The sequence below is a fragment of the Heptranchias perlo genome, chromosome 2, assembly GCF_035084215.1.
Source record: "Heptranchias perlo isolate sHepPer1 chromosome 2, sHepPer1.hap1, whole genome shotgun sequence".
Lineage (NCBI taxonomy): Eukaryota > Metazoa > Chordata > Chondrichthyes > Hexanchiformes > Hexanchidae > Heptranchias > Heptranchias perlo.
This window is the reverse complement of record NC_090326.1, coordinates 35,791,004-35,863,092: the sequence shown is the minus strand read 5'-3', so window position 1 is coordinate 35,863,092 and position 72,089 is coordinate 35,791,004. Positions and strand designations below refer to the sequence as shown.

The following is a 72,089-nucleotide window of genomic DNA, read 5'->3' as shown; positions in this document are numbered from 1 at the left end:
TTAAAAGTAAATTGAGTTTGTTCTGACATAATTTTCTGCAGGAGATAGCATTTTGCCCCATCTCCAAAGCACAGATTTAAACTTTGATCAATTCCTGCTGTCTACAATTACATGATAGGGGGCGGCATTGACTGGGGAGTCAAGCACTCTACAGCTCTAAGTCTTTCAAACTGGCCTTGTACAGTTGTGCCCTTGGAACAATTTTGCATGAGGAATTGGAAAGAAGGTAGGGGTAGGGAAATGGACATCATTTCCCTATCAGGATAACCTTTAGGTGAACAATTTCATGAAACATTTGCCTTTTTTATAATTGCCATAGCCTCATTCTGTTATTCCATCTAATGTGCACAATGCTGAAACCTGTCCTGATATAACTTCCCCCTTCATCACTTCAGATCACAATTGTGAGCCTGTCCTCGCTAACTAACATTGGTTCCCTGTGCCTCAATGCATTGAATTGAAAATTCTCGTCCATCTTCAAATCCATCCATGGCCTCCCCCCATTCTACTTCTGCAACTTCCACCAGTCTTACATCCCCTCTCATACCATTTGACCCTCCGACTCTGGTCTTTTGTGCATCCCCCTTCCTCCACCCACCTTAAGGCACCTCTGCCCTATTCCCTGGAACGCGCTCTCTAAACCCCTACAGTTGTCTACCCATCTTTAACAACCTACTTAAGATCACCTCCTATAACTGACATACCATGCTCCTTTATCTATTTTTTTTACTCCCCTATGTAAAGTGCCTTGGGACGGTTTCTACATTAAAAGCACTAAATAAATACAGGTTGTGTAATATTTTAGAACTCCAGGGGCTGTGGATTCTTCCCCATCTACATTGTGGCATGAATTCCAAAGTAGCTGCAGCAACAGCTGTGCAAGGACATGTTAAGTTTCTATCTGTCGATACCCGGGCCACCCACCCTTCCCCCGCCCTCCCGGAGACTCTATTCTCTGGCACCTTTGGTCCCTTGTGGTGAGGGGGCCAATACTAAAACTTCTTTTGAAAATAAAATTTTTGCCATGTTGGAGGGTCCCACCAGTGGGGCTCCTTTGCAACACGTTGCATATCGGTATGCCTGAATTGACCCTTTGTACCAGCCTCCAGTCCTATGCTGGGTTTCTTATACTCCCAGCGTATGGAGTCCCCACCCCCAGCTCTGCCCTGTCTGACACGACAGGCCTTATAAGCGGAGGGTGGAGGTTCTGCTCCTTACCAGGCCTAGCAGGAATTCCCAAAGGAGGTCAAGACCCAGCAATCGGGCCCCAGCCTTTTTCCAAGCCATTCCACTGGACTCTCGCTCGATTTGTGGCAGTGTGGTGGAATGGCCAAGGAACTCAGCCCCATTGAGTGGGAGCAGCATGGTCTTATTTTCAAAACTTGAAGCAATCTTTGTATGTGGGGCCTTCTTTCTTTAATCCATGAAACGTTCACACTATGCAACTAAGTTTTTGGAAAGAAGCTTTGTGACAATTTGGTAACTGGTGTTGAGTTTCTCAAAGCAAGCATAATTCTCTCTCATTTATATTGTTGCAAGTTGGGACTATACCCCATGTCATGAAACAGAAGCTGTGAATAATGTCCCAAGGTATAAGTCTTGGGATGACACTGGTGATCCAACTAGCAGGAATAAATTATGTATGGAGGTTAAGATGGTTTTTAAAAAGGTTCCACAGGGTTTACATATTATGGCAGATTTACATCTCTGTTGTGGCACTGTGTTGTACCATTCATGTGATTAAAAATTGCGTTTTGGGAGAACTGAAGTCTCCTTTCTGCTGGCTGTAAGGGTCCTAGGTGTAATGAATTTGGGAAGTCTCAATCAGATATCAGCTGTGGCTCAGTGGTAGCACTCTTGCCTCAGAAGGTCGTGGGTTCAAGTCCTACTCCAGAGGCTTGAGCATATAATCTAGGCTGACACTCCAATGCATTACTAAGGGAGTGCTGCACTGCTGGAGGTGCCATCTTTCAGATGAGATGTTAAACCAAAGCCCCATCTACACTCTCAGTTGGATGTAAAAGATCCCATGGCACTATTTTGAAGATGATCAGGAGTTTTCCCCGGTGTCCTTGCCAAAACTTATCCTTTAACCAACATCACTAAAACAGATTATCTGGTCATTTATTTCATTACTGTTTATGGGACCTTGCTGTGCACTAGTTGGCTGCCGCATTTCCTACACTACCACAATGACTACACTTCAAAAGTACTTCATTGGCTTTGGGAGGTCCTGAGGTTGTGAAAGGCTCATTCATTCCTTTCTTTCTTTTTCTCTTTCTATCTATCTTTCTTTTTCTTTCACTTTCCTTCTAGTCCCTATATGACCTACAGCTCGAATGGGCAATCTCACTCAGAGGCCACAGGATAGCGGGTGTGGGAAATGGAAAAAATGGAACATTGGTGCAGTAAGAGGGGCTCTTCTGAGGTTGGGGCTGAGGCACATTGTTGGGCCAGAGTAGCAGGAACTGTGCTATACCTGATCTGGGCGTGCTTGATGCTGACATTGCGTACCCGAAATGGAAAGAGTTCCATCCCCCAGCGCTAACAGATTGATGAGCGCAAAAAAAACTGCCTTTTAATATTGACATGATGCACATTCATGAAGCTACTGAACTCAGTAAACCTTACAGTTTGCCCCACAAATGTAACAGATTTTGCTTTAATATGGAAACGATATGCATGAGCTGAATCCGTAGTGTTTTAGGTTCGGTGTGTTATGTGTGTGTGCAGATTATAATCACTCTCCTATAATGCAGGAAACAAGCTCTTGACTCCAGCTTCCTGTTTTAAAAAATTCTAAATTATTTAAGTTAATTAAGGTCAAAAATTGATTGTACGCTTGAAGTAAATTTTTCAGTGTAATAACCGAATTTAAGCTGTCTAGTCAAGAATTTAATGATCCCTTCAATTTTGGTTACCTATGGCTGACTAACCTGCTAGAACTTTCCTTGAAGTGCAGAATTCCTGCTCTGCCAGTAGACAGATGTTATGATGAAATCAATTTAAATTTAGGCTTCAGGTAATTTGAACTGTATTTGGAACATGTTTTATTTGGATCAAGTTCTAAAGGAAAATGATTAACCAGAAAATCACACTGCACACTATAGGCCCAATAATGCGGTCCTCGGCACCCAATGCACATCGGGCACCTTGCGTAATTGGGTGCTGAGGCCTCAGGGCTACTCTGGCTGGCATGCATGGCACTCCTATAGGACATGTCCCAACCACTGCCCATTTTGCACCTGGAGTGCCTCAGCAGCGCTCAAGATGCTCAATGCCTGTTCGAAATGGATGCTTCAGGGAAGCATGCAAAGAAAATGAAAGGACTGCTTTAGCAGGTGGCCGTTTCATCAACATAGAGCCATCTTTTGTTACAGGACTTTGTGCACCATGGGCTGCAATGCCTGAACTGCAAGTTGGGCCAGGCATTTTTCCAATGGCGCAGCTTAAGGTGCATTTAGGCAGTTCACAGTCCTTTAACAGCTGCTGGCAACCAATGTCCTGCCCCACGACCTACACTGCCTAAATGTAGCTAATCTTGCATAATGGGAAGAATCCAGTTCATAGCTCCGCATATATAGCCAGCACCCAACGCACAACAATCCCATGCTGCATTCTTGGCGTCTACATGTCGCTAAACCATTGTGGTGTGCAGATAGAGGAGGAATTCCTCTGCAGTATGTGTAAGCAAAATCGTAAATGTATTTATAAAGTCCGGGCTTTATGATCTCGCTACATATAGCGCAGGAAGCAAATAGTCGCCCATGATTAGCTGGTAAGAAGTTACCAGATTGGCAGGAGGGAGAGGGTAACAAAGTAAATATTATAATGACAGCTGTGGGTTCAATAATATAAAACTGACTAAAATGGAATGAATTCCTTTAATCGGACATTAGTTTAAGGCGACACTTTACACTTGCATCTGCTTGTTTACTAATTTAATTTCCTAACCATTGTGATGAAGCACATTTGTGGTAAGGAATTTTGATACTCAGCCCTTTCGTTCTCTGCATATCTGTGCACATTTTCTCCTCCTGGTATTTTAACTGCTTTTCAAATGATTTCCACAAATATCTGTGGAAATGGTGTCTGGTGCATAGATTAGTATAGTTGATTATCAGCCAGGAGGCCTGAATGACTCGAACCTTCTTATATTGGTGTCAGTAAGATGTTTGCATTGTCAGTTCCTGAAGCGGCGGTCTTGCACAGCCTGTGGCAATCACAAGATGCGCTGTCAAGGAGACCTGTTTTTTTTAAACTGAAACTTTCTGGCAGCCAGTTTTAGTGAATCACTTAGCTTTGCATTGGGGTTACTGCAGCTACATGAGAATCACACAATGGGAAACAGCAGCACAAACACCTCACTAACACCAATATAAACGCAACTTCAGTCTTGGCTGCCATTAGCATTAATGCTTCTGTTGACAATTGCCAGTATCAGCTCGGTCATCTGAGAGGGGGAGAGAGAAAACAATGAGGGCAAGGGGCATTCTTGCTTCACACTTGTATTTTAGTGGGTTAATCAGCAAGAGGAATTGATGATGCACGTGGCCATTTCTGTATGCTGGGTCCACCTGACTCCTTGGCAGGAGGATATTATGCATGTGGGTAAAGAGGAGTTAACTTGTAGGGAGAGCTTTGTATAAATAAAAGATGAAATCACCACATTTCTGGCAGATTCATGGCTGGTGGCATTTAAACATTTATAGTATGTGTAATTTTTCTAAAAGGTATACTGTGGATCCATTCATATCCATATATTTAGGAGCCATCCAAATCTATATATATAGGGGACATCCATATCCATATATGTAGGGGCCATTTGACCTCTTTTCATACATCAGTGTATTTTTGTTCTTATGGTACGGCTTATTGCCAAACAAATTTTAAAAATTGCCTGCCCGTTTCTGTAACTGTCTCCCCATCTCCTGCTATCTCATTCTGCTGATCTCTCTATCATTGCCTTTCTGTGTATATATATATCACAATAACTCATGACACGACCACAAGACAGACTGGTAAAATGGGCAGTCACATGGCAGATGAAATTTAACGTAGAGAAGTGTGAAGTGATGCATTTTGGTAGGAAGAATGAGGAGAGGCAATATAAACTAAATGGTACAATTTTAAAGGGGGTGCAGGAACAGAGAGCCCTGGGGGTTTATGTACAGAAATCTTTGAAGGTGGCAGGACAAGTTGATATGGCTGTTTAAAAAGCATACGGGATCCTTGGCTGTATAAATAGAAGTATAGAGTACAAAAGCAAGGAAGTTATGCTAAACCTTTATAAATCACTGGTTAGGCCTCAGCTGGAGTATTGTGGCCAATTCTGGGCACCACACTTTAGGAAGGATGTCATGGCCTTAGAGAGAGTGCAGAAGAGATTTACTAGAATGATACCAGAGATGGTTACATGGATAGACTAGAGAAGCTGGGATTATTCTCCTTACAGCAGAGAAGGTTAAGGGGAGATTTAATAGATGTGTTCAAAATCATGAAGGGTTTTGATAGAGTAAATAAGGAGAAACTGTTTCCACTGGCAGAAGGGTCAGTAACTAAAGAACACAGATTTAAGGTAATTGACAAGAGTCAGAGGTGAGATGAATTTTTTTTTACATAGTGAGTTAGTATGATCTGGAATTAACTGCCTGAAAGGGTAGTGGAAGCAGTTCAACAGTAACTTTCAAAAGGGAATTGGATAAATACTTGAAGGAGAGAAAATTGCAGGGCTATTGGGAAAAAGCAGCGGAATGGGATTAATTGGATAGCTCTTTCAAAGAGCAGGCACAGGCATGATGGGCTGAATGGCCTCCTTCTGTGATGTATGAGTCTATGATTCTATGAACCATGGTTGGTAAGGAAGGAAGAACGTGAATTTATTTAGCATGGTCAGGTGGTCCCAAAGAGCTTTTGTTTTTGAAGTGCAGTCACTGACATTATCCAGGTAAATATGGTCTGAGGAAAAAGTTTGTTTATATTGTACATATAAAACCATTCTGATATATTATATATAAAACACAGTTAATATATTAGACTTTAAAAAGCCCTCCCCTGACATGAAACCTAACAAACACAAGCGTTAACGATAGTTAATATGGCTATTGCCACGTAGGAGAATGTCCCTGCCCCCCTCCCACCCCTATCCTCAATGCGGTGACTCAAGTGATTGAGACAATAGGAGAGATTTTCCTGGGTCTGCACCCAGGCATTCGGGATCATGCAGCAAATATCAGGAAATCGGGCAAGTCAGAGCATTCACTTGTAAAGGAACCCACCACATTTTCCTTCTCAATTTTGGAAGGGAGATCGGAGAAGGTTCCTTTAGTGTCGGGCACTCTGACCTGGCCGATTTCCTGATAGTCGCTGCACCCCGGCAGTCCAGTGTACCTGGGCACAGGCCCAGGAAAATCTCTCCTAGGGTGTAAACGCCCCTTATTTCTCTGCAAACTTTTCTGGTGCATCTTTGCTAAACTGACTGTGGCAGTCACATCAACTCTCCACAGTGCTGGCAGCAGCAACAAAGAGCAGAGCATTGGAATCCTTTACAGCGTTTGCAAATGTGGATCACAGCAATCTGGCTCACACTTTACAGAATCAATGGGACGCTCTGTTTTCCTTTCTTAAAATATGGTGGCAATTGTCAAAGATCAGGGCTGAGGTCAGTGAAAAGACGACTCTCAGGGGAGTCTGGGAGGAGCGGTTTGTCAGCAGCGTTATTAAAATAGACAAGAGTGAAAGTGAGCTGCAGTTTAAGTGCTGTGAGCACACGGAGTGATGCTAGACAAGGAAATGCCATTACCTAGAAACAGGAAGAGGTGCTGTGGAATAGCAATGAAAAGATCAAAAAGATAACTTTCAGACTGGAAAATTACAGTAATAGAAGCAGTCAGATCTAGGGCACGCCAAAACAGAAACACTGTTTATGTGATTAGGTGATGAATCCGTTTTTAAAGGGACACAATCTCCCAGAAAAAAAGGGTTTTGCAATCCTCTTTTAGCAACTCAAGGACATGTCAATGAAATTTGCATTATTGCATCAAATGCATATGATGTAACTAAGAGGCGGTTGTATATAGATTACAGTATGTATGCAGGTGTCTGTGTATAGGTTGTGGTGGCGATGGAGGTGACTATATTGATTATGTATGTATGGAGGTGCCTGTATATAGATTGTAGTATTATGGAGGTGTCTGTGTATAGGTTGTGGTGGGAATGAGGTGATTGTATATAGACTGTGTTGCTGATTGGAGGTGGCTTTATATAGGTTACAGTATGCATCAAAGTGACTGTATATTGGTTTCAGTACATATGGAGGTGGCTGTATATAGGCTACAGTATGTATGGAGGTGGCTATATATAGGTTGCAATACATACTGGGGTGGCTGTATGTGGGTTACAGTATGTATGGAGGTGACTACATGGGTTACAGTGTCTGTAGCTGGCTGTATATAGGTTGCAAAACACATGGAGGTGGCTGTATATAGGTTACAGTACATATGGAGGTCTGCTTGTAGGTTGCAGTATGTGTGGAGGTGGTTGTATATAGGTTACAGAGTGTGTAGCTGGCTGTATATGGGTTGCAATACATATGGAGTTGACTGTATATGGATTACAACATGTATGGAGGTGGCTGTATATAGGTTACAGTGTGTATGGAGGTGGCTGTATATAGGTTACAGTATGTCTGGAGGTGGTTGTACATAGGTTACAGTGTGTATGGAGGTGGCTGTATATAGGTTACGGTATGTCGGAGGTGGCTGTATATGGGTTACAGTGTGTATGGAGGTGGCTGTATATAGGTTACGGTATGTCGGAGGTGGCTGTATATAGGTTACAGTGTGTATGGAGGTGGCTGTATATAGGTTACGGTATGTCGGAGGTGGCTGTATATAGGTTACGGTATGTCGGAGGTGGCTGTATATAGGTTACGGTATGTCTGGAGGTGGCTGTATATAGGTTACGGTATGTCGGAGGTGGCTGTATATAGGTTACGGTATGTCTGGAGGTGGCTGTATATAGGTTACGGTATGTCGGAGGTGGCTGTATATAAGTTACGGTATGTCGGAGGTGGCTGTATATAGGTTACGGTATGTCGGAGGTGGCTGTATATAGGTTACGGTATGTCGGAGGTGGCTGTATATAGGTTACAGTATGTCGGAGGTGGCTGTATATAGGTTATATGCATTTATATCTGCAACAGCACACTTGAGATCAGAACTTGTCTTCTAAGAATCATTTGCTTCATACCATTTGGCGGCAGAACAGACCAGCAACTTATTAGATCCGATGAAAGGTCATTGACCTGAAATGTTAATTCTGTTTCTCTCCACAGGTGCTGCCTGGCCTGAGTGTTTCCAGCATTTTAGGTTTTACGGCATTTTATTAGAGTTGTACTTTACTTTTTTTTATCATAAGAAACTCTTCAGCTCAGTTTTTCTTTTATTGGAGGTGTAATTCTCATTCTCCTTGGGCACTGATGTTCATAAAGTCTCACTCCTTGTGTGCACTGTTGCTCACCCTTTACTCGTTCTCTCTCCCCTTACTCCCAACTCTTCCCCATCCGCTCACTCTTGCTCGGTTTGTCTCCTTGTGTGTGCTGTGGCTTGGTCTCATCCCCTAAGGGATGCCTGAATGGGAATGTCAGTCAAGACTGGAATTAAAATATTATTTTCTGCATTTATTTTTACTGCAAAAAACATTGAACCATGGATCTTTGAATCTGTAACAGCATTACTACATTGTGATAGCAAAGTGATCAATCTATCGCAACTGTCAGATGAGTGTCTGAACAGACATCCTCTTTCCTCAGCACTTCACGCTGGTAAAGGAGCCAGACTTTAGCTTAGTGATAGTATTCCCGCCTCTGAGTTAGAAGGAGAAGATTGCAGAACTCTGAGGTACAGAGGGATCTGGGTGTCCTAGTACACGAATCACAAAAAGTTAGTATGCAGGTACAGCAAGTGATTAGGAAGGCAAATGGAATGTTGTCATCTATTGCAAGGGGAATGGAATATAAAAGTAGAGATGTTTTGCTACAGTTGTACAGGGCATTGGTGAGACCACATCTAGAATACTGTGTGCAGTTTTGGTCTCCTTATTTAAGAAAGGACACAATTGCTTTGGAGGTGGTTCTGAGAAGGTTCACTTGACTGATTCCTGGGATGAGCGGGTTATCTTATGAGGAAAGGTTGGACAAGTTGGGCCTGTATACATTGGAGTTTAGAAGAATGAGAGGTGATCTTATTGAAACATATAAGATCCTGTGGGGTCTTGAAGGGGTAGATGCCGAGAGGATGTTTTCCCTTGTGGGAGAGACTAGAACTAGGGGACACAGTTTAATAATAAGGGGTCTCCCATTTAAGACGGAGATGAGGAGAATTTTTTTCTTTTAGAGGGTCGTGAGTCTGCGGAACTCCCTTCCCCAGACAGCGGTGGAGGCAGGGTCATTGAATATTTTTAAGGCTGAGTTAGATAAATTCCTGATTAACAAGAGAGTCAAAGGTAATAGTGGGTAGACAGGAAAGTAGGGTTGAGGTTGCAATCAGATCAGCCATGATCTTATCAAATGGCAGAGCAGGCTCGAAGGGCCGAATGGCCTACTCCTGCTCTTAATTCGTATGTTCGTACGTACGTTGGTGCAAAATTCGAACCCCGCTCCAGACAATCCCGGCTCTGAATTCTGGATCAACATCCAGTGGGATACTCGCGTCTAGTGGGTATGGGTGGCCCTTCCACCGTCCCCCCCCCTCACTGTAAGGGGTATAGGAGCCCATAAAACCTTCCCGCCATATAGGATTAATCTTATCACCTGGTGTAAAGATGGTTACAACCATGAAAGAAGCGTTCACTTCAGACGGTTATTCAACCTGTGAATCCTTCCACTACTTCACACTATTCTCCAAGGGGAAAGGGCAAAGTTATGAAAACAACTCTGGTATGACTGTGTAGACAATATATATGAACTCAAGAGTCAAAACACCGAGTTTCTAAACCCTGAAAAGTTACTACCTTGGATGAAAAGCTGTCAGCCGTCAGGCTATTGTGTGCATTCCTATGCTGTTGCTTAAGCATGCCACAGATTCCTGCTGCCATCTGCAATGAGCCAGACTATTACTTGTTAGCCAAGCCTCATCTTGGCAGACGTGTGCATCAGACTTAAGTAAACTTCATGCTGTGAACAGTCATCAGTCAGAGTCCCTGTAAAGTTATCAAATAGGGTTTTTTTTCCTGTGTCTTGATAATGTATGAGCCATGGTACATCATTGCTTTCACATACACGTGCTTCGCTTTTCTCCGAACCTCAGAATTGCTCGCTATGTGTGTCCTCACGTTCCTTTAATCACTTTTGCAGCAAAGCAGCCTCTTTTTCTGTTCCTCCTTAGACTCATTTAAGGGGCAGGCCAAATCTCACTGAATGTCCTGTGGTAATTAAAGCCCAACAGAAGCAGGTCATATTCATCAGGAGAGAGCAGTGACAATTTGGATATAGATAGATAGGTAGGTAGATAACCTTAATCTCACAGTTAGTTGGAAGAAATGGTGAGGGGTGGGATCGCAGCAGAGAATCAGGAAAAATTCGGGATGTGAGGCCTACCACTGCCTCACAGCCTTGACCATGATTTCCCTCACCTGGCTCGCACTCTGACCCCCACTCAGCATATGCCTCCCCAGAGGATTTTCCTCCTGCTCACCTCACCTGCTGCCATGCCCAGAGATTGCCATGTGGAAGGTAGCAATAGGCCCCAGAAAGTGATGAGAAAGGCCTTGAGGTTTCTGCCATAGAGGGCAAGGGCCTTGGAGCCGGCACCTTTCCCTTTAGTTGGCCCCAAACACTTACCTGCTGAAGGTCTTGGTCTTGGCCGAGGCCTACCGTGGGATAGCGGATCCAATCTTTGGAGCACTCCTTGCCCTTTAAGGTCCCATGCCGCCTCTTCTGCTGCTGAGCAACAGCCTGCTGTAGCACTGACAGGATTTTCCACCCTCGCACTCTGGTGGGCTCCCTCTCTGCATGGGAATCATGCCAGGAGCCTGCTGTGCATACAGAATGAACCCAGGTGTCAAGGTTGGGGTGGTTCCAGAGGGGCAGGCAGAAGTCCTACCCTGCCAGAACTCTACCCCAAGGAGAAGAATCCTGGCAGGTAGGTCAGTTAACTTGCGTTTATTGTAATTGGCTGAGAGAAGTTACAACGCCATCTCTGGAGTAAGTAAGAATAACAAGCATTCTTATAATGTAATTCATTGATAGTGAACCATTTTGGGATGTCCTGAGGATGTGAAAGGCACTATGTAAATGAAAATTGTTTCTTTTTATTGATTTTTAAAGATAATAACATCACCCTGGAGAGAAACTAAGAGTAGCAGACATTGTTGTTACCATTACACTTACCCTTACAGTGTTAACCATTAAATTCAATGGACTGGAGACATTACAGTATTGCCGAATAAAGAATTTTACAGATAGCTATAGATAAAATATTTGTTTGTGTAGTCCATAATAACTGGATTATGAGGAAAGAGCAAGACAGTGGGATTCGTTTTGAATTGTTCTATCAAAGAGCTAGTACAGACACAACGGGCTGAATGACTCCTTCTTTGTTGTAAACTACTATAGTAAATTAGTGCTTGTACCATAATAGGAAAGAGGAGAAGTTATGTACCTTTATGGTATGAAGGGTAATTTCAGTGCTCCCAACAGGAAGCCATGCTTGAAGGTAGTATGGGTCAGAGAAAGGACTACACTGTATCAGCAATTCCTGTCCTTTGCTATCTTCAAGCATCGCTCAAAACTGGGAATGTGGGAGAAATGAGTTTATTCTATGGTGTATAAATCATTGCTGCCATCTGAATTCACTTTATTTCCTACCAATGTTGCTTCTCTATATGGTACATATAATTGAAGAAACTGTGAGGAGGGAATTTTTTTCATTTGTCCCTTTAAAATAAATGTTTGGTACCTTATGCAGGCAGATGAACAGAATGTCTTCAGCATGTACATGAGACCATTTTATGTATTCCCTTACAGATTTTTCCACTACTATGGTAAATTATATCTATGATTGTGTCGACAGGTGGGGACCCCTAGAGCACTGGGTGCCACCATGGGTTAGCACAAAGCCCTTTCATATCTGAGGCCTGAGTTCAAATCCAGCCTAGGTTGATGGGATTGAGCTCGCTCTCTTTGCTAGCTGTAAGGGTTCTGTGTGAATTGAGCTTGGACGGTCTCAGCCCTGTTTTGAGTAAGCACAGCCCTCCAACACAAAACTGCCCCAACTCTGCTCTTATTGGAAATCTCACTCAAAGAGACCACAAGGATTACTGTTGTGAGAAATTGAAATGTCACACTGGTGCAGTAGTGATTGGGCCACACAGCAATCTCTTACCATGTATGTGATGTGTTAATAATTCTACCAAAAATGGCTTAGAAAGAAGTGAAAATGTGAGCTAGTTGTAAAACATTGCAGGGTATACTTTCCAATTGGTGAAGTTCACATATGAATGTATTCACGCTATGTTCCTGAGTGCACTTTTTTTTGGGCAGGTATTAATCCATTTAAAATAAGCAGGCTATTGCCTGCCCAAAAATAACACAGCCAGGACCAAAGTACAAGCACATTAATTGTTCGGAGGTGAGTTTCACCAATTGGAAAATATATGCATAAATGTATTTTGGAAATAGATTAAATTCCAGGGACTGATGATTTACACAAAATAAATGAGCCATGTTAGGCTGTTCTAACATACTGAAGCAGTGGTGACTCAAGTTGCTCCTATGCTGGGTTAAGAGCCTCCGGCTCCCAACACGCAAATCCCATGCAGCTGGTAGCACCCCCACAGCATTCTTTTGGATTCACTAATTACTGGCTCTTCTACCAGGTCTTCCTGGCAGTCAACCTTAACGGATCTGCCAAGTTTCTTTTGGGGTTGCCGACGGCTGCACGAGAGCCACTTAACCCAATCTCAAGGCAGCTTTAAACAGTAATTTTGCTTAGACCATTGGTCCCTGATGCTTATCCTGTATCTCTAGGACTAAAGTGCAATAAAGTGCGTCAAGCTAGAGATGAAATAAGTGCAGGTACAAAGTGCACAGGTACAAAACATAATCAGAAGGGCTATTGGATTATTGGTCTTTATCTCAAGGGGATTGGAATTCAAAAGCGAGGAAATTATGCTTCAGTTATACAGAGACATGGTCAGATCCCATCTGGAGTAGTACGTTCCTATGGTTTTGGTCACTGAACCATAGGAAGAATATATTGGCCTTTGAGGGGGTACAGCGTGGATTCACCAGAATGATACCAGGGCTCAAAGGGTCAAATTAAGAGGAAGGGTTACATAAACTTGGGTTGTATTCTCTTCAGTTTAGATGGTTGGGGGTTGATTTAATCAAGGTATTTAAAATGATTAACGGATTTGATAGGGTAGATACAAAGAAACTATTTCCTCTTGTGGGGGAATCCAGAACAAGAGGGTATAATCTTAAAATTAGAGCTGGGCCATTTAAGAGTGAAATCAGGAAGCACTCCTTCACACAAAGGGTTGTGGAAGTCTGGAACTCGCTTTCCCCAAAAGGCTGTGCATGCTGGGGCTATTGAAATGTTCAAGAATGAGATTGATAGATGTCTGTTTGGCAAGGATATGGAGCATAGGCGGGTAAATGAAGCTGAGGTACAGATCAACCCCGATCTAAGTGAATGGCGGAACAGGGACTGAATGGCCTATTCCTGTTCCTATGTTTCGATGATAACTAACTACTGCAAATATCATTAATCATAGTCACCAATTTATTGGTGCAGGTTTTGAGTATCATGGTGGACCTTGCGGTGATGATACAAATACTATCACTGCAGTTAAATATTCACCCACTTAACAATAGTGTATAGCCACATGCAACTTCATGCGTGAAGCTGATAATAAACAAAAGAAAAGTTGAAGTTGAAGCACTGCTTTCTGATTACAAAAAATAGTGCTGTTCTCTACTAGGGGTGGCCCCCCACACCATCTTTCTTAAGAGAACAGGTGCATTCAGATAATTTTAGCATGATGGGAATTTACCATTGCATGCACGACTCTGACTGTTGCCCTATAACGTTGACACCTTTGTTACACTGTATTCAGAACATGAACTGCTTGATGTTTGAGACAAATTGTTACTGTATTCTGCTGTGTGGAAACAAGAGTGACTATTAGTCACAGACAAAATGCATGGACCTACTGGTCTCTTTCATAGCGCAGATGAGCTTCTAAACCCTTGGAGATATCCTTCTTAGCTACCGAAGCAATTGACCAGTGCCTGAAGAAAATGATGAGATTTTTTTTCCGACAAATAGGTATAGTATTATTAGCTGGGTTTACAATACCATCGCATTTACAGATCAGAACTGACAGAGAAGAAAATTTGCTTTCGCTCTCCGTGTCCTCTAGGTGAAAAGAGACAATGTTGCCTACCCAACGGCTGATAGGTGAAGTCTCCATCTGTGAGCAGTATGTCCAGGGAGGTCTCAGCTGGGACAGTAATAGTACAATTGGCCGCAGCAACCTGGATTAGGAAAGGAAAAATGCAGCAGGTTTCTGCTTCTGATCTACAATAACCCCACCCCTATGCATGTAGACATCAGATGAGGCCAGGTAAAGCCATCCCCCTTGACGACACTCGCACATGAGTTGTGGCCAGCTAAGGAAGGTACCGGAGGCGATTGCAGCTTCATGACTCGTAACCTCAGTGAAGATGTCAACACCTTCAGGACAGGCAGAGGGGGGAGTTGAAGAGAATGTTGGGGTGGGTGGGGGGGAAGAAGCCAAGAATAATTAGAACAGTGAGCCTGAGCTGAAGTATATTGGTGGTGTATACGTGTGTTTGTTTTGTTACAAAATGTGCTAGATTAGAGTAATTCTAATGAATTTGCTGATGATACAGAATTTGTAGAGCCAGGTGTGTGTGCAGGGACGGTTCTAAGCGGTGTCCGAGGAGCTTCTTCTGTTGAGTAAAGGGGCTGTTCTTGTCAGAAAGCAGCACTCGGGCTGTGCAGCTGTATCTCTCAGTGCCCTGGACCCTGACTCTCATATTGCTTTGAATTCTTACCGAACAAAGGAGAAAGTGAACTAAAAAAAAATGTCAGCGGGGGAGGTCAGTGGAAGAGACTGTAAACAGAAAACGTTTTGTTTCTTGGGCCATTTCATGAGGGGAACATGAGGTGGATGGCTTTGAAATGAATCCATTCTAGGAGGCCGTTTTGATGGTTGCTAGGTCACAGGAATAGGATTTCCAGAACTCACTTTGTGAGCTTATATTTTTTTTAAAAAAATAAGTCTGTCCAATCTGACAAAGAATTCCTTCTCTTGAGAGCTTAAAGCAGGGTGTTACATTGACTGTTCCTCTTCAATCTCCCTTCTCTGGTCAATGTGAAGAGGGCCAGGCACTACCTTTTGCCCATGCAATTGTGGAGCTGCCCCCTGAGCCAATGAGAGGCCCGTTTGCACATATCATGCAAATGAGTTGAGCTTTGCCGCTGTGTCAATGTAACGAGAGCTGAGAGATTGGGAGATCCGAGCGGTGCAAAGACCGACAAACGCTACGAGCTTCACATACCTTAACTCTCTGGTTTTAGCAATGCCCTGTTTGTGACACAATTGAGACCCACGGTGCCGAATGCGTCCTGTGGACCAAGGGCTAGTAGTCTGACACTTAGGAGGATCATAAAATGAAGCACAAGGTAAAATGGGCTTTATATATATATATGTGTGTGAATATTTTTTTTTCTTTGCACAGTGGCTGGCTGGGTCTGTCTGTGTAGCGCTGCGGAGAGTTGTGGGTTTGGCTGATTGATTTAAAGTTTCAACTGCAAGCGCTTGCTGAGTTGCTTGCCGGATTGTTCCTAAAGGCTCTGTTCTAACTTGTTAAATGCGAACTTTCTCCATTTGAGATGGAGCTGTGTCAGATTCCGATTGCTTGGTGGGGGGGTGGGCTCCGGGCACGTCACTTCAGTTGTTTATTTCAATCTGAAAGCACAGGGCTGTGTAATATGGTCTCTGTGTAACTTCCTTATGTTGTAGCTATCGGTCCTTATTAAAAGGAAGTGTTTTTTTCTGTTGAAAACTAAAAATGTAATGATCTACATATGTAGTGTACGTGGGACACAGAAAATATTTTGTGAGGGAGTTATGCAGATTTTTCACAAGTATTCAGCATTCCAGTTGCTGAAGTCTGTCTCTGCTCTATTTGCTTGAATCATTTTGATTATTTATTTTCCCCTTTACGTTCCTCCCCTTACAATCCCCTGAGTGAGTGGGCATGGAGGCAACATGTTGCTAAGACTTCTGCTTTGCCAGACGTTAGAGATGTTTGAGAGCAGTCTGGCTTGCTGTGCCTTCCGATCCCAACTGATTGTGGGACCTCAATTTCGGACTCGAGTAGCCCATCGGTCCACCGACCCGATCATCCAACTGCCCACAAGGTTACCTTTTTGCATTTCTAAACCTAATAACCCTGAATCCTATTTGCTGACAGGAAAGTGTCTGGTCCCTTTTTTGAACCCCTTCACAGTTTCTTGTTCCAATACCCTTGCTAGCTATCCGTCCCATATGTTTATTACCCTCTTACTGGAAAATATTTTGCCTGAATTTCCTATTTTCTGTTGCCGTAGATGACCCCTTGTTTTTTTAAAATTTTCAGATAGAAGAAAAGACCCATATTCTGATAACCCCATCATTATCGTAAACACTTTTATCACAACAATCCTCAGTCTTATCTTTTCAAGAGGTCCCTGAGTAGCCAATTCCTTCTTGTAGTTCTGTCCTATCAGTTCTGGAATTAATGTTGCCCTCTTCTCTGCACTTCTTCCAAGAATTTAACATCCTTTTTAAAATAAAGAGACCACACAGTATTCCAAATTTGATCTCATTAACACCAGATATAATTTTAGAATTACCTCTCTCAACTGATAGTCAGAATGCATTCTAACATTCTGTTTACTTTCCTAAATGCCTATTTGTTAAATTTATGTATACATAATAAAAATCACTTTGGCATTTGGGAAATTATGGCTGTGAATTCCATGGGCATGGAGTGTTAGTACACAATCCACTGCACAACTGGGTCACATCCATTTAAAAAGTACCAAATCCATTTAAATGTACAAAGAAAAAGATGGGACTGGTCTGCAGCATTGCATTAAGGAATGAGATTGAAGAGCTGGTGGCAATTCACTGCTGTGTTACCATCTGTTGGGTGAGGTGCTAGTTCTGGTCCTTGGGAATTAGATAGTAACCCCCCTCCCCCCCAACTCAGTATTTTGGCTGTGGGAGAGATCTTGTCTGTGTTACTGGTCAAGGTCAGAAGCAGTTTAAAAGCTTAACTCAGCTCCCTAGGTGATGTGGGCCTGAACCACACTGACCTGTGCAATCCCAAGTTCAATTCCCTTTTCGTGCTGAGTTAGCTGATCTCGGCCAGGGTAGCAGTGAGCACATTATGATCAGCCTCAGAGTTCTCACTAGTCAGGGTGACTGTTCCCGATCGCTATCCAGTGACACCTGCTGTAACGGATGTGTGTGAACAGGGCCAGGTATAATTGTTATATTTCCTGTGCAGTTGAAATAGCCAACACTCACTGTCTAGGCTCACCCATATGGCCACTTAAGTAAAGTACTAAGGGCTGCTGCCACCTGTGAAACTGTACCCCAGCACGAGTCAGCTCCTATGGGGGGAGGGAGGGGTGTGAAATTGGAGGGAAAATTGGAAGTTGGAGGGGGTATATAAATAATTTCAGGGATACAGGGAGCAGGAGCTAGAAGTAGAGGTGACTGGCATCAATGAGTTAAGATAGATCAGCTGAGCTGAGTTCACACTTGTGGATTTGAGCCTGTGATTTGAAAATCTTGTGAATTCAGCACTTTATCCCACTCGTCTTCAGCTCAGACTGAAACCACAGACGTGGCATAAAGTAAAAATATTCTGTGCGTGTGTCTTACATTAGGACGCTGCACACAGTATAATGACAACCATTTAACTCCTCACTTGGGTCCTGGCCAGTTTGGAGGACATTGCCGTTTGCTTTTAGTTTATATTCATTTTAAGTTGGCAGATGGACAAAAAGCATTTTTTTCTATCATTGAATTTTGAATAGAAATGCACTAGCAAATGGCCACAAATTTATCCAGATTGTATTTGTCAAAGCTGGAAGGCTGTTAAGTTTCACAAATTACAATATTACTGTTCTTTTTTAAAAAGTTATTTTAAAAAAAGATAAACTGAGCTAAAATAGCATGTGACTTTAGCTCCATTGTGCTGAAATGGGTTGGAATAAAATGGGACACCTTCCACTTAAAGGTATGTCAGTGTGAACTCATCATCAAGGTTTGATCAGATTTGAACAAGAGTCCCAGGATATTGTGTGTGCAGTCTGTGTTATGCTGCAAATTAAGTCACCTTTCACTGTGGGACTAATAATTTATTTCTCCTACTGCTTTGTTCCACTTGTCCAACTCTGGAACATTATCTACTTACGCTGCTAGCTCATCCCTGCAGAAACCCTTAATCTGTTGCCATCACCGACTTAAGGATTGATTTCTCAGATGTTCTCCTTGCAACCCCACCCTTCAATAAACTCTGCAGCCCACGTCCTCTCCCACACAAAGTCCTTCACACCCATCCTTTCTGTCTTGCCAAGCCCCATCGGTTTCCTGTGCCTGAGTGGATTCAAGAACTTTTCAGGCTTCTCCCCAGTCTCGCTGCATCCTATTTCCACCCCTCCCTTGTGACTCTGCTTCTGTGACCGAATTACTGCTCGCTCTCCACTCCACCATCACAGGCTGTTCATCCCACCACTGCACCTGCCCCCCCCCCCCCCCACGGAATTCTCTTCCAAATCCAACTCCTTCTCTGCCTTCAGAAGCCTCCTATAAACCCATCCTTTAAATTCTGCCATTTGGTCTCTTCCTCCTTCCCCCGCCACCACCAAATTCTTCTTCCTCCACTGCTGGTGTTCACTGCTCCACTTGTGAGACGCTCTGAGATGTGATTTTACCTTAGGAAAGGCTTTATAAATACACTCTGCTGATCTGAAGATAACCAAGGTGGCAGTGGGACCTGTGGCGTTTTCCCAGGTCCACTTAAAAAGGCGGGCTCTGAAATTCCTGGAAGCCTGCTCTGCCACCGGAAGTGCAATGGAGGGGGGGGGGGGGGCTTTTCAGCCACCAAGTCTGCCCCGGCATCCTAATTCATGTGGATGGGGTCATTTGCATAAACGGGGCAGGCCCTGGCACCATTTAAGGTGGTCTCTTGACACTTGCCCCCACGGAGATCTAACACCTTTGGAGTAGAACTTCCTTGCTCCGTTGAGGGATTGGGCCGTTCACGCTGAAGATCATTCAAAGAGTTAAAAATAGAAGTATTGATTTTGAAGTAGCTGCTTTTCTAACCCATTTCCTACATTGCAACAGTGACTTCACTGCAAAAAAGTACCTCATCGGCTGTAAAGTGCTTTGGGACATCCTGAGGTTGTCGGAGACGGAACTTGTGGGATTTTTGGTGGGTGATGTCATCCCACCCACCTCTCTTCTGATGTCAGCACCTTGGTGGGGGGGCGCCCATCAAAATTTCTCAGCAGATTAACAAAAAAAGGATGGCGATCCAGCAGAACCAGGTCCTGGTCCTGCTCCAGATCCTGCGTCCTGCCCCCAATTCTGCCCCAGGCCTTGCCCCAGCTTCTGCCAAAGAAGTGCCCTCCCGGGTGCCAAGATTGCAGGCCCATGGTCTTCATCAGTGCCTCCAGTAGCAGCAACATAAACAATGCTCACTATTTGTTCTGGCCATCAACAGACTGAATGGCTGAACCCATCCATGAAGGCCAGAAGTGCAGTTTTTTATTTATTGGATTATACAGACCTCCTGAGCCTCTAGGGCAAGTTGCAACTTGTGCAAAGACACACAGTTGTTGTTCCAGTGGTGTAGAATATAAACTGACCGTTTCCATGGATCCCAGGCCCTCATCAGTATTACCAGGTTACCCCAAGGTGGTTCTATAAGTAGAGTTTTTGATTGATAACAAAGTTTACGCAATCACCAAGACACTACTGACATGTTTGAAGGAACTTATTTACCACCTCCTTTTGGTCACCATACAAGATGGCAGGTCAGCTGCTCCTAACCCTTTGCTGCTGTGTCTGAAATTGACGGATGCCCCTGAGCCCTGACAATGTGGCCTTTGAAATCCAGGCAACTCAATCCTGTTTGAATTTTGTGGTCCTCATTGGTAGATCAATCCTAAATCAGAACACCAAGATCCATTAGTATCAGCAACTTGAGATATCTGCAAATTAATAGAAGCATGGTTTAAACCTTATACATATGCCCCCCCTTCCCCCGCTCCCTAAGCTCATTTGTACCATCATGGCCCATTCAAGCGAAAATGTTCAGATACTGCTGCTGTAAGAGGCTGCTGGGGAGTGGGGGAGTGACGCTAGCTTTCCCTGTGAGGAAGCACCTGCCTCCGCTCTTAGCCTTCTGCACTAAGATCAGGGACTCCCCCTACCCCCCCTCCCCCCACCCCACCAGCAGCCCCTTACAACCGCAGTATCCAAGCATTTTCTGATGGAAGCCTTGCATGTTATCCTCCTCAGTGGCTCAGTGTGCTGGCACTCCAACAAACTAACACCCAACTGTGTGTTTTATTTGTTACTAAATGCTGTTGGGCTGAGAGAAACTTTCACTTGAGAGTAGTGACTTACTATTTGAATGCACTAATGAGTGTTTCCCCGTACATGTGGTCATTGTTATGTCAGAATAAGCAGTCCAATTGCTGTGGTTTTAAATAACTGCTTTTATTTCCAGACCCTCTAGAGTATTTCCGTCAAATTAATAACAAAAGCAAGAGACCTCGGACTGCAATTGTTACAATGCTTACTCCCATCAGGGGGCCATCTAGTGTTCAGTTAACGATATGCAAGTACCATACATATCAGTCATTCTGCTGAAGTTAACAATGGGTGGAAAGTTAGAAAGTGACTTTAGGCCTGAGATTGCCATAAACTGCTTAGAAAAGGGAAGGTAAAGTTTAGATTTAACTACTTTATGCAGAAGGTTGTGAATGTGTAGAATGGACTGCCCAGGGAGGCAGTGGAGGGAAATAATTTGGCCTAATTGCCACATATATTGGGGGAGCGGGTGATGAAAGAGTATTAAGCCCCTATTTTAATGGAGCGAGATGTCTGGGGCGTGGGGCTGGTGGGGTGTGTGGCAGGCTTGTACTGACTGGCCAACCTGAGGCCCGGGCCATTTTAACTCCTGTTCCTTAGTGCCCGGTGAAGCTGGCACCAGGCACCGAACGAGCGTTAAAATGATATCGGGGTCTAAATGACATCATCAGAACCTGACTTTTGCGCCCTGATATCCGAGAGTTAAAAATGGCGGTCGGAGTGAGTGCAGGGCCAAGCCAGAGGGCAGGACATTGCCCCTATTTTAACCCCCATATGGTCCGTTCCCTTCAGGCACTGGTGGGAGGAGGTTAATATCGGCCCTTTAGTTTTTGTGACTGGCCAGATGGTCCGCAGAGTCTGTATTGTTTGGTCCAGTAACTTTTCTATGTTCCTAATTATCACACATGTGTTATTTTGCAGCAAAGAAAATGTGAAATGGGTCAGTCTGCTCAGTTTACTCATTCTTATCCTCTGTGTTGATAGAAAGTGTGCAGATTTTTAGGTTGTTTGTGACTTTTCTGTTATCACACACGAGAAGGAATGTACCACAGCTGCATTCTGCACATAACATTCTACATAGCACGCCATGAAAATTTCTACCTAACCACTTAAGGGCTTTCCTGTGGTATCAGTACTGTTTTAGAGACAGTGAGGTATTTTGTTTGGGAATCTGTGTTGCAGGAGGAGATTTAGATTTAATTCCTAGAAAACTGCTTTACTAGAAATGATAGTGCTCTTTGACCTGTTTTAACCTCTAAACCCTCAACATTGTAGACTCTCTATATGAGGCTGCACCCAATGGGCCAGTGTCAGGATTTTTAATAGCAGTTCCGTTAATCTTTCAAAGCCCAGTTTTTCTGGCAACGTGCAGCAGCAATATGGAAAACTAATCAGTTTTTCCTGTGTATAGCCAGAGGGGTAGAGCACTATTCCCTGGAGGTGATGATGAGTCTGTACAAGGCATTGGTATGGCCACACTTGGAGTATTGTGTGCAATTGTGGTTGCTGCACTACAACAAGGATATCCAGGCATTGGAGGCAGTGCATAACAGACCAACCAAACTGATACTGAGCTCAAGGCATCCGAGCTGTGAGGTGAGGTTGAGGAGACAGGGAATGGTTCTTTTGGCGAAGAGAAGGCTATGGGACGATATTCTTCAACAAAATGTTTGAGATTGCCATGGACCAGAGAAGCAGGGCTTAGAAGAGGGAAGGTGCACAGAGGGTTTAGATTTAATTACTTTACACAGAGGGTGGTGAATGAGTAGACTACACTGCCCAGGGAGATAGTGGAGGCAGATAGTGTGGAAAAAGTTGATGGAGAATTGGATTGGTATTTGAGGAATGAGTGATTGAGGGATGTTAGTTTGTGGCACTGGCCAGATGGACTGCAGAGTCTTTTCTGGTCCTGTACTTTTCTGTATTCCTATGAGTGCTGTCTCTTACACCAATCCAAGCACTGTTCTAAATACTTTAATAAATATAGAAAATTTTGGAGATACACAGTCAGCCAGTATCTAATAAAGAGAAAGGACTAGGTTATGGTTTTTCAGGTATGTGACCCTTCATCAGATTGAAGACTTTTCCTTTGTTTGAAGTGAAAATGTTCTGTCTTTTCCCAATAAACTTTCTCTGCTCTCCCCACCATGTGCTAACTCTCTTAATCCTTTTAGGACATTTACCAAAATGTATAGGTTGTTTTTGAGACCATTTCTAGAGTACAGCCTGGACTGAACACTTAAAAGGTGTCTTCAGTTGATAAATGTTGAGGTTCAAACTAAACATCAAGTGACCTGTTGGTGATAAATCAGTTCCAATCCTCCTAACTATGGGTACAGCACCTTGTCAGAGGTGCCTGGGGCCTGGTATAAGTGGGACAGGATACTGCTGTCAATTTAAGCAACTGTAGGTACAGTTTGCCTTGAGGATTGCATCCCCAGTGTTTCCTTAACATGGATTACTTTTGAAGTAACTGCACATTCTAATGTAATTGTTATCTTTACTGAGAAACATTGTATTAATGAAAATATTGACAAACAAACTCCCTCCATCAATTGCATTAATCTCCTCTGGAATCAGGTCAGGTGGGTGCCTGCCACCCTAATAGCCATGGCAACAAACACAGACAAACTAAAACAATGCAGTCATTGCCCACGCTCCTGACCTGTTTCTACAGGTAGTGTAAATGGCGAGGTTCTGTAACTACGTAAAGGCAATCGCTCTCAGTGTCGGATATCACCACGAGGCTGTCTAATTTCAGAGCATTCTAATCAGTTGGATCTTTGGAAACTGGTGCCAGCAAAGTAATTACATTGTGGCTAGGTTCCACTGAGCTTAAAAACCAAGATTACATTGAGCGCGTCCTTCATTTTAAGCAATTGCTGGCCCTCCCTTCAATATTTCTTCAGATCCTACATGAATGATATAATACAAACAGGCTAATGTTTGTAGGATGCATTGAAAATGTTTGAATTCTGTTTTATGAACCTAGAGATGATGTCTAAGGTTGGGCCAGCTTATCTTGGCTAGAGTTAGCCAAAGGGTATACGAGAGTTGACATGTAGGGCCAGTTCTTTGGTTTGGAGTCTTAGATTTTTTCTGGAGTTACCGAGCTTCCTATGTTTTTTTGACAATTGTGATTTATATCCCTCTGGTCAGAGGCTGACAGAAAAGGAATGATTTAATCTTCACTATCCACAAATCTAAAGTGACTTGGAAAAAAACCTAAAAAAATGTTTCCAACCTCAGCAATTAAAACCCTGAGGCATTTAACTCTGCAGGAAAAGAACTAACCAACTGTTCACTGGAGACATGCAGCTCCTGAGGCCAGTGTCAAGTGTCTGCCCCTCAAGTGAGGTGGGGGGGAGGGGGTCTTGTTTGAAAATATTATTGGACAATCTTCCTTCAGATGGGCATTGAAGCAGACATATGTCACTGCAATGTCTTGTATTGGGGAGTGTACATGATTGAAACACTGTTGGCGACATTCAATAAGGCTACGTAACGTCCAAATATTTGTCAGAAATTCAGCTTAGCTTGTTGCATTCGTCACAAGGAAACGATTCATTATGATTGTTAAGTTTTCTGGTATTTTTTGAGATACAAACTGGGGGAGAAAGAAGCCCTGAAAAGTAGTGTGCTTGATCACCTGGTGAAAAGAAACAAAATCATAAAAAGACAAATTTAATCAAAGTAAATGATGTGAACATTCCCTGAAGCAATTCATCTGAATTGGAACCAGTGATCTACTTCTAACCTGGTCAAATATAAAGGGCAGCTGGCTTATTGGCTTAAACATCATCTATATTACAGTACTAGACACATTACCACACTTTCCAATTACAGTACTTTACACATTACGGTTCTTTACATGTTACACACACTTTCTGTGTTACAAGTACCTTGTACATTATAGCACTTTGCACATTACAGGTGGTTTACAAAGACAATATTTTAAATGAAGAACTTTCCCTTTGGAAGTCCATTATACTTTAAAACCTTGAATTTTAATTATCACTAGTCTTTTTTTTCGAAAGTAGGAATGGAAAAATATAGGGGTTTGTCAGTACTGCAGTGATACACATTTGTTGGTGCCTCAGTGGTGTACGTTAGTTCTGATTACCAGCTTCCATTAGACTACAGGGTAGATTTGAATTCTCAGGCTGCTGACCGATTGAGTGCGTGGGCCAGCTGCCCGATCCTGCCGGCGGGGGGGCCTGGTCCATTTCGAAGGCCGGGCCTCATTACCACACCACCAGTAACTTGCAGCCCCAAAAGGGTGTCCTGCTGCAGTTTAGCTGCTCCAGGCTGGCACAATATCAAGTGGCAAGAAAGATAGGTCCGGGGTGGGGCAATCGTGGAGGGAGGGAAGCCCTGGACAGCAGGTGCCCACGTTATTCTTGTGGAGCCTGGAGAAGCATTCCTGCTTCGGTCTTTCAGTTATCCTTTGGGGCCTCTTCCTCTTCATCTTGGAGGAGAGAAGGTTAAGAGAAGTTTTGACAGAAGTGTTCAAAATCATGAAGGATTTAGATAAAGTAAATAAAGAGAAACTGTTCCCATTGGCGGAAGGATTGAGAACCAGAGGACGCAGATTTAAGGTGATTGGCAAAAGAACCAAAGGCGACATGAGGAAAAATGTTTTTATGCAGCGAGTAGTTATGATGTGGAATGCGCTGCCTGAAGGGGTGGTGGAAGCAGATTCATTTGTGGCTTTCAAAAAGGAATTGGGAAAATACTTGAAGGAAAGATATTTGCAGGGCTACGGGAAAAGAGCAGGGGAATGGGACTAAATGGATAGCTCTTACAAAGAACCGGCAAGGGCTCGATGGGCCAAATGGCCTTCGGTGCTGTAACCATTCTATGATTCACCAGTGGGTACAACTGGACAGAACGTGTTGTCGCCCAGTTGTCCCTCGCAGTCACATCGGGGTCCTGGGATACCGATTTACATAGAATAATAAGGTTTCCCTGATTCAGGCAGGCACTTGGGTCACCCAGAGAAGGCCCCAGTAAATATGGCAACGGAGCTGGAACAATCTACGCCAGCACTGGGAAGAGCGGTCCCGGTTATAATCAGCCATAATATTTCAATAAGGAATCTTTTTAAGAAAGGTTTTGATAAAATTAAGAAGGGGCAGTTATGGTACAGGAACGGGGTTCAGCAGCTGCAAACACATTCTAGTCAAATAAGCCATCTGCAGGGAGTGCAAACTTTGAACAGGTTTCCTCCCATGGGATGGGAGAGGCCTTTGCTTTTTTTTAAACCAGTTCAATTACATCACTAGGCTGAAGCAGCCGAAAGCTGAAGGTGAGATTAAATTGAGTTATGACTGTGCACACAATTCATGTCACAAGACCTTTAAACCCCTGTTCATGCTAAGGTTTGAATTTCACTAGAGAAGTTCCCATGGCTGCACCATCGAAACATCAGGGTTCTTAACACTCCCTGTCCCTGTAACGTCCTCCAGCCCTACAACCCTCCGAGATCTCTGCGCTCCACCAATTCTGGCTTCTTGCGCATCCCCGATTTCCATCACCTTTCCATTGGTGGCCATGCCTTCAGCTGCCTAGGCCCTAAGTTCTGGCATTCCCTCCCTGAACCTCTCCTCCTCTCCAGCTCCCTCTTCCTTTAAGACGCTTCTCAAAACCTACTTCTTGACCGAGTTTTTGGTCTCCTGTCCTAATATCCCTTTATGTAGCTCGGTGTCAAATTTTGTCTGATTACACTCCTGAGAAGCGCCTTGGGATGTTTTACTATATCAAAGACACAGCATGAATGCAAGTCACGTTGCTTGTGTTCTAGCAAACCACTATTGAAGAAGCCTCGTGGCTGCCGATAAGTGAAGGATGAGCTTTCTTCAGAAATTAAAACCTCATATTTACTCCTCTTTCTCGTTCACCTTGTGCCAGGATGCATCTGCCTCCATGCAGAGGGCTCCTTGCAATGGTCCGACTCCTCGGTAACCAATGTTTAGGCACACTTGCCAATGAGGCGAGTTGGCCTGTGGCAGTTTAACTTCACGGAGCTCGGGAGTGTCTAAACTTTTTGTGTACTTGGGCTCCATAGGCATGTTATCAAGAAGCAACACATGAGGGAGTCATTTTCAGCTCGGGTGGAATGAAAATCTTGTGGGTTCTATAACTTCATCGAGGTCATTTTCACCTGCACTGCCTAGGTGATAGTTAGATTACCACCAGGCAGTGTAGGTGAAAGTTAGTCTTATAAAGTTTAAATCCATGCCACCATCAAGTTGCTGCTACTAACAGATCTTGGTGTTCTGACTTAGGATTTAGTCACCAATGAGGCAACTGCACTAAAAATAGTTCTTTCCAATCCACCAGGCCCATGGAACTCAAACAGAACAAACCAATTAATAAGAAATGTAAGCACAAATAGAAAGAATGTTGCCTGGGCTCTGTGGGTCAGATGACGAGGGCTCACAGGCCACATATGGGCCACAGACTGAGGTTTGGACACTCATGATGTAGATGATACATTCAAAACCTTTGTAGGTGGAGCTCCTTAATGGCTGGTGAATGTACGGGTATTGAGCCAAAGAAACCAGATAGGTCACGGGTCTGTGCTGAATGATTTCAGTCAGGGCAGCAGTAGGGGAAGTGTCCCCGAGCTAAGGTGGAAAAAGAACCCTCAAGGATTACCACTCCTGATTGTTCTACATGAACCATGCTGCAAGTTGCACACTTGTGGATGTCAGGCAATCAAGTTTGGCTGCATTGCCTTCATGTTAAATGGCCTGCCAATCTCACGAGCTAAACACGAGCCTGAAAATTTTTAATAGCTAAATTATAGGGTAGGCTTTAGGAGTGGTGTGTTTCCAGCACGGACCCTCACCTACCGGGAGCAGGTATCAGGAATCACCCACAGGCAGCCTGCGATTTCCCAGTGTGCACTTTTGGCAGGTAATGGTCTGCACAGGGAGCGTGCACTCGGAACATTAATCCATGTGTCTTCATTTTTGCTATTTTTTGTTAAGTACAAACATATTACAAATGTCAAATAAGAACCCTAGCGCAGAAAAGTGAGGGAGTGTTGTGCTGGTTTGGAGCTCTCTGACTGTACCCCCGAGGGGAACTGGTTGGCCTGAATTTAATTACTAAATAATGATAAGCGCAAACCACTGACAAAATGCTGTCTTTCACAACACTCCTGAGGGGATTTGTTTTTTAAATGCATCATTTCTCAACCAGCCCACGCTGTAAAGTCTGCAAGAAGTAAAGTTTATGTGAAATGTCAATCTCAATGATGCAAATAAATCTGGTAGAAAATTATAATCACGGATAATGAGGTATTTCCAGAAAAGGTGGTGATCGGAGAAGCGGGGGGGTATTCCTGGGATAGTGTAATCACAAACACTGAATGTGTTGTTTATTCCGGGACAGTGTGATCACAGACACTGAATGTGTTGTGTTTATTCCTGGGACAGTGTGATCACAGACACTGAATGTGTTGTGTTTATTCCGGGACAGTATAATCACAGACACTGAATGTGTTGTGTTTATTCCTGGGACAGTGTGATCACAGACACTGAATGTGTTGTGTTTATTCCTGGGATAGTGTAATCACAGACACTGAATGTGTTGTGTTTATTCCGGGACAGTGTGATCACAGACACTGAATGTGTTGTGTTTATTCCTGGGACAGTGTGATCACAGACACTGAATGTGTTGTGTTTATTCCTGGGACAGTGTAATCACAGACACTGAATGTGTTGTGTTTATTCCTGGGACAGTGTGATCACAGACACTGAATGTGTTGTGTTTATTCCTGGGACAGTGTGATCACAGACACTGAATGTGTTGTGTTTATTCCTGGGACAGTGTGATCACAGACACTGAATGTGTTGTGTTTATTCCTGGGACAGTGTGATCACAGACACTGAATGTGTTGTGTTTATTCCTGGGACAGTGTGATCACAGACACTGAATGTGTTGTGTTTATTCCTGGGACAGTGTGATCACAGACACTGAATGTGTTGTGTTTATTCCTGGGACAGTGTGATCACAGACACTGAATGTGTTGTGTTTATTCCTGGGACAGTGTAATCACAGACACTGAATGCGTTGTGTTTATTCCTGGGACAGTGTGATCACAGACACTGAATGTGTTGTGTTTATTCCTGGGACAGTGTGATCACAGACACTGAATGTGTTGTGTTTATTCCTGGGACAGTGTGATCACAGACACTGAATGTGTTGTGTTTATTCCTGGGACAGTGTGATCACAGACACTGAATGTGTTGTGCTTATTCCTGGGACAGTGTGATCACAGACACTGAATGTGTTGTGTTTATTCCTGGGACAGTGTGATCACAGACACTGAATGTGTTGTGTTTATTCCGGGACAGTGTAATCACAGACACTGAATGTGTTGTGTTTATTCCTGGGACAGTGTGATCACAGACACTGAATGTGTTGTGTTTATTCCTGGGACAGTGTGATCACAGACACTGAATGTGTTGTGTTTATTCCTGGGACAGTGTGATCACAGACACTGAATGTGTTGTGTTTATTCCTGGGACAGTGTGATCACAGACACTGAATGTGTTGTGTTTATTCCGGGACAGTGTGATCACAGACACTGAATGTGTTGTGTTTATTCCGGGACAGTGTGATCACAGGCACTGAATGTGTTGTAGGTGCAATCAGCAGAAAAGATTCAATATATTTTTACAGGCCAATGACTAATCATTCATTTCTGCATTTTCTACTACTAATTTAGAGCAAAAATGTTTTTTCCATGAGGTACAGTCACCTAGGTTCTCAGTGTCAGTGATGTGTGTGTGTGTGTGTGTGTGTGTGTGTGTGTGTGTGCGCGCGCGCGTGTGTCTCACCCTCTTTGTCTGTGTATCTGCTCCTCTCTGACTCGGAGGTTAATTTTAACTCGGAGCGGGAATCGGGGGCTGTGAGGGCCAAAGCGGGCGTGAGGACAGGGAGATTTTAACACCGGCACTTTATTAGCATTTCACGAGGCCGGCGGGAATGATGTAGAAAATCGGGGTGGGAGAGGGTCAGGCCCCCAACACAGAAACAGTCCACAGAAAGTAAATGAGAAAGGTGGGGAGGGTAGGGGATCGGGAACAATCGCTGTGGGGGGAGGGGGAGAGCCCAGGGCAGTAAATAAAATACACTTTTCCAACTTACCTCAGCCTCTTCAGGCCTCTCCATGAACCCCCACCGTGGTTGCGGTGTCGGGGTTGGTGGCCCCGTGTGGCCCTCCCAAATGTGGATTTTAACAGGCCGTCGCAGCGCCGATTACGTTGTTGGGCTGCAGCTTTCCAATGTAATGTAGGCCCTCGTCTGCCGAGGGCAGGTGGCCCTCCCATGCCCGTTCTCAGGTAAGTTATGATGGTGGGGGACGGGAACGCAGCCGTCTCCCCCTCGCCATCTTAACAACCTGCCCGCATCGTTCCCGGCATAACTTTCTGTGGCGAGTTTAATAGGCAGTTAATGTGCAAATTAATAACGCCATTATTTTTTCGGCAAATTCGAGGCCATTTTGTGCCTATAACCTTCTCTGTACCAGTATCAACACATGCCGCACCTTGTCTGTATTACAGGCATCAATTGAGTGTAAACAACCATGCAGAGAGGCTAAATTAAAGATACGACTTTAGATCAGTATCTTCAAGACAAAACTAGGAGGGAGAGGGAGAGCGATCTCTGTCTCATTTCCGCCACCCCCCACCCCATGATCTTCCCCCCCACCGGGATCTCTCTTCCCCCCCCCACCCTGATCTCTCTTCCCCCCCCACCCCGATCTCTTCCCCCCCCCCCCCCACCCCGATCTCTCAACCCCCACCATCTCTCATTCCCCGTGATCTCGCGCCGCCCCACGATCTCTCTCCCTCCGTGATCTCGCCCCCTCCCACCATGATCTCTCCCCTTCTATGCCCCCCCCCCCACTCCCACAACCTCTTCCTCTCCCCCCTGTTTTTTTATTGATGTTAGTTGAGGAGTAAACATCAGCAAGCAAGGGACTCCCCACACGCTGCAGGTCAAAATGCCCCTATAATGTCAAATTGGTGATTTTCAGCAACTATCTGTTTTAATGACAACTAAAATGAAAATGAACAAACCGGTGGAAGTTTTTAAGAAGCTTTCTGAGAAGTGGTTAGGTGAAGCAGGATGCTTGTACCTGCTCACTTCATGCAAACATTCTTGCAGGCATTCGGCACTGGGCTCGCAGTGCTCTGTATCAGATTAAAGGTGCAGTTATCACCAGAAAAGTCACGTCTGTATTTGGGTATGGCGGAGGAGTTCACAGTAAAAACTAATTGATTAAAACACACAGCTTAGTCATCCCATAAGTCACACTGTATAAACATTGTGTACATGCCTTGTGTACGTGTCTTTGGTCACAGGGATTTAATGATGTAATGGTATGTGATATCTATAGTCATCGCACCTGCTCTGGTATGTCCTGCACTTACTTTAAAGGACCTTTAAGGTGAGATTCCAGTGCCTTGCATTCGTAGGCCAGCACCCAACACTTCATGCTGTTAATTCGGTTTCCAGTGATTGACGGCAGGCTTGAAGTGCTTTTATATTGCGCCAGTGCTGCCAGGTTATCGAAGCGCGGGTTTTGCACAAGTAAAATGTCCGGGACCCGATGAGACTGGCGGTCCAGGGGACCTGCTTATCAACTGGTCTGTCCAGTGTCCAGTCTTAGAGCACTGCAGGAACCAGCAGCGCTGGACAAATAAAAGCACTGGATTTCACAGCATCAAGGCCAGGAGCCGACAAGTGATGCAGGAGTCTCGGAATAAGACTTAAAAGACCCAATTTTATGTAGATTTCACTAATACATAGAATTACATAGAATGTACAGCACAGAAACGGGCCATTCGGCCCAACTAGTCTATGCCGATGTTTATGCTGCACACGAGCCTCCTCCCTCCCCTCTTCATCTAACCCTATCAGCATATCCTCCTATTCCTTTCTCCCCCCTGTGTTTCTCTAGCTTCCCCTCAAATGCATCTATGCTAGCCACCTCAACTACTCCTTGTGATAGCGAGTTCCACATTCTAAGCATTCGCTGGGTAAAGAGGTTTCTCCTGAATTCCCTATTGGATTTATTAGTGACTATCTTATATTTATGGCCCCTAGTTTTGGTCACCCCCAAAAGTGTAAACACCTTCTCTATGTTTACCCTATGAAACCCTTTCATAAATCTTAAAGACCTCTATCAGGTCACCCCTCAGCCTTCTCTTTTCCAGAGAAAAGAGTCCCAGCCTGTTCAGTCTTTCCTGATAGGTATAACCTCTCAGTTCTGGTATCAGCCTTGTCAATCTATTTTGCACCTTCTCCAGTGCCTCTATATCCTTTTTATATAATATGGAGACCAGAACTGTGCACAATACTCCAAGTGTGGTCTAACTAAGGTTCTATACAAGTTGGTTTCAAGCACACTGCAGCACCTGCTTGAACTTATGGCCTCAGTCTCTTCACGCTGCAAGTTTCTCATTCTTAGCCGGGCCACCCAAAACAGGGAGCAGTCAAGAGGGGCCGGGGCTTGCCCATAAGAGATGAAAATTAGCTGGATAAACACTTCTTGGAAGGGTAGGCTTTTATTTCAATAACTTACTGTTGAAAAGTGTGATTACTGCATGAATTTTACTTTATAATAAACCAGCCATTTGTACCTCCTAGTGCCCAGGTATGAGTGCATTGGCGCAGGCATGCCAGCAGGTCGCCTGCCCCATCGTACTTGCTCAGTCAGTGAATACATGGAGAGACTTTAATGAGGTAATAGAGGAATAAAAGAAAAGTATTTAACGATTGGTATTGGAGCACGATCTATTATGGCAGGAGTGTCCAAGTTTCTGCCTTGGTGGAGTCTCAGAAACAGAGGGTTAGTGAGGAATAGCCTGAAATATAAGAACCAGTGGTGTCCAAGCTTTTTGTCTTTGTGAGCCACATAGGTGCATCTCATGGAGCCTAGGGAGGCACAAATAAAATTTAAATGCATTACCTTAATTTGCTGATACTAACAGACTCGGCGTTGGGAGTTTGAATTTATTCACCAATGGGTCAACAGAGCTAAGAACAGGCCCTGTCCAAACCTCCAAACCCACAAAATTCAAACAGTCAAACCAGCAAATAAGAAATACAAGAACCAATAGGACTGAGTTGCCTGGGCTTTAAGGCCTGGATTACTAGGACTAGGGAGGCTGCCTGTGGCTCGTAGGCCACAGGTTGGATACCCGTGCACAATGGATCTCTGGAACTGACACTGACGTAATCCCTGTGACATTTCTTTATATTTTAGCATTTAAAAAAACACTCTTATATTTTTGCCAAGTTTTCTCTCCTTATAATCAGATTTGTATTTAATTAGGATTTAGCTGGAATAAAACACCAGGTGTAAGAAGTGGGAGAGCTAAATGCACTAACATGGAAGCCGTTGCACCAGAGGACATGAAGCTAAACAGCAATTCAAATGAATAATGGTAGAAAATGACTACAAAGCTCCCACACAGTGTGTTACAGAATGGTGGGCTGCAGATGAATTTGATAACCAATCCGACATCACTTTTGCAGTTTATGACCACAGCTGAACCACTCGGTTTGGGTATGATACGTGCTAACTTTAGCTAATGCTGTTCAGCAGCCCTGCATAAAAAAACACATTTTTTTGTTGATATCACAAGGTGTTTTTATCCACTTCTGAGTGCGTTAGGAATATAACATAAACTGTCAGCAGTTAATAACAAAACTGCTCAAAACTGCAGAGTATGAGCAAAACAAACTATGAAAAATAACAGTGAGTAAGTTTGAGGCGGTAATCTATTCTTGCGATTCAGAGGGCTATCATACACCCTCTGAGCAAACTTACCCAGTGGTTTAGTTGGTGAACACATCGTGCAACTGAGCCACAGACACCGGGAGTCCAATGGTCAAGGTCCAGTCAGTGCCGAGTTAGCTGTTCTCAGCTAGGGCATCATTTGAGGTCCTACAGCTATGAAAGGGAAGATTAGGAGGTAACGCAAAAGTCTAGTCAGAAATGGGTTTTGAGAAGGTTGTTTTAAAAGGAGGAGAGAGATGAGAGAAGCGGAGGGGTATGGGGGAGGAGTTCCAGAGAGTGGGGCCGAGGCAGCTGAAGGCTCTGCCGCCTGTGGTGACCATAAGAGATAGGAGCAGGAGTAGGATGAGTAGAATGGCAGGGAGCAGATACACAAGAAGGCCAGAGACAGAAGGCCGAAGGCCTTGGGGAGATGAGAATGTAAGGCGGACCTAAAGAAAGGGCAGAAAAAGGAGCTAAAAATGGGGGTAAAAGAAGCCATGGGTGCAACACCTCCAAGGAGGTAAGTGAGCAAGGAGCCACTCCCAGTGTCGAACCTCGCTAGTGGCAAACGTTGATCAGAACATCGCGGCTACAATATTGTACCGCCATCTGTTACCGTACTCGGCCCTAGCACGGCCCTGCACTGGGAACGGAGCAGCACCTCAGACATTGCCTCCCGTTTCTAAACCTGGAAGTAGTTTGCTGATCCCCCACACTCGTTAATCTAAAACATTATCGCTGGGAATTTCCTCAGAGTTTCTCCCAACCGGCTGCAGCAACTTCGATGGAAACCCTGTTTATTCATGTATCCGGGGTTTCTGCCGAGGTTATAGCCCTCAGTTGGGACAACCTCCGCCCGAGTCCTTAATGAAGTTGGCAGCAGTTATATGTCATGTACTAAATGAAGAATGGATTCAATAGTGCATTGAAATGCTGTGCAGACTGCAGAAAATGCTCCTTAAATTACACAATCAGCCTAGGTTTCCATCGGATATGCCAGAAACATTTTAGCCCCATCAGGAGTTTAATGGCCCATCGTAGGGAGTTGGTTCTCTTCCCTGCTTTTAGTAAAAAGTGGTTTCTGCACATTTGTTGTTGTTTTTCCTGCCTTATTATATCCTCCCTGAGCAATGGTTTCTTTCAACACCTTGAAAGAAATTAATGAAATACACTCCCTGTAGTAGTCAGAGGTCTACGTAGGCAAGACTATCAAACTATAATTATTCTACCACAACCTGTTTCGTTGGGAACTCCCTGCGTTACCCATAAAATGAACGTAGAATAGGCATGAGGCCCTCCTTTTGTTTTGACCCTATTCTGGCCTCTGACTAAGGTTTAAACGTTTCTCTCGCAGTCTCAAACTTGCTTCCTGGGAATCCTTCAGAAAGTACCTTGTTGTACTTAGCTTGATGTTAAAATGTTGCTTTTTTTGAAAAAAGGTTTAGCTTATTCCCTGTTTAATTATACTAAAGCAATTGTCACTATATTCAGTGAATACCTCCCCTAAAGGTAAATTTACTGTTTTAAGGTACCCATCAGAGTGACCTCTAATTCATCTGATGCACATGTGGTTGAGAGAATCGAATGTAAACAGGTGCTACAAGAAGTCTCTGACCACAGCAATTTATTGAGAAATGCAGCCCAGTGCTACTAGGCCAAGAAAACCAGCGTTTCACATATCTTTAATAACCACATTCACTGTTGGTCTGTAGACAAAACCATCCAAAGGGTGTAACACATTCTCGGATCATGACAACAAGCCACCAATGAGTCCAAACTTACTGCAGCTCAACACTGGCAAAGCTGAAACCATTCTGCTCCGTCACCACCAGAAACTTCACATTCAAGCTCCTACGTCTACCCCTTTTCTGACGGTGCTCAATCTTAATGTCCTGTTTGGCCCTGAGCTGAGCTTCAAACCCCACATCCAATTCATCGCCAAGACTGCCTACTTCCATTTCCAAAACACTGTCCATCTCTGTCCCTATGTGGTCACATTTGAGCCTGACATTTTCAACACCCTCCATGCTGGCCTCACAAGCCCCACCCTGCATAAACTCCACTCATTCACAACTTCCTCACCTGCACTCTATCCCGATCAAAATCCTGCTTATCTATCACCGCATCTGTTGACTTCCCACCCCTCAGCAGATTAAATATATCGCCGTTCCTTCATTGTCGCTGGGTCAAAATCCTGGAACTCCCTTCCTAACAGCACTGTGGGAGAACCGTCACCACACGGACTGCAGCGGTTCAAGAAGGCGGCTCACCACCACCTTCTCAAGGGCAATTAGGGATGGACAACAAATGCCGGCCTCGCCAGCAACGCCCACATCCCGTGAACGAATAATTTTAAAAAATTAAAAATTCACATTTTCAAATCCCTGCATGGCCTCACTTCTTCCTACCTCCACAATCTGCCCCAGCCCTACATCTCTCCCCACAATTTACACATGCAGCTTTGGCCTACTGCAGGTCCCTGGCCCTTCTTCCTTCCCTGCCATCAGTGAAAGAAACTCCAGCCCCCTTGCCCCTGCACTCTGAAACTCACTCTTACTATAAACTCTCCTTTCCTAAACTTCTCCACACCTTCAAAAGCCTCCTTAAAATCTACCTCTTCGACAGTGTCGATGGCCATCTCCCTGAGACCTCCCTTCTACTCCTGCTCAGCGTCTGACATCCCTGCGTTCCCCCCCACAAAAGTGAAGTCGCTTTTTGCTGCATTAAAGAAGCTATGTAATGGAAGTAGCTGCTGTTGGATGGTGTTTCGAAGTCCATTCTGACATGGGATGGGGTCACCCAGTTCTGGTTGCATCAAGTTCACAGTTTGTCAATCGCCCTGAATTGTGTAACTTCACATAAATGTACAACATGGGAACAGGCATTTAAGCCCAATAAATCTATGTTGTTATCCTCCACATGAGCAGTAGTCATATTCCCATATCCCTTTAGCTGCCTTTCCTTCAATCACCTAGCTAACCTATTCCCACATGTGAGTGCTTACACTCTGCAACACAGCTATTTCTAAAATAAATCTCTTTACATTTGCTCCAGTGTGGTGGTACTTCCTCCATGGTGAGTTGCCAATCCCCCTCCCCATTCTACCACATGCACTCCACAACACCTCTATTCATTAAGGTCACACAAAAGGGCAGAAAGGTCCAAATGACATCATGACAGGAATACACTGAAATTTGACAGGTTCACACACAGTTGTACTTTCACAATTGAAACTGACCGGTACGGTTCTCTTTTACCCATACGTCAAGGGGATTGTTTTCATGCTGTTAGTCGCGAGAACTTGAACTAGATGAAACTCTTTTTATATTGCCGTGAGGTCCACACCACTTTAGTACCAGTATAAAGTCGGTAGCATAAACTAGACTAATGTTAACCATTTACCTCTGGCAATAAACATAATACAATTGATCCTTTAAGTGGGGGGCATCTTTTGACAATTTAATTTTCCTCTCCAATTTTTCTCCTCTGCTGAAAGCATCGATTCCTTACAGGGCTGCTATTGGGTTACCCTGCACCACATCAGTGTAGTAGCCATTAGTGATGAGTGTTGTCTTCCTACTTAACCATGGGGAAATCAGATCTGAGCAAATCCTGACATGATATCCACATGCGCTTCCTACTAAGAGGGTTTGCTGGATAGTGATTCTGCCCTCCCTAACAAATTTGGGCACTGTCCTGGCAATAGAGCAGCTAACTCAGCTCAGACTGGGACCAAGCCTGGGCCCCTCATGGTCTGTTGGGCTCATTTGGATCTTTTCTTATGTTTGATTTATAGACACAAGGCAACTATGCAAATCACATTGAGATGCAGCATTGTTGTTTGTGAGCACACCATGACAAAAATGACGTCACTCTCTTCCAGAAACGGAAAGTTCGAGTTTGACCGAAGAAGATCCATCTAGACCCCAACTTTTTAGGTCCCATAGCTTTTTCAGCACAAGCTCCTCCTGATAGTATTGCTGGCAATTGCAGGATCTCCCACTCCCAGCAGTGCTGTAGCCCTGTCTCCAACCTGTGCTTCCTGCCAGGGTGGCTCCCCACTGGGATCACAGAATCACCCCCATTACCTCCATGTGACTGCATTGATGTAATGTTTACCTCATTGGATCATTGTGCCAGTTAAAAACACCCTTCTCCGATTGATCAGATCAAATTCCTCATGTAACAATTCTCAATTATATCCTTGTAGAATCCAAGGGTTAGAAGACTTTTATTTTCTGCTTTTGAAAAATCTGGATGACACCTTGGTAAACTAACAGCTCTGTGTAGAATCCCTCCTATCGCCATGAGCCATAACCTTTCCCACCAGACAATACGGGCAAAAAATCTTGAGTTATTTCTCCTGCCAATCTCTAGTTCTTTCAGTCTACCTAAGCCAAAATGCAGTTCTGCATGACAAGACACCAACAGTAGCATAATTCCCTGATGACAGAGCTGTCATCCAATATCTTTAGATGCTAATCCCTCGCTTCAACGATCGAGAGTGTCCTGAATTAATTTCTTGCAATAACATCCAATTAGTCTGCTTTACACAGCAGGCTTCTTCTGTCAACAACAATGTAAGTGTTTTCCATTGGGCTCATTCCTGCCAATATTTGCATAAACAGTATGGTCCAAAGGCAGACAGAAAAGAATGTAACAAGCCCACATAATTGGAAGGCCATTAGTACAAATCTTTTTATATTGGTGCTCTTTTAATTTGGATTCCAGAAGCCGGCAATGCCATTAAATCCATTTACCATAGATTGGCGGCCCACTTTTATACCAATTTTGACATAGGTCAATTGACCTTTATAGTATGAACCACTTTGGGACATGATATTAGACAACAGTAACTAGTGACAAAAGAAAACAATTTGCTGCTCAGTCACCTATATATATATAATATGCATACATACACACAAAATCTGTTAAAGTGAAATTAAAGTTCTCCATTGATTCTGCAGTTACCCTTCTTTTGAAGTGGTGCTGGTTGACTTTTCCATAAACGCATTGCTTTCCAATCACCATTCACAGTCTTATAAACTTGATGTAAGTTTGAACATTAGGGCAGATTTTACACCTGCACTCTACTGCTGAGGCTCCCCGCCAGTAGCGCACAGTCATAACATTTGGCCTTATTGTGTCTATTAAGGACTGACAGAAATTGTCATATCATTGTGAAAAGTTCCAGTTTGAAAACCTGTCCTGCACTGTGTCTGCTCTCGGTCTGTAGTTATAACACAGAGGCTAGCAAATTCACAGCCAAATATGGACTGTTAGCACAATACAATTATCGTTGACAAATATATATGATTCAAAACCTTATCAAATTACATTCCAGTTGTACAGATGAAAGTGTGGGGAGCTGACCTCACTCACTGATGACTTGGCAGGCAGGTTCACTCGTAGAATTTACCTGTTAAATAATCTTAATGCACATGTTGAACTTGCATTTTGCACATAGCTGAAGAAACTTATCACTGCCACGAGTAAACCCAGATTACCTCATTCAGTAGAATCATCAAATAGTAGGCTTATTTCATGTGCAGACAGATCAAAAATAGTGTCCTAGCACCAGAAAAACATTAAAGCCAATTAAGCTCCCAAATAGCACTTGACATATCGGTACCAGGGGAGGAAAAATGAGCGTTAATCCTTTGCTGCCATCCTGCCCCTGGATACCACTGCGCACAAACTTCCTCTGTGGCTTTTCTGCTGTCTACATCTGAAGAGGGTGCTGCAAATAGACTTCTGAATTCAGATTTCCTCGAATAGAATCAGGCACTTTTCAGGGGCAAAATGAAACTTCCAGAGCTGCCATTTTGGTACTGTCTCTCCAAAGGGACAGCGTAGTATTGTCAAGATAAGTCTGGCTTTTTGAAAAGAAAACAATTTGCTGCTTCAGGTCTTGTTGCAGAACGCGGTTTGTAATTTACACTTGGTGACGGAGGCCATGTTCAGTACTGTGCCAATCCTTCCCTTTTACAATAATAAAAACAGAAAATGCTGGAAAAGCTCAGCAAGTGAGGCAGCATCTGCGGAGAAAGAAACAGGGTTAATGTTTCAGGTCAAAAACCTTTCATCAGAACGTCTTCGACCTGAAACGTTAACTCCGTTTCTCTCTCCAGAGATGTTGCCTGACTTGCTGAGCTTCTCCAGCATTTTCTGTTTTTAATTTCAGATTTCCAGCATCAGCAGTATCTTGCTTCCCTTTTTACAATATGGCTTATTTGGAGCCAACCAAGAGGAAATGGCCACATGCTCCCTTGACCACTGCTGTAGTCATTCACCTGAGTCCCTGAGCCACGAACAACTGTTTCCCTACCATAGAATAGGAATTCCCCCTACCTGACTGTACATTTGCTCCACGCCACCTCAAATAAAAAGAGAAGCCTCACAGTCGACTAGCACCATCCTCCTATTCCCTATCGTCATTTTTTATACCACACTCATTTTCCCTGTTCCTCCACATACTGCTTGGCACCACGGTCCCACCCCCTGCCGTGTGCCTGTAGACTCCAGGAATGCCTGGACTTCTGCCACCTCAGCCATGGCACAGCAGCATAAGGCCTTGGAAGCACCTGTACTTCTTCCTATCTTCATGGTTGTGATCAGTGCCCCATCTGTGCCCACGTGGCAGCTTTTTGCTTTTAATTAGGCCCGAGAACACGTTCATTGAACCCTGGGTCCCAACAGAGTGCACTTCTGCTACACCCTGCACCGATTACTCCTGGACAGCACCAGCAAAGGAAGATCAGCCCTATTATTTTGTATCCACTGGTGCTCCCTAGAGTTATGGATTTCATGATGAAGCTTTATTATTAAAAAAAAATCACGTTGCATGATAGAGAACGCTGTATAAGAACGTACAACTAATGAAGGGTCTAGAAAGAGTAGATAGAGAGAAACTGTTCCCATTGGCGGAAGGGTCAAGGACCAGAGGACATAGATTTAAGGTGATTGGCAAAAGAACCAGAGGTGACATGAGGAAAAGCTTTTATACACAGTGAGTTGTTAGGATCTGGAATGCACTGCCCTTAGGGGTGATGGATGCAGATTCAATCATGGCCTTCAAAAGGGAACTAGATAAGTACTTGAAAGGAAAATAATTTGCAGCGCTACGGGGAGTGGGTGGGGGAGTGGAACTAGCTGGGTTGCTCTTGCATAGATCCGGCACAGACTCGATGGGCCGAATGGCCTCCTTCTGTGCTGTAACCTTTCTATGATTCTATCATAATGGAACTATACTGTCTGTTATACACACAGTATGGAGTTGCACACACCATATGGAGCTACACTGGCTGTATATGGTATGGAGGTGCTCTGCCTGCGTATATTTTTGTAACACTGTAGCTACAGTTTGATCAAAAAGGTGCACAGTCCCGTAGGACACACAATATGATCAAAACTTAAGGGCCTGGATTTTCCTCTGGAAAGGCTCTCCATTGGATTTCAACCAGGAGATAAAGCCTTGAAAGAGGGATAGGATGATAGTTGTGGGCTTCTCCCCCTCCCAACATACTGCTCAGCGGGATTGCCGCCACTGCCCCAGGGCACATTACCACTCCCTCCTGGCATTCCCTGGGATCAGCAGTGGCACAGGCAGAAGGCAAAGAAATGGGGCGGCTTACCAGGATCCAACTCCTTGGCATCAATTACAAGTGGTGAAGGGGCAGCTAGTGGTCTTGCTGGCAGGGACGGGAGGGGTGGTGGGGAGAATAGGCAGTAAACCTCACCACCCAATTTTTCTGCCACTTCTGTTATACCGCCCAAAAGTATCCAGGTAATTAAAAGAAAAAGAAAGAACTTGCCTTTATATAGCACCTTTTATGACCTTTACAGCCAATGAGATACTTTTGATGTTTAGTCACTGTTGTAATATAGAAGCCAATTTGCACACAGCAAGATCCCACAAACAGCAATGTGATAATGACCAGATAATCTGTTTTAGTGATGTTGGTTGAGGGATAAATATTGGCCAGGACACCGGGAAGAATTCCCCTGCTCTCCTTTGAAATAGTGCCACAGGATCTTTTATGTCCACCTAAGAGGGCAGGTGGGGCCTCGGTTTAACGTCTCATCCAAAAGACAGCACTTCCGACAGTGCAAGACTCCTTCAGTACTACACTGGAGTATCAGCCTAGATCTTTTGCTCAATTCTCTGGAGTAGGGCTTGAAATCACAACCGTCTGACTCAGAGGCGAGAGTGCTACAACTGAGCCAGAGTTAAAACCTTTTGTTTGGGAAGATTGTTTCTAAGATAGGCAATGGAACACTTGGCTCACATTTTTCCATTTACTGATTGCTTGTGTCTCAAGTCAGAAGGTTGTGGGTTCAAGTCCCACTCCAGAGACTTGAGCACATAATTTAGCTGACACTCCAGTGCAGTACTGAGGGAGTGCTGTACTGTTGGAGGTGCCGTCTTTCAGATGAGACGTTAAACCAAGGATCCGTCTGCCCTCTCAGGGAGACATGAAAGAAGCCATGGTACTAGTCGAAGAAGAGCAGAGGAGTTCTCCTGGTGTCCTGACTAACACTTATCCCTCAACCTACACAACCAAAAAATGTTTATTTGGTGATTTAACTCACTGCTGCTTGTGGGATTTGCTGTGCGGAAATTAGCTGCCATGTTTGCCTACAAAACAACAGTGACTGCACTTCAAAAAAAATTCATTGGCTGTGAATGTCTGAGATTAATACACAAGAAAGAACGAACCCATATTTATATATCATTAGTGTTGTAGATTTGCTTTACCAAACCAAAAGCAAGCTGACTGTGAAAGAGTTTGAACAGAACCTATCTCTCTCTGCATGGTGTAGCAGGCAACGATTCCCTTCCTCACAATCATAAAACCCTCTGTCCGCTGTAACTTTTACTTAGACACACATTTTGTTCTCTTCATGTTGCCAGCATATGCCAACAAGATTTAAGTTGACCAAATGGTAGCGTTTCCCAGGAAACCAACAAAGACATCTTTTGTTAGTGTGAGGACAGCAGGTTTTGACCCGTGAAGCGCTCTTCTTTTTTAGGGTGTGTAGAACTACATTTGAAGCTGTCAAAGGGCTGGCAGTGAGAAGGATTGGGGGTCACTTATCATGTCCAGCGAGGTCAGCAGCCTGTCCTTTTGCTCTTCCTACGTTTGAGGTGGCAGTTTCTCCCTTTAGGCTCTGAGGGTTATTCAGAGCTCTAATTTGGCAGGACTTTTGCATTTTTGTTTTCAGAGAGAGCTCTTTGTGAAATGCCAAAGCAAGATGTACTTGAGGATAAAGCGAGTGCCGCAAGTTGTAGGAGCACTTGATGACTTGTTCAGCCGTGTGGGATGTGTGTACAACAGTGACAGCTCAAAAGCTGAAAGAAATATGATTGTGTTGGTGTGAAAGTGGTACAAGGATGGGTTTCCTGAAAGACAGTGAAGAGGAACCCGCTGAGTGTGTGAAGCTTAATAATAGACAGAGCACTCTTCCAAAAAGAAGCATGTTTTTCCGCACCTACTGGTCCTTGATTTGCTGAGTGGTACAAAGTGCTTACTATAGTCAGTAATACGGTCGATCCCTCTTAATTCAAAGTTATTTAAATTGAACTGTAATCGTGCCAAAAATGCCTCCTTTTACCGTTTTGCTTAATTCAAATTACTGGATAATTTTTCTTGAGCAAAAAACAACTCGACAGGAGTAGGCTGTTAATTTAATTACTTTAGACAGCCTAATTATAAAGGCATTTTGTACATATTTATTTTTCTTTCTTGCATGAAATTCTTTAGAGGGCATTAACACTGCAAGTATAGTGTTGGTACAAAGCAGTTTTCACTAAGCTTGCGGAATGTAAAAGCAGAGTTGAAGCCCAACAGGACTCTGGAACGACATGGAGAGAGATTCCCTCCTCTTGAGGTTCTCACTCTACTTCGCTGTATTGTTGGGTCATGCCCCAATTTCAAATTTAGGCTGCATTTACATTAGAACTGTAGTGAAACTACTTCACACTGAAGGTGCACTTGTTGTGTAAATGCACCCTGAGGTTTATTTTGTCTTGCTAAATCTTTTGAAGTATTATAGAGCAAAGAAGTGGAACAATTTTATTTCCTTAACTGTTGCATTTTTATCACCTAAGAATATCAAACAAGTCATAGCCTGCAGGTGCATTGGGCACATTATGCTATCTATTTGACAGTAATCTAAACCTTAATCTCAAAAGACAACCAGTCAGTGGATACTTTTTCTTTCCTGTGAGTTTAATCCAGACTTCTTGTAAATTATTTAATGCTAAGATGCAGAAAAAGGGCATTTACAGAGAAAGAAAGGCTTGCATTTATAAAGCGCCTTTCACAACCATAGGACGTCCCAAAGCACTTTATAGCCAATTAAGTATTTTTTTTGAAGTGTAGTCACTGTTGTAACATAGGAAACCAAAGTTATTATTGAATCTGCTTCCACCACCCTTTCAGGCAGTGAATTCGAGATCATACCAACTAGTTGCGTAAAAAAATTCCCCCTCATCTCCCCTCTGGTTCTTTTGCCAATTATCTTAAATCTGTGTCCTCTGGTTACTGACCCTACTGCCAGTCAAAACAGTTTCTTCCTATCTACTCTCATAATTTTGGACATATTGTCCCCACCTCTGACTGCACTTGTGTCTGGCAAGACGCTGCACCATCATGGCAGTAAGGGCAATTTCTGAATGTCATCAACAAATATGGGACCATTTTCTCCGGTAGTGAAATTCTAAACACATTCAAAAAGAATGGGGGGGGGGGTGGATTTATGATTTTTCTAGCAAAACAAAGCAGCGGCATTCATCCTCCCAGGAAAGTCCCAAGTCTAATCCCTGGTCTCTGCTGAGTTGGCAGTTCTCCGCTCTGGTGGTCTTGGGGGTGCTCCAGTCCATGTCCCTGGGTTTAGGGAGGGGCATGAGTTGGCCAGGGTTCCATTGACCTGCCCGGGCTTCAAAGGCCGGAATATCAGATCATGGGGAGCATCATGTGACTTACCCGCAGCAGTTTGGACACTCGAGTCTTGAGATCTTTATACATTGGACTACTTTCCATGTCTTAAAACAGACAGTTCCCGTCTCTAACTGCTTGTTTTTTTCCTCTTTTTTTCTAGAATCTTATGGCCAAAGCCTTATATGACAATGCACCAGAATCTCCTGAGGAACTATCTTTCCGTAAAGGAGATATACTGATGGTGATTGAACAGAACACTGGTGGGTTAGAAGGATGGTGGCTTTGCTCGCTGCATGGACGACAGGGCATTGCACCCGGCAACCGGCTCAAACTCCTTGTTGGGCCTATTTATGACAGCTCCCCGAATGAGCCATCTTCCTCTGTGGCAACACAACAGTCACTGCAGCAAAGCATCTATCAGGTACCCCCAAGCTTGCAAGGCTCTCCTGGCAGTGGAAGTTCTTTTCGAGATCCCATCTACCAAGTACCTCCTTCACACCTGAGTCAGAGCATATATCAGGTGCCTCCCACCGCTTCAGGCCAAGCCGCACCAGGTCATGAGATCTATCAGGTGCCACCATCTATACAGAGGAGTGCTTGGGGGGCCGACAGTGCCCCTCCTACAAGCAAGGTAGGTTTCTCTTGTTAATTTTATGAGTTGCTTCATGGCATAGGATTCTCTACTTTGTTCATTTCTATACTGGCACAAAGAAACATGAACTCCATTTCTGGTTTCCACTCTTCAGTGTCAGAAGGCAATTCAACTGTAGGGAACGTTGCAGTCAAGACCAATTCTGTCCTTGCCCAATGGCATTATTGAACCTATCTTTCTTTCAGCAGGAGTCACTGGGTGACGATGAGTAGCAGGAATCCTAGCCGGTTTTCCTCTCCCCAACCCAGGGTGTCAAGGCCATTTGTACTGCCTCTTACTTAACCTCAGTTAAACTAACTTAGCTTGGAAGAGAAAATAAACCCACAACCTTCCCGGTTTGGTTCATTGGATAAACTGCCTGAACCAATGGAGGAGAAATTTTGGGATTGTGACTGCCCACACAGAAGCTTGCAGCCAATAGACAGGGGCATCTCTTCCTAGTCTGACTACCATAGTTTTGGTGCTGTAGTGATAATGATAAGCCACAAGTTTATCTTCTTAAAGGCAGTGCATACCATAAAGTCCTAAAGTAAAATTTGGGGGATTACCTCCTTGTCAACATCCACACAGGCTATTGCGTGATGGCTTTCACTACAAACCCAGTGATGTAGGCCAATACAAACCATGTCAATGTCTAACTGACACACAATTTTGGGGCTGTCTTTGCTTATGTCCCAGAACGTCAATAGACACAGTATCAGAGGAGTGGGATTAGAACAGGTGGCTCATGTGAAGAGAAATATCAGCACGGATTAGATGGGCTGGATGGCCTGTTTCTATGCTGCAACATTCCATGATTGTTTTGAAGCCAGGGCAAGAGTCCTGTGTAAAATCATACAGTAGAGGGAAGAAGAAAATGAGGCCTAGAGTTTATACAGCAGCTGTTGAAATGCCTGCTATATATTAATTTGCAAATTTCTTAGATGAAAAATATCACCAGAAAATTGTACACTATTTTGTTAATAATAAAAGCAAAACACTGCAGATGTTGGAAATCTGAAATTTTTGTTAATAATAAAGTTCATTATATTTAAATAGTTTCATAGATAGAAAGCAAAGCTTATCATACATTTATAATATATTAAAAGTACAGTATGCAGCACATACTTCCTGTAAGCATCACAGTTCCTTCCTGTCACGATTCAGCTACCAGATTTCAACCATCACATTTGTTAATTGGTTCAAAATAGAACAGCAGCAAATCAGAACTGAATGTATAAATCACAAGTAAGGAAAGCAGCTGGATAAATCAGTGGCCCTGGTATTACTTAATGCATTCATGGGATTAAAACTCCCATTATTGTAAAACAGTGACTCACTGTGAGCAACACCACAGGAGAGTTGCTAGTATCCAATAAAGGATTGTCACAGAACGGGTGACACATGGAATTTTCATTTAACTAGAATGTATTTATTAAACCAAGAAAAAAATGCCATGTGCACCATTACTGTTTGCTTTCTAATTCTAAAGGTATGCAGCAGCGCCTTCAATTGCTGTCAAGCATTTGTATTTTGACTAATATTAACCTGTTTATTGCTCTACTGTGTTAATTGAATATTACCACAACAAGCCTGCTGTTGTGTAAGAACATTCTATATAAAGTGAAATTGCCTTCTATTGCCGTGGAGTCTATTAGATGTAACCTTCAGGAAGAGAATTACTGGCAACGTTGTAGTGGCATTCACGCTGATGTTTGTGATGGATTCTGGATTCTGAATGTGCTGTGACTGATCGACTTGCTGCACAGAGATCTCCATTAGAAAGTAGCTTGCTCCAAATCCCTTTAGCAGCAGTTCTCTCTCTGGGCAGCTCTGGGACTTCATTGAATTATCAACATTCAAACCAATATCAGCCTTAACTTTGGAAGTGAGATGGAGACGGAGAGATAGATACCAGGAGAACTTTGAATAGCGTCATGAGACTTTCTAAGTCCACCTGAACAGACAGACCGGGCCTCGATTAACATTGCATCTGGAAGACAACACCTCCAACAATCCCGTACTCTCTTAGCATTGCACTGAAGTGCCTGCCCAGATTATGTACTCAATGCTCTGGAGTGAGGCTTGAACCCACAACCTTCAGAGGCAAGGGTACTACCACTGAGCCAAGCTGACACTCGCTACAGGAGACCCTCATCCTATCAGTCTGGGCTGGATTCAAACCTGGGACTCAGTGAGCAGGCAGTATAATAATTGCACCACCCAGTCAGTTTTACTCTTAGTAATTCTATTTACTGTAACTTTTTTATTTTTAGTGTTTCACAGAAGTGCTGGTGAAACACTTTCAAATCTGTATTTACAGTGAAATGCTTGTGCAGTTTAGAGTACAATACTGTGGGCAGCTTCACAGCTGTTATTTTTCGGGAGCAGTCTGGCTCACTTAGGCAAATGGAAAAGTTAGGTAACTAAAAGCAGCAGAGTTTGGGTGTGGAGGATAGGGAGACGGAATGTTTAATTTTCCAGACAACAACACATAACGTCAGACTGCAGCACGTGTTTTTTTGAACCACATAGGGTAGAAGAAATTTGATGTACAGAGAGAGTGAGAAAAGAAAAACTAATTTCAGCTACCTATTAAAATGGTGGCATGATTGGTACTGAAGTCAGTAGACAGGCAAGAGGACCAATCAGGAAATGCTTGGCTGGAAAGTAGTGCAGTTTCCATTTTCATTGCAGTTTATATTGGCAGAAAGGTCAGACATTTCCCATTCAGGGCCTACTTCTACTTCTCAATTTATCCCCTGGAGTCCGTGCTGATAATTAGTACAAGCTCCTGCTAAAATTCAGCTGGAGTGTCCAACACCTTCCAGTTATTAAGCAGGTATGGGAGGAAAAGCTTCACACCCAGTAAGACTTTCATGCTTACTTGCGGTTTGGGACTGCAGTTGTAAATGTCATTTTAACTGACATAGTGCCGGTTATTCCTATTAGTGTATTTTGTTTTTCTCGCTCGCTCGCTCTCTGTTTGTTCTTAAATTAAAATGTCCTGTGGTTGAAAGATACCTTTTTCACCAAAATGGCTTCTGCTGACACTTGAGTAAATTGTCCAATCGCGCACTTCTGCCACAGAGCCTCATCCACGGTGGGAAATCGTGCACACGCACGCACGAGCACACGCATGAGCACACACACGCATGAGCACACACACGCACGCAAACCCCCCCCCCCCCCCAATGATCGATGGAAAATTGTGGGCTGTACAGGTGCGATTTTCCAATATGTGCTCCCAGCGAGTGAGGCTCCATGCAGTCGGAAAGCCTACTCCAATTATCACCGTTGTATGTCTGGGGGGGAGGAGGGAGGGAGGGGGGGGGGGTGCAGAAAAACGTTGAGAAAAAAATCTGGGAAAGAAATTGAAACCAATAGCACTTGTCTCACTTATTAACTGTTACGGAGGAGCAAAATGTGTCCAGTGGGACGTTGCGTAGAGTCAGAGTCCAGAGTTTCGGAAAGGAGATATAGTGGGAAGGTGTGCCATCAGTGTACTTTGAGCGTACAGTGCCATGGTCAGATTTCGTCCTGCCACCCAGTTCCTGATCAGAGCTATGCCAGGCAGGAAGGTGCCAGGCAAAGGCGTGAGTTGGGGGTGGAATGAAATGGAGAACTCTAGCTTTGATGGAAACTTTAAGCTTAGTAACACAGGGCCAAGGCTGATTCCTGATTATTGTCCTTTTACTGCAGTGTTAAGCAGTGTCCAGAGACCTAGATGGGTTACCCAGCATGCACTTCTGTACACTCCAAAAGGTGAAAACACCATACTAGCAGGCCATTTCATTCAAGCCAAAACTAATAATCAAAGCTTATTTACAAGGACTATAATTACACAATAGCAAAAGAATAGTGATACAACACTTGATTTAGACAATACTTGAAGCCATGCTGGAAATCATTAAAAAATTTCAAATTCTCCATGAACTTCTCAGAATCTTTAACCTAGATTTTGATGAATGGAACGTGGGCAACTTCAGCTCCAGGGACTCCCTGCCACAACGTGGAAACTGGGAGGTGAACAGAAAATTAGCATCACTTCTATCATTCCAAAGGCAGGCATTAAAACACCAGATCAAAGAAGCTCTTTCCTACTAGACTGGCGATGACATTATTACTCAATTTTACCACTTAGGTAGAGTGGGAACAGCTACTCAAGTAGCAGGGCTGCGACCCCCATGTATCCACCAGGCATCTGCAAGTTTTGCATGCATTGGATATTTCAAAGCCTTAAGGGAATTTATGATGCAGTTAACTTGTTAGTATGTGAAGGTAAATTCAGCACTCCCAGTAAGGAAGCATGGATCCAGTACTGCAGCATTGATTCTTTGACCTACACTCTGTTCAAGAATGGCTCCCTATTGGGAGTGCAGTGATACTTAAGTTACCCGTAATTACTCCCCTCCAGGAAAGCAGTTGGCCCAGATAGTGTCCCATAAAAATCCAGATATCCGTAGGCAGTATTTCTGTTTCGTCTTTCCCCAACAAAAATAATGGAGCTCTTTTATTAACGAAAAGCTTCCTAAAGTCAATTTTAAGTTCACAACATCACTAAAGTTTCATCTGAAAAAGATGTAAGACAGAAATCGTGTGTGACAGAGGCCAGCTTCTGTACCAGTAAACATGAGCATTTTCAAAGAAACTGGCTGTCCAGCCAGATTTATGTCTGGTTCTCAACCTCTTCATTTATTTACTAGTGGCTGTTCATTCAGCCTCTGAATAAAAATTGATGGGAGATTTCAAATTTAAGATGTGTATAGAGGATTCCAAACAGTGCAATTACCATGACAAATTAATGACTACAGACTTCATAATGACAAGGCACAAATCCCACACAATGTCTGGAGGCAGGAAAAATGGCCAGACTCCCAGAAAAATATGGAGGGTGTATAATTATTCCAGTCATTAATCGAAGGGCTGTTGCTAAACTATGTACTTTTTTAACAAGTTGGGACATTCCAGGAAAAGTGAATTTTGTGGTATGGTGCACTGAACACTAATCCAACCATAATCTAGACTTTATTCTTGTTAATGCACTGTTAGAAGTTGATTCTTAATGGAATACAGTAAAAGTGTGGTTAAATAGTGGTACGCCAACACAGATCAACAGTCACTACATTCTAAAAGTAATTATAATTCATTCCATGAAGAGGTTTGAGAGGTACTGATGTGATGAGATGTAACTTAAATGTAAGCAATGATACTCATTACAGACCTGGGATGGTGTTCAAGGATCACTGGCTTAATTTGAGAATATGTTCAAATGTGGTTTAATGTGTAGAAGTCATTTTTTATTTCCTGTCACGGTCTACTTAAACCCTCCGGAAGAACCCCAGTTCAATTTTGGTTTTGACTTCCTGTTTATAACAAGTTACCAGAATTCAAGGGCGGTGCTCTTCGTTGTAAACCAGAATGAGGTTTAAAAGGAGGAGGTTTTCCACACATTTCCAGGGATCATAACTGCTGTGTACAAAGTTCAAGATATGAGTCGCACATACACACACACACACACACACACACACACACGCACCTACACGTACAGTCCAATGATGTATTGTTTTGTAGCCTTGGTTTAATTAGCAGATCTCCTCATTCCTTCTGTTGTTCTTATTGCTTCATAGACTTTGAAATACTAAGTGCCTCTCACAGTCTGCCCTTGCCTTCATCTGACTAGATTGGCACAATCAGCAGAATGAAACGTTCGGATAAAAGCAGCACCAAGTAACAAACCTTTGTGATTACAAAAACTGTGTTTTTCTCAATTTTCTCCAATGATTTCACAAAAACATTGATTCACGGCCGCCCACGGGTACCTTACCCATGTGACCATTCTTTATGTGCGTGTCTAGACCTGCCTGGTGAGCGGCAGCAAGTTATCTGGGACCAAGCCCAGTCCTGTCCTTGCCCAACGTCCAAATTCATGCACTTTCCCAGAGGAGTCGCTGGATATCTATTAGGCCTGGGAAGTCGGCCGGGATTTCTTCCTCCCTGAGCCTGGGGACATTGAGATCAATTTTAGGACTCCCACTGCTGCCTCACCTCACTCAGCACAGGCCAGGGGTCAAACCTGGAATCTTTCTGGTCAATATGACTGAGTAACATACCACATGTTATATTCACCCACTGAACTATCAAGGCAGCTGGTCCCAGCATTCTTTACTTGTATTCATATAACACCTTATAATGTCCTCAGCAAATCACAAAGTGCTTTACAATTAATGGGTTTTGAAGTGAAGTCACTGATGTTGTGCAGTCAGACGCAGCAGTTAATGTGTGCACGACAAGGTCCCACAAAGACCGAGTGAGACGAAAGACCAGATAATCTTTTTTTGGTGATGTTGCATTTCTTCGACTAGGTGCCATGGGATCGTTTACATCCTCCTGAACAGACAGACAAGGAGCACAATACTGCAGATGCTAGAGATCTGAAGCAAAAAACAGAAACTCTGATAAAGGTTCCACACCTGGAACGTTGACTGGTTTGTTCTCTCCACACATGCTGACTGAACTGCTGAGCGTTTCCAGCATTCTCTCTGTTTGTGTTTCAGGCAGGCACTGCCTTGGTTTAACATCTCAATCGAAGGACAGCATCACTAATAATTCAGTGCTCCCTCAGGACAGCACTGAAGTATCAGCCGAGGTTATTATGCTCTGTATAATAATCCAGAACCAGTAAATGCTTGCTTAATGTTTGCAGATCCCAGGTGGGAAGAAGCACAAAACAACACTGGCATCTACCCAACAATGTGTAAAATTGCCCAGGTATGTCCTGTCCACAAAAAGCAGGACAAATCCAATCCGGCCAATTACCGCCCCATCAGTCTACTCTCAATCATCAGCAAAGTGATGGAAGGTATCGTCGACAGTGCTATCAAGCGGCACTTACTCACCAATAACCTGCTCACCGATGCTCAGTTTGGGTTCCGCCAGGACCACTCGGCTCCAGAACTCATTATAGCCTTGGTCCAAACATGGACAAAAGAGCTGAATTCCAGAGGTGAGGTGAGAGTGACTGCCCTTGACATTAAGGCAGCATTTGACCGAGTGTGGCACCAAGGAGCCCTAGTAAAATTGAAGTCAATGGGAATCAGGGGGAAAACTCTCCAGTGGCTGGAGTCATACCTAGCACAAAGGAAGATGGTAGTGGTTGTTGGAGGCCAATCATCTCAGCCTCAGGACATTGCTGCAGGAGTTCGTCAGGGCAGTGTCCTAGGCCCAACCACCTTCAGCTGCTTCATCAATGACCTTCCCTCCATCATAAGGTCAGAAATGGGGATGTTCACTAATGATTGCACAGTGTTCAGTTCCATTCGCAACCCATCAAATAATGAAGCAGTCCGAGCCCACATGCAGCAAGACCTGGACAACATCCAGGCTTGGGCTGATAAGTGGCAAGTAACTTTCGCGCCAGACAAGTTCCAGGCAATGATCATCTCCAACAAGAGAGTCTAACCACCTCCCCTTGACATTCAACGACATTACAATCGCCGAATCCCCCACCATCAACATCCTGGGGGTCACCATTGACCAGAAACTTAACTGGACCAGCCATATAAATACTGTGGCTACAAGAACAGGTCAGAGGTTGGGTATTCTGTGGTGAGTGACTCACCTCCTGACTCCCCAAAGCTTTATCACCACAAGGCACAGGTCAGGAGTGTGTTGGAATACTCTCCACTTGCCTGGATGAGTGCAGCTCCAACAACACTCAAGAAGCTCAACACCATCCAGGACAAAGCAGCCTGCTTGATTGGCACCCCATCCACCACCCTAAACATTCACTCCCTTCACCACCAGTGCACCGTGGCTACAGTGTGTACCATCCACAGGATGCACTGCAACAACTCGCCAAGGCTTCTTCGACAGCACCTCCCAAACCCGCGACCTCTACCACCTAAAAGGACAAGAGCAGCAGGTACATGGGAACACCACCGCCTGCACGTTCCCCTCCAAGTCACACACCATCCCGACTTGGAAATATATCGCCGTTCCTTCATCGTCGCTGGGTCAAAATCCTGGAACTCCCTTCCTAGCAGCACTGTGGGAGAACCTTCACCACACGGACTGCAGCGGTTCAAGAAGGCGGCTCACCACCACCTTCTCAAGGACAATTAGGGATGGGCAATAAATGCTGGCCTTGCCAGCGACGCCCACATCCCATGAACGAATAATAAAAAACTACACATCTTCTACAGTTTGATCAAACTGTGCAAACCTGAGGTAAAAACAGAGAATGCTGGAAAGAGAGAGAAACAGAGTTATTTTCAGATCGATGATTTTTCGTCAGAACTGATGAGCAAATCTGAAATTTTTGTCTGTCCAAGTTGGTTTTGGGTCATTGTTGTGTCTTTCACTTTTAAGTTATAGAATCAACAAAATTTTAAACAGTATTTTTCACTGAGACTGAAAGATTTCAAGCTGTTTCCAAGAGTTTAGGTGCAGTGAAGTCCTACACACATGCATTAAAGTTGACCGGCAGAAAATCACAGGCTGGGAGAGAGTAATTCTGACACGTGCCTGGAGCAGATGGATCAGAAATATTGCCCCTTTGTTTTTTCTGAAGAACTGACGTGACTTCAACCTGTCAGCTTCTCAACTACTTCTTGTGGCACTAACTCTCTCCATTGTACAGTAATTCTGGCTGCAGTCACAAGGCATCTTGATTAATGAAGCTCTTGATGATAACGGGCTTAAAAGCTGCGCCTCTGATCCATAGGATTCCTGTGTTGAGGAGGGTTGCCAACCCTCCAGGATTGCCCCGGAGTTTCCACGAATTAAAGATTAATCTCCTGGACGCTGCTGCGAGCAAACCAGGAGAACTATCATAGGGGCATTAAAAAAAACTATGCATTTTTTTTTTCATTTTCTTTGAAAACTTTCATTTATTAGTTATAAAAATGTTAGAGGTCGAAAAGAATGGCTGTGTGACTGGGTGAGGAGGTTGGAGGCAGAAGGTCATGTGATGAAACCTCCAGGAATATTTCCAACCAGAGCTGGCGACCCTAGTGTTGAGCTGTTTGTGGCACCATCACATGATTGATCACTGGTTCACAGAAGCGTGCAATTCCCACGCACTTCAGTGGGAAGTTGAAGCATTAAAAATTTATGGGGCAGATTTTCCTTTTATGGGCAACTGGCCGGCACAGCATACCTGTGAGGAAGTGGCTGCCTCTGTTGGGAGGGGACTCCAAGGGTAGGCCCACCCCCTGGCTGGGTCTGGAGCCTCAAATGAGCTCCAGGCCACTGACATCAAGGTCTCCCGGAGAAGAGACACCAGAAGATCCCTCAAGTGCTTCTCACTGTCCTGGGAAGGGGGTTAAGAACAAAGTTGTGCACTTGCCTACAACAATTCTGGGCTGCCCACTGGGGTCCAGAGGCCGGCCCTTGTGCCAGGTTTCTTTAGATGCCCGTGTTGGGGCATCCATTGTTCGCAACCAACTGAAAATGAGATGGAGGCTGGGAATGACTCCGCACGCCTCATTATAATACCTACACAGCGTCGGTGCTTAATACAGGCACAGGCCCACTCGCATCCACTGGGAAGCCTCAGGAATTTTCAGGGCAGTGCACTGGGTGCGGAGTCCTGTCGCAACAGACCTCTGCCCTATTTCCCTTCTTCCCTGTGCCTAGGAAATGCCTATTCTCCAGGCACAGGGAAGAGGAAAACCTACCATTGTATGTTTTAGCATTTTTTTAAAAAAAGTACCTATAACCTGAAGAATGTCTGTAACCAAAGAGACATTAGCAAAAATTCATTCGGATCCTTTTGCAGCTGCCTTTAAAATGCATTGCCCCTGGTTTGAGTTTTAGTGAACAAGTGGAGTCTTGTGAGCCGATCGCTGCAGGCTGCACATTGATATTCCTGTTTTGCCACAGCCACACTTTTGGCACGAGTTTCAGCAGAATCTGCCCCTGCCAGCCCGTGTCGCAACAAGTTTGTGTTTTGAAGATCTTTGCACCTCAGCCGTGGATGATGCTGTTTAAACCTAACCTCTGGCGTGGCGGTGTGTGGATGGATTAAAACAGTGCCGGCTTTCAGCACACTCCTTCCAGGTGACTAAACAGATGAGCTCAGCCTGATCCACCTCAGTGGTGCTTACAACTTCTGCTTAAAGTTACCGCCCAGCTCCATCCCGGTTCTTTCCACACATTGTGGCAAAAATTAAACAAAATGCTCAGAGTTCTGTTTTATCCTGCTAACTTTTTTTTGAAATATTTAAACAAAAAAGTGTTGCAGAATCGTACATTTTGTAATATTAATTGTCACTTCTCTACAAAACAGTGAAACCATTTTCATCATCACTTTGGAAGAGCTGCAGAGCAATATTAGCCCACTAACCCATCGTATTTTTGTGAAGCGCCTTGGGACGTTTTAACAATTTAAAGGTGCTATATAAATGCAAGTTGTTATTTTTGTTGTAAGTGTTGTTGTTAGCCAGCTTTTAAAATGAGTGGAAGTTCACTGGCCTGGATTCTGCATTTTAAAAAGGATTTTTATCTGGCAGTATTGGCTACAGCGAAGTAAATCAATCAGTTTACCTCTTCAGAAGGCGGGAGATCAGTGGCAGGTGGTGGAATTAGCAACCTGATTCTAATTTGTAATGTTGCAAAAGGGTAATGCTGGGGTAACCTGTTATCTGTCAGCCAGAGCAAGCTGAGTCCACAGGGCTGATTCCTCAACTGAGGTCAGAAAAATGCCAATCAGAGCATGCGCATCGCATCGCAAACTCCGACTACGACAAACCAATTTACCAGTCCAGGTCTGCAATGAGCACAGGAGCCTCGTTTCAATATTGAGATGAGGCTTGCGCTCATTTCAGGCGGCCACAAGAGCCTCCTTAAAAAAAGGTCCCGAACAATTTACCAGTGACTAGAATACTTGTGCAGTTTGGGCTCGGGCCTCTGCCCTGCTAAATTGGTTATCGTTTCCCGTGTCTTCAGCTGCCTAGGCCCTAAGGTCTTGGAATTCCCTCCCCAAACCCGTCTGCCTCTCTACCTCTCTCTCCTCCTTTAAGTCACTCCTTAAAACCTACCTCTTTGAACAAGCTTTTGGTCACCTGTCCTAAAATGTCTTTATGCCACTCGGTGTTGAATTTTGTCTGACAACGCTCTTGTGTTGCGCCTTGAGATGTTTTACTTTGTTAAGGGCTCTATATAAATGCCAGTTGTCGTTATTTCGCCTGTTTTAGGCCCTTAAAATGGGTGCAACACTGTTAAATTTAGACCCCTCAATTCTTAGAGTGGAACTTGAACCCACAACCTTTTGACTCGGAGTCAAGAGTGTTACTAACTGAGTCAAGAGTGTTACTAACTGAGTCAAGAGTGTTACTAACTGAGTCAAGCTGCCATATCAGTAATGCAGAATGTGCGCAATAGTTTTTGTGTTTTTCAAATGACGTTTTATTCACCATAGAGTTAGCGATTGGTGACGAGGCACAGTGTATAATTGACCGTAGGATCGACTTGGCTGTAGGATCGACAGGAATGCAGAGCTTGGGTCTTTTTTGACAGGTTGAAAACTGGGTTGCTTGCTAAGGACAGAAGAGAACAAAGGAAAGCTTCTGTTCCACAACTGCCTTTAAAGGTCTGAAGTATATTCATTGATGAAACAACCAGATATTCTGTGAACTGCTGAATTTCAGCTTGCAGTTAGGGTCTGGGATTCCCGTTGTAGCTTTTTTTCTTCCATGGAAAAACACCTGCTTCTGTCTATAATTGGTGTAACCATAAGCTGGGGTGAAAGGTCAATAGATCTATGGTGATCTGACTCTTGTTTATGGCCCTTGTCCCCGTGTCCTTTAGAAGTGCACAAAGGATCGAAGAGCGGAGAAAACTGATTTGTTCAACAACCCATTTGGGTTCTATTCTCATATTTTCTTTCCCTTTCCCACGTTTGGTTGTTGGGTTTTTTAAATGCCAGGTGTTTAACACACTCGCCACGCACAGTGATTAGTTTCTCTTCCTTGTTTATGTGTTCGTTGCTTTCTTGACCTTCAACTGTTTTTAGTGCACTGAGAAGTAGTTATTATTCTTCCTTAATTATATATCACATGCAAATTAAAATAGAGACAGCAGCAAACATTCCGATACAATAAACCTGCCGACTGTGTCCACATTATTTTAGTGAACTAAAAAATGATTTGTAAACACAACATAGAATTTCTTCAGTTGGTGAGTACATTAAAAATAAAAGTACTGGTTTTTAAAAAAACATCAATTATGTTCAACAAATTAATTATAATAATCTTCGAATCATTTCTTTTTTGAAGATCACTTCCTTACGAGTGACTTTCCTGTGAGGCTGGCCTGTAATTCCTTCCCTCGGTTTTAACTGAAAAAAAATTAGCCGAACCAAAGCAGTTTTAAAACCATCTGGGCACCACCTTAAAAGGAAGCTGCCCCATCTGCTGAATCAATATTGACTTTCCTGGGCAGGAGATGGCTGCTAATGGTTCCACCCAACACGTCAGTTTTCACATGCAGATTGGCAGCTTTAGTTGGAATAACATCTCTTTCTATGTGTCTCAAGTTCTCATTCTGTCTGTGCATCACTTTGTTCTCATTGATCTGTCATGGGCTCTTTCATACTTTATTTATGTCTCAGCCCCTCTCAGTGGGATTTAAAAAAAATTAAACTCAACATTTTTTTGAAAATGATTGTTATCAATACGTCAAGTGTCTTTGTGCGTAATAGGTGATTTTCCACTTCTCTTCTGTCTGAGGGTTTCAAATCATTTTTTTCCCCTCATTTTCACAGTGGAAAGAGGGAATGGCTGAGAATATACACTGTCCTGAGGCAGGCTGGCCAAGAGGAATTGTAGGTCCCCCCATCTGTCTCATGCAGATGGCACCAATGAACAGGAAAACAATTTATAGCAGAGTGAAAAGTTTCCCCAAACCAGATGGCCAGAGCTGTGCGTCATTCCTAAAAAGGATCAGCAGAATTTCAGTCATTTGCTTGGAAGCTGAATGCCAGCACACCCACATTTTGTCAAAAAAAAGTGTGTGGTTTATCCTGTCTGCTGAAAGGGGCCTGCTCGACGGATTTACTGTACTGCACTGAGGTATAGGGCACAGACCGAGTAATGGATTGTGGTATAGAGCACAACTGAGCAATGGATTAAGAACATAGGAACAGGAGTAGGCCATTCAGCCCCTCGAGCCTGTTCCGCCATTCAGTTAGATTATGGCTGATCAGTATTTTAACTTCATCGACCCGCATTGGCTCCGTAACCCTTAATACCCTTGCCTAACAAAAATTTATCAGTCTCAGTTTTGAAATTTTCAACTGACCTCACCTCAACAGCTTTTTGGGGAAAGAGTTTTCAGATTTCCACTACCCTTTGTGTGAAGAAATGCTTCTTGACATCACCCCTGAACGGCCTGACTCTAATTTCAAGGTTATGCCCCCTTGCTCTGGACTCACCTACCAGAGGAAATAGTTTCTCTCTATCTACCCTATCAATTCCATTAATCATCTTAAACATCTCAATTAGATCACCCTTTAATCTTCTGTATTCCAGGGAATATAAGCCTAGTCTAGGCCTTGTCCTCATAAATTAACCCTATTAGCCCCTGTATCATTCTAGTGAATCTACTCTGCATCCCCTCCAAAGGTGCCCAGAACTGAACACAGTACTCAGCAGGTCTCACCAGAGCTTTGTATAACTGTAACATAACTACAACCCCTTTCTATATCAGCCAACATTCCATTAGCTTTTAGTGATTTCTGTATTTGGACCCCTAAATCTCTCTGCTGCTGCACAGTTCCTAGCTTGTCGCCATTTAGAAAATACTCTGATCTATCTTTCTTAGGTCCAGAGTGGATGATCTCACACTTCCCCACATTGAACTCCATCTGCCACAGTTTTGCCCACTCACTTAATCTATCAGTGTCCCTTTGCAACTTTCTGCTCCCGTCTACACTATTTACTGTGCCACCTAACTTGGTGTCGTCAGCAAACTTGGATATATGGCTTTCTAATCCTGCTTCTAAGTCGTTTATAAATACAGTGAAAAGCTGAGGCCCCAGAACAGATCCCTGTGGGAACCACTAGTCACATCCTGCCAATTTCAGTAGATACCCATTATCACTACTCTCTGTCTCCAAATTCCTAACTAATTCCATACACATGTCAATAGGTTGCCTCCAATTCAATGCGCTCTCATTTTTGTTAACAAAATCTTACATGGAACCTTATCGAATGCCTTCTGGGAGTCCATATAAATAACATCCATAGACACTCCCTTATCAACCATGTTAGTGACCTCCTCAAAAAATTCAACCAGGTTAGTGAGACATGACTTACCCTTTACAAATTCATGCTGGCTCTCTGATCAGTTCATGTTTGTCCAAATGTCCAGTCACTCTGTCCCTAATAATATAGGACATTGTGGTATAGGGCACAGACTGAGCGATGGATTGTGGTATAGGGCACAGACTGAATGATGGATTGTGGTATAGGGCACAGACTGAGCAATATATTCTATTGCCTTAATGCAACCTACAGTTGAGTGTTATATATTTTGAGATTTTATTTGTTTGAAATGCCTCTATTTTCTTTGCCCCTTTCTGCCTATGCCGCACATTAAGTGTGGCAGAGAGGACAAGTGGACAACCTGCTCTGCCCTCCCTCTTTCTTTTTGTTCCCTTTTCTCTCTCCCTCTCTCATTTTTCATTCCATGAGGAGGAAGGACGTGGCCTTTCCTTTGCACTTCCCCACAATAGTGCAGCGAAGATAGAGAATTCAATTTTGGAGGGGGTGGAATCAAACCTACATTTTGTGTCTCCATAGAGGTGGTTTGTCATTGCTCCAATACTCTGTCTCACCACACTGCTGTACTTTAAATCATTATTTAAAACACAAACTGTTGTATGATCTTAATTGATGAGGAATTTTAATATAAATCTGCTCTTATATTTTTGAGTGCAGTCTCTCAGTAATCTTCAGGTCTCACTATCTATGAAGAGTTACAGTAAAACTGTCAAATTAAATTAGTTTGCGATCTGGCAGAAAATCTGTTATATAAAAGATTTCTTTGGCAATGCATTTTTATGCTCATCAAGATGAGGGTGTTAGCACTGGGGAATGGAACTATTCCCATTTCAAGTATAGCAAAGTAATTCAGTGTAACACTTTAGAGACGTGTCAAATCTAATTCTAAAGCCCCCTCGACTCCGTCCCCAACCATGTGCCTTAACCCCAACCTCATAAAGGTGCACCTCCGACCCCAATGTGACTGTCCCATTTCCCACACAAGTTACTCTTAATGAGATTGTCAATTTAGAGGCATTTTCTTCAGTGACCACATGTCCACTAGAAACTAGGCTGAGACTGCAATAATTATTCTACATCGGGCCCCTAAACCCAGACACTGATGGAGAAGAATTTTGTTTCATTCCCTTGGATTGGATTCAAAGGGTGTTGTGTTTATCCACTGTCGCACCCACCATGCCTTAGTAATCGCTTTCAAATTATTATTCCCTAAATGGAGCTGCAATGAATGGAACTAATTCAAAGAAACAATAGGGTGGAAAATTGGGTAGGCTGCTTACTGGGAGTACAATCCTCGGCTTCCCAATGTGCCATGCCAGAAGTGCAAAAGTGGACAATTTACACACAAAAAGTGCGTTTCCTTTCTTAGCTCACTTTTTAAAGGGATAGACACATTATTGTGATCATGCAGTAAGATTAGCTCGTTCAGCGAGCTGTACAGTTTTTCCACTTTCCCCATTGGGCTACATCCCCCAGTCAGGCTGCAGCATCCTTTACATGTTTAACTCGCTGCTCATGCCAGACTCTGTGATTTAAGGATAGATAAAAGGATGAGTAGCTGTCTGGGAGCTGTCTTTTGTTTATATGATAGCTGTCTAAAAAAACTGATCTATTGTGCCAAAAACCTTCAGATTAGGATCATTAAACCCCTGAGGATCATTTAGGATTGTTCTTGCAGCTTGTCTTTGCTTTGAAGGTGTGGTATCTATGTTATTGGCTGACAGGACATGGTGTTTTCTAATTGATAAAAATCAAATGCACCTTTGTTTCCTGCATTTGTTACAAGCACCGCATGTCAACTCAATCCGTACCCTTCCGTTTCCTAGAAAATTGCACCTTTCATCTGCAACGTCTTTCATCGACATCCATTTAAAATCCAGGTGTTACTTGGGGGTCATTTGCCAATGGAGAAATCAGTGATAAACATTTTGGACTGAATTCTCACCCTGTTACGTAATGGTCTGCACTATGTATGCAAAACTGGAAGTGGTTCAACAGCTCCAGTAGCAATGATCTGGATTCCTTTATTGGGACTGAAGTTCAAATTCTAGTCTTGACTGAAATTTGAACCCAGTTGACCCAATTGCTCTGGAGAGAGTGCAGAGAAGATTTACAAGAATGTTGCCAGGGCTTGAAAATTGCAGCTACGAGGAGAGATTGGATAGGCTGGGATTGTTTTCCTTGGAGCAGAGGAGGCTGAGGGGGGACTTGATTGAGGTGTACAAAATTATGAGGGGCCCAGATAGAGTAGATAGGAAGTACCTGTTTCCGCCAGTGGAGAGTTCAAGAACTAGAGGACATAGATTTAAGCTGATTGGCGGAAGGATTAGAGGGGACATGAGGAAAAACCTTTTTACCCAGAGGGTGGTGGGTGTATGGAATTCGCTATCCGAATTGGTAGTAGAGGCAGGGACCCTCAACTCTTTTAAAAAAGTACCTGGACCTGCACCCAAAGTGCTGTAAGCTGCAGGGCTACGGACTGGGTGCTGGAAGGTGGGATTAGAATGAGCACCTGGTTGTTCTTCAAGCCGGCGCGGGCACGATGGGCCGAATGGCCCCCTTCTGTGCTGTGTCTTTCTATGGTTCTATGGTTCTAATTGGTAAGATTGAACTAAATGGAGATAAATTTCCTATGCAGGTAGTCAGAAATGATCACTGCGGTTTTGAATGCTGCACCAGCCCAGCATTTTGATTCACAGTTGGTTTTAATGGAGATGACCTTTTCCACACACTTTGTATAAGTGCTTGTAGAAATATTTTTCTTCTGGAATAGTAATATACTTTTGTGTTGGCTTTTTTTATACAGGTTGTGACTCCTGTCAGATGTGGACAGGGCTATGTTTATGACTCTCCATCAAGACATCAACAAAAAGTTTACGATATCCCACCAGTTCGCCATCAAGGAGTACGTAATATATTTATCCCATTACGCCTTCTCTATTAAAGCCTGTAAATCTCACATGGTTGACACTGGATCCGAACTTTAGGACACGTAAATGCCACTTTTCAAACTACTGAACAAAACACTGCACAGCCCAAACTGTATAATTACTGTGAGCTCACAACAATATCTTTTGAGTCCAGTGGTTGAGCTCTGGCTGTAACATTCCAATTGCCAGCCATTACAGTTCTAATCTGACGACAAATATTTAGGGGGAAAATATTTTGCTGATCACAGTGTGCAGCATGAATGATTCTGTGCAGAGTACATGTCAATGAAAGTATAGGGATAAATTTTACAAATTAGCACCCTAGACCAGAAATTTGCAGCCTACTCAATGTTCCTTCCTTAACTTTTAATGGCCAGATATTTAGGAGGGCTGTGAAACAGGCGAGCAAGCCTCTTTGCCTAATATTCCGATTAACCTTCCCAGCATGCGAATGAGTATCCTGGAGCGCAAATTCGTGATACGTACTCCATAGTTGAATAAAAAGAAAGGACTTGCATTTATATAGCGCCTTTCGCAACCTCAGGATGACCCAAAGCGCTTTACAGCCAATGGAGTACTTCCTTTGAAATGTAGTCACTGCTGTAACAACACTAGTTGTTGATGCTACTCCCATTATTTATTCACAATGCAAAAGACTCTTGTCTTCGGAATACCGTAAACCGGTGTAAATAATAAAGAACAGTCAGAGCACAACATCGGTTTCAAAATCCATTTATTATACGGATGTTATTGTGCGGGCAGACCACGGAGTGATAGTGCACGTGCAGGGGAATAGAGCATTGGGAAGCATGAAAATAACCTGCGTTAAATAAATGAATGTTACTGGCAAGTAGCAAAGCATTTTGGTGTGAAGGTACGTAGTGAATCAGACTGCAACAGGGCAAAAATGTAGTAAAATTCTAAGAAATTGGGATAGCTACACATGTTGAGTATAATTGGGGATTAATTCCTTTCCATGTGTGAAATTAGGAATGGCATATTTTAATTATATAGAGTAGATAGGGAGAAACTGTTTCCATTGGCAGGAAGATCGATAATCAGAGGACACAGATTTAAGATAATTGGCAAAAGAACTAGAGGTGAGATGAGGAGAATTTAATTTATGCAGTGAGTTGTTATAATCTGGAATGCACTGCCTGAAAGGGTGGTGGAAGCAGATTTATTAGTAACTTTCAAAAGGGAATTGGATTATATACTTGAAAAGGAAAAATTTGCAGGGCTATGGGGAAAGAGCAGGGGAATGGGACTAATTGTTAGCTCTTTCAAAGAGCCAGCACAGCAATGATGGGCCAAATGGTCTCCTTCTGTACTCTAAGATTCTATAATTATTGTAACCAGGATAACTTATTTCACAATTTAAAAAAATAATTCTCCTGTTGCAGCTGTACAATAGTCCACTGTTATATGTTAGAATAATAAAAAACAACAGTACAGGCTATCAAAATTCATCATGTTTCTGAGCGTTCTTAATTGAATCATGAGTCGAGACTTTTCATTACCATCTGCCTGGCCTCTAATCATACTTGATCCAAGGACTGGCATTTACTATGGAGGTTGCACCTCACCCTCTCCAGAGCTGAAATAAAGATGTTGCAAAAGAGAGCAATCAGGATGGGAGATAACTAAATCAAACAAAAATCTGAGGGAAAAGATTTTTAAATTCCAGCCATTTCAAGTTTAATAATAGTATTAAGATACTGTTTGGCTTAAGTTCTGACCGAGCTTTACTCTCCATTAACAGCTGTATGACATCCCTCCTTCAATGCTGAAAGGACCCATGCATCAGACACAACTGGAAGACTTTAGAGCCAAAGGGTTGTATGACATACCATCTGGTTTGGGGAAGGAGAATCAAAGTGTAAGTATTTGCTACACATCTAATACGCTGTCATTTTTTTTAAAACGCAAGACTTTTTTTTAAAATCAAGAGTTCAAAATAAGCTGGCGGCCAGAGTCCAATGACCCTACACCACACTAGATCCTCGATTGTGGAAAATTAATAATGTTATTCCGCCTTTAAGAATGGATTTGCTGATCACAAATAGTCACTGTTTTTATCTTTTATCTTTTACTCATTGCCTTAACAGTGAATTGAGGGCTCTTCCAATTGAGAAGAAGGTTCAGAAGTTCAGGTTTAGTTATTCAACAAGAATTGGCTTCTCAGTTCTATCAAAGAATGAATTTCATTAAGAAAAAAAGTGTTTAGTAAGAAGGGATCGAGATTAGTTATAAGGTTCTGTATCAGAAATTTAAATGTGTTAAACTATTTTTGCAATTTATTTATAGGTGTATGATATTCCACCCACTTCTTGCAAGGATGCATTTGGTGGTGAGGACAGAGAAGCTACGTATGATTTCCCACCACCAATGAGACACTTTGCAGATCCTCTTATTCGTCATAAATCTGAAGGGTTATATGACATCCCTCCAACTACTGTAAAGCCACCTTTAAAACTGCAGTCAGGAGCTGGGATCAGTTCTCTGAAACAGTCTATTTACGATGTCCCGCCAACAGTGGTTAATTCTGAGTTGGTTTCAAAAAAACAGTGTGTTTATGATATTCCACCAACACACCAACAGACTTCACAGAAAGACATCTATGATATTCCTCGAGGTTTGCAAGACTTTGATCGGGCTACACCAGCAGTAGAGAACGTCATATATGACATTCCCCCACAGGTTTCACAAGACGTTAAGGTGGTCCAGGATGTGACTGATGGAATGAACCGTTTGTCATTCTCCAGCACAGGTAGTACACGGAGTAACATGTCTACGTCTTCAACTACATCCAAGGAGTCTTCTATTTCAGCCTCGCCACTGCCAGAGAAGAAGTTACTACTAGACCTAGACTCTGCCTTTGAGAGACTGACTCAACTGCAGCATAGTGTGGACGTATCAATAAAGGGACTCATGGCTTTTGTTATTCCTGACTGGCGATCTTATGAACTGATGGGAAAGAACCTCAATGAAATCCATGCCAGTGTTGACAAAGTAAAACACTCACTACTGGGATTTCTTGGGTTTGCCCAAGGAGCCATTGCGAACGCGTCACGTTTATCGGATATCAGTCTTCACAACAAACTAAGAAAGCAGCTGCAGCGCTTGGATGACTCCTATCAGATTCTAATGCAGACTAGCCAGGCACTGGATAACAATAACTGGTCTTTGAACATCTTGGTGGTAAACAGGTCTCCTAATAAATGCGATGACCTAGACCGTTTCGTCATGGTGACAAAGACTATCCCAGACGACATTAAGCAGTTAGCATCTTCTATAAGCACGAATGCAGAACTCTTATTCAAACAAGGTGTTGGCATTACAAACTTAGAGACTGTTCATGAAATAAACCAGGTGACTGTTGGCGACAACAGTACTACAAACTGTAATCACCCCCATTCACAAGGAGATAAGACACTGATTCAGATAAGGCCTTTGCATAGCCCACCACAATTGGACCACCAGGATCACATTAAAAGCAAAGAAACCATAGATAAAAGTTGGATGGAAGACTATGATTATGTCCATTTACAGGTTTGCATTATTTCTGATCTTTTGAACTTAACTGAACTTCTATTTTCCCTTTCTCGTTTCTAAATTAAGAAATGTATCAAAAGTACTTGGAATTGCAATCTTGCGTCACTTTTGTAATTCCCTTGATTGAAAAATCTTTCTAGTCTGATTAAAGTATTTGGTAGTAAACATTTTCCAGCACAGTATAGTTACTGTAAAGTTATATTATCCATAATGCCTGCACTAGCTGGCTTGGCCTGCACAGAAATATGAAGAACAGTCTCCCTTCTTAGGCTGTGAGGGACAATTCCACGATCTAGCACTCCTCGTGAGCGCATCTTAGAAAATCATAAGTGCATAGACTGTGAATTTCCACCCATTCACTTTAATGGATGAAAAATCACAGGCTGCGTGTTAGTTTCCTCTGGTATATTCCCTGCGAGCACCTCTCTCCGCCTGTTGCTCAGGAGCTTGCAACCACCCCCTTGAGATTCTCCTGGTTATTCTTGTATCGTGTAGGCACGAATAAGAACCTATAATCATCCATGGATTTTAGGACAGTTTGAAGGGCATTCTGACTGTTTCTTGCATTTGGCAAAAAGATGCAAGGATTTGCATTGCATTTTGGTATTGTTTTATTCAGAGCAATTTTTTGTACGTTGAATGGCCTTTGTAAATCTTAAGAGTAATTTAGCGAGGCTCTCCTTATGGTTTGGAGCCTCGCTACATGAGTGTGCAGGTCAGCTATAGCCCCATAACACTATCGAGCTGATTCTGTGACCCATGCTGCTGACGAGTAAGGTACCACACTGGGAGCAGAGCCTCACAAAAATACCCGCCGTCTTTAATGGAACGCTAAAGTTTCTCTCAAGCAAAATGTGTTCTAAAATAAAATGTACAAACTCAAAAGTATGGTCAATTTTCATTTTCAGGAGGGGTTTATGGTAATGTAGAGTGTAATATTATTTGTATATCACCACAAGGTAGCTGTTCCTACCCTGTAGCTCCTATCAATTGGCCATAGAGTGGCATTAATAATCCTGGAATCCCAAAACCTTTCCTGACCACATGTGTGCAAGATATAATAGTGTAGTGGTTATGGTCCTGGATTAATAACCCACAGGTGATGAGTTCAAGTCCCTCATTGAAAGTTATCAAATTGAATTCAATATGTGCCCCTCAGCAAACAGAACTCCTTCCCTGCTGTGGCTAATGTATAACTATAGTCCACTCTACCTGGTTGACTCTTGCATAGAGCCGGCGCGGACTCAATGGGCCAAATGGCCTCCTTCCGTGCTGTAACCTTTCTATGATTCTATGATTCATGCATTCTGAAGTGCAAGGCACTCAGTTGTTCAGGGAAATTTAGTAAATATGGCTACCAATGTCCTAAGAACAATTTTTTTTTGAGGGGGGGTGGAGAGAAACAGCAGTCTTGGTCCTAAAGAATAACATTTTGGGGGATTTCATATGGAAAATGCACCTAATTTGTAATTTATTCATGTTCAATATCTTTGTCATTTAAACATTGAAGGGGAAAGATGAATTTGAGAGGCAACAAAGAGAACTTCTGGAAAAAGAAAATATAGTCAAACAGAACAAGATACAACTGGAGCAACATCAGGTACGTTTTGCTGTGTGGGCATGTTTTCTTCAGTCAGTAACCTGGAAGACTTTATTGTGGTCAACCAGAAGTTTTAACTCACTTCCAATGCTCTGCAATATCGCCATGTGAAGGCTGAATCATATTTGTAATCAATTACTCTGCTATTTTAACAGATGTGGAGATGCCGGTGATGGACTGGGGTGGACAAATGTAAGGAGTCTTACAACACCAGGTTATAGTCCAACAGCTTTATTTAAAATCACAAGCTTTCGGAGGCATCCTCCTTCGTCAGGTGAGTGTGGGATTCCATGAAAGGTACCGCATATATAGTCAGAGAACAATGCCTGGTGATTACAGATAATCTTTCCAACTGGCACGTCCACACTATGCTGCAGTTGAGTCAGTCTCTCAAAGGCAGAGTCTAGGTCTAGTAGTAACTTCTTCTCTGGCAGTGGCGAGGCTGAAATAGAAGACTCCTTGGATGTAGTTGAAGACGTAGACATGTTACTCCGTGTACTACCTGTGCTGGAGAATGACAAACGGTTCTCTGACTATATATGCGGTACCTTTCATGGAATCCCACACTCACCTGACGAAGGAGGATGCCTCTGAAAGCTTGTGATTTTAAATAAAGCTGTTGGACTATAACCTGGTGTTGTAAGACTCCTTACATTTTAACAGATGCATTGATTTTAAACGGGTATGGACTTCGATAAAATACTAAGAGTGGGATTTCACATGAATATGTCAGGTGTTGGTCCAGTAATATTAGACAGCGAAATGTGTAAACTTTAGTTTTCCATAGCTTCTTGGTTCTACATTAATACATCAGGAGAAACAGTCAAGTAATTTTGAAAGGGATTCCCTTCCCCAGATGAAATGGAACCTCCTCCCTGCACCACTCATCTCCTACCTCCAAAAAAACATGAAATGTGAATGTTGGTTGAAGGTGAGATTCAGGCCTGTGTCCCCTTGCTGTAGTGAAGTCTTAAAATTAATATTGTGGATAGCCCTGTAATTGCAACAGAATGGAAAAATATTCCGTCCTCACTTTTCCTTGTATATTAAAAACAGATAGCAACATTCTGGTGGTCACTGGTATCCAGCTGTAAGGGTACTTTGTCTTGATGTGTGTATATATCAATAGGAAAATCTCAGGTAATTGCTATTGGTTCGGGAGGAGGATGGAAGACATTTATTTTTGTAATGTTGGGTTTTGGATGAACACTTTTCACCAGTGAAATTGAAAAGTTACAAACTATAGGAGCAGGACAAATAATTATGTTCACATTAGTTGTGATTGATTTTTTTTTTAATTGATTTACTTTCCTGTTTCAGTTAAACCAGTTCCAGGAGCTGGAGAAAGAAGTCACAAAACCAGTGGAGAATGACCTCTCAAACTGGAAAGCACCACAGCACATTCCCCAGAAGAGCAGCAGTCTCAGTTCTCAAGACAAACAGCTTCTCTTCTTCTACTCTGAACAGTGCGAGACTCATTTTGTAACACTCCTGAATGCCATCGATGCCTTCTTCAGCTCCATCAGTGGTGGGCAGCCACCCAGAATCTTCGTGGCTCATAGCAAATTCATTATCCTCAGTGCCCACAAACTCGTATTTATAGGGGACACGTTATCAAGACAAGCTATGGCGCAGGATGTTCGGAATAAAGTATTAAACTATAGTAATCTGCTTTGTGAACTTCTTAAAAGCATCGTCATGGCAACCAAGACAGCTGCCCTTCAATATCCCAGCATAGCAGCAGTGCAGGAGATGGTGGACAAGGTCACGGAACTATCCTATCACTCTCACCAGTTTAAAGTCCTGCTGCTGCACTTGGCATCTTTATGAAGGGACAATATGGATACGCAGCCAAATTCTGAATAACAAAAGCTATTCCTTAAAGAAACAATATATTGTATTACGAGGACATGCTTGTTGAGTATCCTGTTGTGTAGAATGTTTTTATATCACTATGTATTTTTGCTACATTTCCCATGCTCATTGTTTCACTGAAACAATTCTCATTCTTCAGATGCTAGTCACAAGCATATATAATACTAGAGTGTCTAGATTTTAATGTTCCCTAAATTACTCTGGATCATACTGTGCACCTTAGTATAATCACACTTTAAGGCACAAACTCATTGTTAACTATTTTATATTTAACACTGCAGTAATACAACAGGCAGAGTACATTTTGTATCGCGTATGTTTTTATCAACTTGACATTTCATCAACAATCAGAGCAGGAAGTTGTGGCTTTGATGTTTATAACTGTACATATTTATTGGAGTATTCACATAGTTGGATACATAGAGAAGAAGATAATCACTAAAAGGGGTTTTCTGCTGCACCAGATGAGAGAGGCAGTAGTTTTAATGGAGTTGGTTAATCTGAAGATGGTTTTGACTTATTCAGAAATGAGGTAACAAAGTACAGGGCTGATTCTACAATCCTGTGCTCCAGAATGGAGCCGCACTCACAGAGAGCACATCGAAGACGCACGCTGATGATTTTCTGCCAATCAAAATTGATCGACAGAAAATAACAGGCTGCATGTTGGTCACAGGCTCCCCATGAACACAACTCCCCACTGGCAGTGTGAAGCTGTGGCATCAGCCCGCAAGTGTTCAATTTTGCAAGTTCACACTGCCAGCGGCGGGATATATTGGAAATTTGGGCGTGCTGCGCACAATTTTACTATAATTGGAAAGCAAAATGACCCCTTTATAAGTGTAAACTGGAGAACTACATTCACATACAGAAGCAATGTGAAATAATCATTCTGCAAAAGATTACGAAGCAGAGAAGTAATTCACTACTATGTCTTTGAATTGTAGCTTGCATAATGTTCTAACCTGTACTGCGCATGTATATTTTTACTGTTTAACCATCATCTCCATACTCGATAATTTATTCTGTTCTAACATTGTCAGATGAAACCATATTTACTACTTAGTTATCATAGATTTTTGCAAAATGCCCTATCAAGTGAGTGACAGTTCAAGGATATTGAACAGGAGTCAATGAGTACAGTCTAAATACTTTAACACAGGGGTGTCCAGACATGCAACCCCTGAGCCCTCGAAGCCTAAGTGACTGGGTCCTATTTGTGCTTACATTTCTTATTCGCTAGTTTGTGCTGTTTGAATTTTGTAGCCAGCGGTTGGGAAAGGGCAGTTCTTAGCATTTTTGCCTTATTGAATAAATCCTAAATAAGAATGCACTGATCTGTTAGGAAAAACTTTGCAATATTTGCAAATTAAAAGGAACATGAATTATATTGTGGCCCTCGGGGACCCTGGTACACACCTGTCTGGCCCGCAAAGACACAAAGGTTCTACATCCCTACTTTAATACACTGAGAAGAGGTTCCCATGATAAAATTACAAAGATTATACCACCAGCTGGCTCCATATTGACAATCTGAATATCAAAGATCTATTGTGCCCAACATCAAACCAATCTGTACGAGAGTTTGTCCCTTCCCCAACCGGTCACATACTTTTTTTGTTATATTCATTCTTGGGATGTGGGCGTCGCTGGCAAGGCCGGCATTTATTGCCCATCCCAAGTTGCCCTTCAGAAGTTTGTGGTGAGCTGCCTTCTTGAACCGCTGCAGTCCGTGTGGTGAAGGTTCTCCCACAGTGCTGTTAGGAAGGGAGTTCCAGGATTTTGACCCAGCGACAATGAAGGAACGGCGATACACCTGATGGCAGATTTAATCTATTTGTTATGAATCATGTCACATTCTTATGTTAGGGTGCATAATGTAATGTGCAGCAAATCTGAGTGTAGCTGACTACATATAGAAAGAAGTCATATCAGAATCTAGATTGTGCCATTTGCCGTCGTCATTAAGAGTTTGTAGAATCGTGATTTATTCACACCAAATTGCATTGCTGTCTGAATGAAGACATGGTTTCATTCATATTTTTAATGTGCCTTACACTTGTGTGGTTATATGACAAATGAAATTCATAAGAAGAATGTGCAGCAAGAAAGTAAAGTTCAAAGTCTGTTGTAAGCAGTGCCTAACATTGCCAGAGCTGGAAATGTACTTTAATTAAACTGTTCTGAATGTTACACAGAGCATTCTGTCACATTATTCTGTAATCCAGTGTAAAAATTTATAAATATATCTACTGAAATAAAATTAAATGTTTTTGATACTGTTTTAGAAAATGGAAGACGGTTTTATTTTATTCATAACCTGCTGATGTATTCGGATGGGAAGTAATAAATGACCAAATCAGTTCTTTTTTGTTAAAATAATAAATTGTAATCATTAAATTCCAAATTTTTTATTAAATAAAATATGGTGAGTAATTTTCTGAGTGCACACTGGCAGTGGGAGCTTTTTCCACTGCCGGTGCAGAGCTCCTATCATCAGTGCAGAGCCAAAACCGTCGCTGGTGAAGAGCTATGTTCGATGCCAGTGGAGAGCCCTCTTCGCCAGTGCAGAGCCACGCCTGACGCCAGTGTGTATATTAAAATAGCGGACTCGCCGATAGTCCCTGTCAGCGGGTGAGACTGCCCACTGCCAGGATGCACTTTCCCTATGACATTTTACATAATTAAAAAGTACCATATGTTGCTTCTCATTTGAAAAGAGTGAAAGAGGGGATAATCAGTTGTTTTCCTTTTAATATCAAAGCTGAGAGTGG

At 43.2% G+C, this 72,089-nt stretch overlaps 1 protein-coding gene across 1 annotated transcript; it reads left to right on the top strand.

Annotated features, from left to right (window-relative positions):
- The first annotated feature begins 15,537 nt into the window (after positions 1–15,537).
- nedd9 (neural precursor cell expressed, developmentally down-regulated 9) lies at positions 15,538–71,612 on the top strand. Its single transcript, XM_068001728.1, has 7 exons — positions 15,538–15,713; positions 44,600–45,070; positions 62,162–62,260; positions 64,048–64,164; positions 64,593–65,837; positions 67,351–67,440; positions 68,761–71,612. The coding sequence occupies exons 1-7, from the start codon at positions 15,702–15,704 to the stop codon at positions 69,268–69,270; spliced, it is 2,544 nt and encodes an 847-aa protein (XP_067857829.1). The 5' UTR covers positions 15,538–15,701; the 3' UTR covers positions 69,271–71,612.
- Positions 71,613–72,089: the final 477 nt, after the last annotated feature.

Bases quoted from the DNA above. Each gene is read 5' to 3' on its own strand.
- nedd9 (XM_068001728.1), top strand. The intron at 64,165-64,592 runs GTAAGTATTTGC...ATTTATTTATAG, and splicing joins TGGGGAAGGAGAATCAAAGT to GTGTATGATATTCCACCCAC. The intron at 65,838-67,350 runs GTTTGCATTATT...TAAACATTGAAG, and splicing joins ATGATTATGTCCATTTACAG to GGGAAAGATGAATTTGAGAG.